Source organism: Camellia sinensis, chromosome 13, assembly GCF_055761805.1.
Source record: "Camellia sinensis isolate YWXY chromosome 13, ASM5576180v1, whole genome shotgun sequence".
Classification (NCBI taxonomy): Eukaryota; Viridiplantae; Streptophyta; class Magnoliopsida; order Ericales; family Theaceae; genus Camellia; species Camellia sinensis.
Window position 1 is genome coordinate 22,005,122 of NC_138973.1, and position 60,948 is coordinate 22,066,069.

Below are 60,948 nucleotides of genomic sequence, written 5' to 3' on the forward strand. Positions count from 1 at the left end.
CCATTAACCATACCTGAGGAGGGATGAAAAATGAGAGAATAAAGAATAGAGAGATGTACGTTGAGAGAAAAGCGAGAAAAGGGTTTTGTGAGAAAAACCGAGCCTGAGGGCCGAGTGATGTGAGCAAATACATATGTAAGATTGGGTGGGAAACATTACCTGCAGCAACAGTGGACTCCCAGCAAATCTAGTCGTCTCCCGGCGATAGACAGAATCTAAGCCCATCAGCGTCTCAGCCAAGGTCATGGCGATGCAGCCCTTTCCTTCTCTCAAGCCTTGAGCAACTTCAATCAAACGAATGCTGGATCCGCCAAAGCCCGGGGATAGCAGAAAGTGAGACAGCAAGCACAAGCAAAGGACATGTTACCGGAAACCTTGCCAATAATGGTTGCTGCGGTCACCGGCGTCAGAAAAGCGATGAATCAAACCAAGGATATCCAGTTCCCCATTACAGATCAGAGACCGAGCATCATGCGCGGTGAGTCCGCACATCCGCCCTAAAGCTTGGGCGTGGCCAAAGCGGAATTGGGGCAAGATCTCTTCATAACATTCAGACTCCATCAAAACCTGAAAATCTTCAAAAGTTGGACATACCTCTTGACCGTCGAAGCTAAAGACGTGCGTCACCGAGTTCCAAAACCTCGTCGCGGCATGGAGGAAAGGGAGATGTAGCGGAGTGCGACTCAACGTGAATAGTGCATTCAAGCCGAAACCTCGGAAATTTAACTTTTCCGAGCCATCTAGAGAAGCGATCCAAGCTATGAGATTTTCAATGAGAAACGCCTCCATTTTTGTGCGAAACTGAGATGAATTGAATCAAAACACGGAGTCAAGGCTTTTAAAGAGGAAAAGACACTATTCAAGGGGACAAGTGTCAAAAATTGGGCGGCTGCAGAGTTAAGTGGCCGGCCGGCCATATTTTCTGGCAGGCCGGCCACTTTTTGTTTCAAAATTGGCTGGTGGCCCTCCCCTCTGCAATAAATCTGGCCGGCCGGCTCCCAAAAGTGGCCGGCCATGCTCCAATGTGTGTCTTTGGCCCTGTTTTACCCTCCGAAGGAAAGTTTCAAGCATTTCCATGCAACGGATGTGTCGAAGGCCTCTATTTCCTTTTGTTTCGGATGCGTTCCGTTGCCCAGATCGTCCGGAGTACACTTCGTTTTGTCAAGTTTTGTTTATCGAGTTGTTGTTTTGTTTATCGAGTTGTCGTTTTGCTTATCGAGTTGTTTGTCGAGCTGTCGTGTTTTGTGTTTTTGAGTTGTTACTCTTCGTTTAAGCTTTTTATTTTGAGTCTTGTTTATCGAGTTGTCAACATTATTGTATTTTGTTTATCGAGTTGTAAACTTGCTAAGGTTTTGTTAGATCTTAGAAAGTTAAGTTGTCGCGTCGGTTCACTACCTGACTGGACAAAATACACAACACACATTTCCATTCAATCTCATTGTGATGCAGAATGATGCGATATGATGCTAAATGTTTAAAATACAATACTTTTTTCAAAAGCTGTTTCATGCCATCATGTCTCGCTTGTTACAACATTTTACAGACTAAGGCACAAGTTTTACAGAAAAATAAAACTGCCCGATAATGTACAATGTGCTACAACTACTAGCAAAAAAAAAAGATAAATAAAACAGGAAACAGCTGCATCTGTGCTCTCAAGAGCAGTGATAAGAGGCCCTCTTTGTCCCTCTTCTGCGGAATAGACTCTCTGCCACCATCGCCATCGCCATCATCTGAATCGGAGCCGTCATCCTCGGGATCCCCCTCAGCCTCGCCTTCACTCCCGGAACCAAGGCCGGAGCCATCATCTCCATCAGCAGATGTCTCCGACTGACGGTCTGCAACCTCCTCCTCCTCATCCTCATCAGGCTCCACCTCCACAACATGTGCTCTGCGTCTGTGAGACGACCCCTCCCCTCGAGAAGGCCTGGATAGCCCAGCTCCGTGAAAAGGCCTGGATGACCCAGCTCCCCGAGAAGACCCAGGCGGTCCGGCCTGCGGCTGAGCATATACCGGAGGCATCTGAGAACAAAGTTCAAATTAAATACATCAGTCCAAATATGTACATCAGATGCAGATGCAAGCAAAAACTACTTGAAGTGGGTGCATGAAAACACAATGTACAAGTAGGGTGTGTGTCAGATGTGCTCTACACAAGTAGTCTATCAATGCAGTAGAAATCAGTATGTCACCAGAAGTATGATAAATGCCAGAAAACTAAAGGGTACCTGGAAGCCCATGATAGACAACTGTGCCTCTCTCCGCAAGACCATGCCCTCGAGTGAGGCCACCAATCCGATCACCTCCTCCATGTACTCTCTGGGTGGCTGCAGATACAAGCTCAAATCATCAAAGAATAAAGGAGTGTCTAAGTATTTGAATGATAGATGAAAAGTAATAGAACATACCGGCGGTGAGTCGGGATCAATGACATATCGATGACCGGGCATCGGAGGCTCTATCGGGATCGGAATCGGAAAGGTAGTCCCAAACTGCCACCCCATCAGCTCAGTCGGCATGTCCGGCCACCCAGGATGAGGAAAAGTCACAGGAATCGGGGGAACCAACCTACCCCCACCTCTAGATGTACCAGCCTTGCTGGTGGAAGGGACGTCTGCAGCCCGAGCCCGGGCCTGGCTCGAAGATGGCATACCAGCAGACCTCATCATCGGAGTGCGAACTCCCGTCAATTGAGGCATCAGGTATGTGTGACGGTAAGTGGCGTAGTCCCCCTCCTCAATATATAGCAAAGCATCAGTGCCCAGCATAGCATTGACAACATCCCAGGAAATGAGTATATCAGCAACCCGCATGTCGGCTGGAGGTGCTGAGGGAGGGTCCTGAGAAGTGTACCCCCAGACCTGGCGCAAGAAACGCTCTCCCAAAAAGAAGGCCCTACCAACCAGCCCTTCGAACAGGAGTCTGTACCGGGAGGCACCCCACCCTTCGGCAAACTGGAAACAGAGACCCTCATCTAAGGGCGCCCACGGCTGCCATGTAATCTGCAAATAACAGGTGCATAAACCAAGCAGAAATCGAAGATGTACAGGACACATCAAAGATGAAAACAAAAGAACTGAGAGTTCTGAAGTACCTCCGATGAGCGCACTGTGTCAAAATACTGTCGCAGGTAAAGGAGAGACTCCCGAGGTCTTGGCCGGTGCCGGCCTTCAAACACAAGTGAGTACGGGGTCATGAGAGGTCCCGCCACCATCATCTCTGGGGCCAATGTCGGGAAATATGCATAGACCCATAACTGTAGAAAACAAAGCAGAATGTGAAATGCTGAGGGCAAAATGCACGATACAGGGTATAAAGTGCGCTGTGTATGCAATGTACGAGTAATGAGGGGCAGAAATATAAATCAAGAGGGTAGAAAGTACCTCCCAAGCTCTCCAGTAGCCGCCAAGTAAATCCCCCCATCCGCGGGAAGTCGTGCTCATATAGCAATAAATGGTGGCCAAGCCGGCACCACCCCAGTCATATCACCTGACCTATGACAAGTCCACCAAGGCACTCAGCAGATAGAGCCCAACAGTGTTCCCTCTATCAGCAAACAGAGTGGTCCTGAAGAGGAACATCAGGAAGCCGCGGGCATACTGTGCCGCCTCATCAGGAGTCCCGGGCTCCATCTCCACCTGCCGAAAATGGAAAGAGAACCAGGTATATCGGACTCTCCCCGAAACTTTGTCAACAGGCGGGCGAGTCCCCAACAGGTATATCCAAGCAGCCTCCCACTCGCCCATGTCATCATCATATGGGATCGCCCAGCCTCCCACATCAAGACCGGTCAATACAGCGAAGTCGAAAGGGGTCATAGTCATGTCCCCAGTGGCAGAGAAATGGAAAGAGTTAGTGGTGTCCCACCATCTCTCCACCAGGGCGGCCATCAGCGTCCTCCTGGCAGGACAACGAGATAGCCCAGCACAGAAGGGCCCGAACCCCGCTAAGTCAACCAAATCCCGAACGGCCTCCGGGAGCTCGGCATACCAGTCTCTAGCCGCGGTGGAGCCATACCCTCGCACGTTGCGAGAAGTCACCTGCATTCAGAATGAACACATGTTTCAGCATGAAATGAATAAAGCTGCATGCAAATAAAATGAATAGGCTGCATGCAAAGTAAAGTAAGTGGGCTGTGTGTTCACCATCAATTGGGATGTGCGCTCATAATATCAGTGTTTTGGGCTGTGTGTTCGAAATATCAGTGTCTGGGCTGTGTGTTCAGAAAAATCAACTTGGGCTGTGTGTTCAAAAGATCGATGTTTGGGCTGCTTGTTCAACTCTCAATTAGTGTGTGCTGTGTGTTCACCTTCAATCTGGGCTGTGTGTTCAGAAAATCAATTTGAGTTGTGTGTTCAGAAAATCAGTCTGGGCTGTGTGTTCAGAAAATCAATTTGAGCTGTGTGTTCACCTTCAATCTGGGCTGTGTGTTCAGAAAATCAATTTGAGCTGTGTGTTCAGAATGTCAATTTGAGATGTGTGTTCACAATCAGTCTGGGCTGTGTGTTCAGAAAATCAATCTAGGCTGTGTGTTCAGAAAATCAATCTGGGCTGTGTGTTCAGAAAATCGATTTGAGCTGTGTGATCAGAAAATCAACTTAAGCTGTGTGTTCAGAAAATTAGTGTTCTGGGCTGTGTGTTCAGAAAGTCAATTTGAGATATGTGTTCAGAAAATCAGTCTGGACTGTGTGTTCAGAAAATCAACTAGGGCTATGTGCTCTAAAAAATCAGTGTTTGGGCTGCGTGTTCAACTCTCAATTAGTATGTGCTGTGTGTTCACCTTCAATCTGGGCTGTGTGTTCAGAAAATCAATCTGGGCTGTGTGTTCAGAAAATCAATTTGAGCTGTGTGTTCAGAAAATCAGTCTGGGCTGTGTGTTCAGAAAATCAGTCTGGGCTGTGTGTTCAGAAAATCAATTTGAGCTGTGTGTTCAGAAAATCAATTTGAGCTGTGTGTTCAGAAAATCAGTCTGGGCTGTGTGTTAAGAAAATCAATCTGGGCTGTGTGTTCAGAAAATCAATCTGGGCTGTGTGTTCAGAAAATCAATTTGAGCTGTGTGTTCAGAAAATCAACTAGAGCTGTGTGTTCAGAAAATTAGTGTTCTGGGCTGTGTGTTCAGAAAGTCAATTTGAGCTGTGTGTTCAGAAAATCAGTCTGGGCTGTGTGTTCAGAAAATCAATTTGGGCTGTGTGTTCAGAAAATCAATTTGAGTTGTGTGCTCAGAAAATCAACTTGAGCTGTGCGTTCAGAAAATCAGTCTGGGCTGTGTGTTCAGAAAATCAATTTGAGCTATGTGTTCAGAAAATCAACTGGGGCTGTGTGCTCTAAAAAACCAGTGTTTAGGCTGCGTGTTCAACTCTCAATCAGTGTGGGCTGGGTGTTCACTTTGGGCTGTGTGCTTTAAAAATCAGTGTGGGCTGCGTGTTCACCTTTAATTTGGGCTGTGTGTCCTAAAAAAAAAAATCAGTGTTTAGGCTGCGTGTTCAACCCTCAACCGATGTGTGCCGTGTGTTCACAATCAATTTATGCATTGAGTGCTCAGGAATTCTAGTGATAAGACCGTGTGTTCAAAACGCAAGCAGAATGCAAGAAAATTTCGTAATACGTTACAGAAAGGGTAGGAATGAAGTAAATACCTCTCATGCCTCATGGGAGAGATGATACTCGGGCTCCCGCAGGAGGAGATCCTCGGGTGCTCGCGCGTCGAACTCGGTGAAATGATGAAAAACAGCTCGCGAGAGAACATGTACTGGTGGATCATACCTCTCGGGGATGAAGGGGCGGATCCTCGGAGGCAGAGACATGATGTCAGGATCGCCTCCGGCGCCTGGAGAACCTCCACCGTGGGGAAATTGACCCGTCATTTCAGGAAATCTGCAAAAGGGGGCAAAAATGAGCAAAAATTGGAAAAAGTCAACAAAAGTCAACCCTCGGGAAGTGAAAAAGTCAACAAAAGTCAACTCCCGAGAAAATCTTCCATATATTGAGACAAACTCACCTCAAGTGGCGAAAATGAGAAAAGAAGCCCCGAAACCAAAATTTAATCGGTTCAAAGTGCTTAAAACTGAAAGATTTCGCGAAAACAACTTGCGTGGGACGTTGGAAAACGCGTATAGGGCACAAATCTGAGGGAGAAAATGGTTTGGGAAGCTAGAGAAGAAGATTTCGGACCTACACTTATGAGCCCGAAGTGTTTGGGTGGATGTATTTAAAGAAAAGAGGCCGAAAAGACAAAACTGCCCCCGGATTAGGCAAAGTGGCCGGCCGGCCACTTTTTTTGGCAGGCCGGCCATTTACTTTTCAAAAAATGGCCGGTGGCCTCCCTCTCCCAATAAAACTGGCCGGCCATGTTCCCCACATGCCCTCCAAGGTCCCTGCAAATTTTGAGGAGGATTGGAGTCCCCGAGACCTGAAAAAGTACAAGAGAAGTGCACTTTCTGGCGCGAAATCGCCCCGCCGGAGCTTCAGCTTCAACTTCCGATACATGTCTCATCGTTTACTCATCGAAGGTGAAGTATATCCTTTTGAACATGTTGTAACCTCTCCGGGAGGTGGACCGGAGGCTGCGATCGAGTCACCCTCGCCGAAACGCGCGTTTCTTCCTGCATTGCGATGCATTTTTCTATCAACACCATGATTGTCTGCATTCGATATCACATTGAACATATGCTGTTAAATATGTTGTGCTTGTTGAGTTTCTTTGTTTTGCAGGCACGATATTGTATGCACGGTTCATTTGAGGCTGGTGCGACCAGACAAATCGCGCAGGTATCGTATCTTCTCCATGTGAGACGCGACGAGAATTGAATAATTCTCTACATCCTTAACTGCATCAAATATAGTCGTTGCTTTGCATTCTTGCTTAAAACTGTTACATCTATTTGCGAATACTTGCTTCATTACAGCTTGCTGCATTTGCATGATCATTGAGTTACCTTCGGCTTCTTGCATTGTCAGTTGCATTTTGCCCCTGCCTACGGGTACATCTGTGTTATTTTGTATGTTTGTCTAAGTCTTCGGCCTTGTCAAAAATGGGTCGTCTCTGGGCTTTGACATTCACTCCCGTCACTTATGACTTTCAAGTTCTGTCAAAGAGGGGCAACTGTAGACACCCCATTTTTGACCGACCTTGAGACTCAGACGTCACCAGTTGAGCGCTTGGTGATATTGCATATTGTGCTCGTTCAGAAGTTTCAGAGTCTCAGCTACGAGCCTTGCCTCCGGACTTCCGGACCCTTTCATGCTTTGCCTCGGTTTGCGAACCAGGCTCGTTTTCTATATTTTCTCTTCGCGAAGGGAGGGAGAGGTCTCGTAGATCATCTCTCAGTAGCCGTAGGGTACGTTTTGTGGTCGTAGGCCATTTTGCCCGTTTGGAGTCCGGTTTCCAGTTTTTCGGAGCCGTTGGCCGTGTGCCACGGTTCGGGACCGCTTAACCACCTCCATTTGCTTCGGTTTTTGGCATACTTCTTATTTTCTCCGTTTTGAGGGACACTGTGGTCCGAGAGACCGACTTCGTGGTCGAACACCACTCCCGGTGCCTAACAGCCCGTTTTCGGGGCCCCGAACTGCGTGTTTCGGCCCCCGAACCTTCATTCTGCATTGGTTTTGGTTCATTTTTGGCGGGGACCTCTGTTTCATTGGTAAGAAGGCCGTAGAAGGGTGGGAGGCCAGTAATTGTTCTATCAGCCAACTTTATCCCTTCATCGCCCTCCGTCGCTCGTTTTTCCTCACTTCAAAGCCAATGTTGAACACCCTTGGACCATTTTCTTGCACCCAAAATCACATATTTGTGATGTACACATCTGGGAGGCCACCAATATTTGGTGGCCGGCCAGTAATTGTTGTTGACCCTTTTGAACCCCTTTGAAAAGTGGGTTGTTCTCTCTCTTGGTTCACTTTTTCCAGTGCTCAACCACAGGGTTGTGTTGTGCACACACCAGAGGCCCTCTTTCTATGGTGGCCGGCCATTAATTCTCATTGACCCTTTTGACCCTTGGCCGGCCGGCCATGGGAAGTAACCGACCGGCCACCTGCAACCTGGATAACTGGCCGGCCAGGATCCTCACATCATCTACAGTGCAGAGGTGTATTCATTTTCCCTCCAGATTCTGTATCCGGGAGGCTGCATTTTGGAGGGAAACTTGGTTGGTTTTCCCTCCATTTTCTCCCCCCTTTTTCCCTCCATTTTTGCCTATATAACAGAGGCTCCGGCTCTGATATTAGGGTTACAAAATTTCCCCCCTAAGCCTCTTGTTGTATCTCTCTCCCTCTATACACTTTAACCCTCCAACCTCTCAAGTCCTATACCCCTTTTCACACCACCACCTAGCACCACCCTTCCATCCTTCATTCCAGCAGCTGGAGGTGATTCTTCAAGGCCTAGGAGTGCTGCAACTCAAGCCAAAAGAGCTGTCAAGGCTTGGTCTACAAGGGTGAGCTCCTTTTCCCCTTTTCTACCCTTTTTTTGATCCATTTATAAGTCATTCTTGCTTACTTTTTTGGGCTCCGACCCTTACTGAAGTTAAGCTTATTTTGAGCCATTTTTCATGTTTCATTAAGGGCCTCTCACTGTTTGAGGCCTCCTTGGTGCACTTACTTCATTATCCCTCTTGTATGTCATTGTCTTGCGTAGTATTTTTGGCCTATGTATAAAATATTTTGAGCTCTGTCATGAACTGAAAAGTTGCTTATTTTGAGCCCTTCTTCAACATTGTTGAAGGGCTCATTGCTGTTTGAGGCTTCCATTTACTACTTTCCATTATATCTCTATTTTGGTCATTTTTTTGCATGATTTATTAGCCTCTTTTGCTTCTGTTTTTGGGCTCTGATCTGAATTACAAATGGCCTTATTTTGACCCCATATTCATGTTTCATTAAGGGTCTTTCATGGTTTGAGGTATCCTTTTTATACTTTGTGTTATATCTCTCCTTTTTGGCCATATTTTGCATAGTATTTTTGGCTTGTATGCATACTGTTTTGGGTCCGGCCATCAACTGTAAAATGCATTATTTTTGGCCCCTCTTCAATATTGTTGAAGGGACCCTTTGTGTTTGAGGCCAGCAACCACTACTTGCTTCTTTGTCCATCCTTTGGCCCTTTTCTTGCATGAGAGCATAGCCATACCTGTGTTGGTTTTTGTGGTTTTCCATAAACTGAAAAACATCATATTTTGGGCCCCTCTTCAACAGCGTTGAAGAGCCCTAATCTTTTTGGGGTCAGCAGCTGTGAGTTTCTTCTTTATCTTATATTTAGGGCCATTTTTGCATGCTAGTTTTGCCCTATTTGTGTTTTCTGTTTGGCCTCGCTTAGAACTGAAAACATGCTTTTTTTATGGCTGCCTTGAATCTTTCTTCACATGTCATGATCAAATAATGCATGCTTGATGTAGCTACAAGTCATTTCATGCACTTAATCTTGCATTTCGGGACCATTTTCATGCATCGGGTGCCATGTGTTCATGATTCGGGGCTGTTTTGGGTCATGTTTTGCTGCTGAAACTTGCATGTTTGTATGCCATTTTTCATGCCTTGCCATGTCTTGTTAGAGTGGCATTTCGTGCCTTAGGGTCGGTCCTCGGTTTGCGTGCATGTGTGCACGCATTCCGAGTTGTCTCATTTTCATCGAATGGCCTCTTATGTGAGTGTGGCTGAGGTCCACTTGTGTTGGTGTAAGTCCATTGTGCATTGTGTGTGCCATTTGATTTCATAGCATTGTGTACGCTAGGTTGCATTTTAGCGCATTGTGTATGCCATGTTATCTCGTGTATCGTGTATGCCATTTCATAGCATTGTGCATGCTAGGTTGTATCTTAGTTGCATTTCATGCATACCATGCATATTGCATTGTGCTTGGGATAGGAGTTAGCCAGAGCATGGGAAACGAGGTACGTTTCGTATTCCGAGTGACGGAACGTGTCTCAATTCCCAGGTCGCCGACACTCCGGATTATCCATGATGGAGTTAGGTCTTGTTGTGTTTATCTGTGCATTCATTCCATATTGAGTTGCACATTTCGACTCCTCGACTATCATGCATCGAGATACGTGATTGGTGGCACGAGGATCGAGGCATGCATACATTTGTGAAAATACATTGCTATGCCCCTTTCCTGCTCTCTGTTGCAGCAAGTTAAGAAACAGCAACCTTCCGGAGCTTGGCGCGCTTTTCAAGAATAATTGCAAAACAGAGGTTAATTGGGACATCCCAGTGGATTTCCGCGCAAGGCAGCCCAGACATGCATCATCCATCATCTGAAGAAGAGTCAAGGCAGTCCCTGGCTTATATGCCAGTTTATTATTTTTCTTAGTTAATTTGTAAATTAATTAGGAATTTGCTTATATTCGGACTGTATTATTTGGACTGTATTATTTGGACTGTACTATTCATTCGAACCCTCTGCGCGAAGGCACAACTGTAATAAGTGTGCGTGTGTGTGTTGTATGTCTTCCAACCCCACGCCTTTCTCCCTTTTATTTATCCGCTTATGATGGTTAGATTAGGGCATGTTTAAATTAGCATACAGTATGACAGCATGTTTGCATCATTCATCTGTATTGCATGCACCGGGCTCGGCGCATCATACTAACTGCATTGTATTTCAATTTCAAAGTTGAATACTTGTTAGCTGTTGCATCTCATATGCCATGTTTAGAATAGTCGAGCCTGCTATAGTTGCATTTTGCATGTGTTGCATTAGGCATTTCTGTATAATTAGGATCATGCATGGATTTCTAATTAGTTTCAGTTTTGGCTTGGAGTACTCGGTAAGTTTTATGCTTTAGCATCCTTGCATGCATGTGAGTGACTGTCATGAATAGCATGCTTACCATGAGGCTATTTGCTTATGTGATATAGCTGCCTGAATGCCTGTGGGTGAAGGTTGGGTTATTAGATTGGAACAAATCATTGACTGTGAATTTTAAAGCCCACTAGATAGTGGCAAAACCATCTTTTCTTAAGCCCACCTGAGGGTGGCAAAATCTGCATTTTAAGCCTACTTGCGAGTAGCAAACCATCTTTCAAAAACAAACATGAAATGTTTCGTTCCAATTCAGGCGACCCAGTCTATACTTGTATGCTGTGCGCATCACATAGTAATCTAGGCTAATAACCGGAATAAGAACACACAATGTTTTCAAAATTTGATATCATGGTTAGTAGAGGCCGATCTTTGATCGGGCGAGCGGGGGTGCTCACGAAATGACCTTCCCCAATCGTACCCAAGTTCCCAAGCCGAGGCAACTTTGGTGATGACGGACACGTGGCCTTAGGCAACGAGTCAGGGTTTCCTAAATTTCCCAAAATAAAATATTTAGGTGGCGACTCTGTATCTGGCAAAGTAGTCCATGTTTGGCACTTCTTTCAAAAAAATCTATTTTTTCAAAACGATTTGCCGAATTTGGACTCTTTGGTTCAGACTTAGAACCGTGACCAACTTGAGAGTCCTGAGCTGTAGTGACCCCAAATGAACGGAACGGGGGAGCTCGTTCGCTCCCGGGGCGTTCGGGGACGTCTACACTACTTTAGTCGCCAATTGAGGGTCAGCAAAAATAATTCGCGACCAAAATTTTTGTTGGTCGGGAAAAGTTAAATTTGCTGACTAAATTTTTAGTCGCTAAATATATCATTACTGTGACTAATTCATTTTGTCACTAAAACACTTTGGTCGTGAAAAGTGATATTTTCCCAACCAAATATCTTAGTCGCCAATTGTCACATTCTACGACCAAACAGATTAGTCGCCAAAAATTGAGGAATCGCCGACTAACAATTTAGTCGCCAAAATGTAAGGAATTGCTGACCAATAATTTTAGTCACAAAAGTGTAGAATTTGCCAACTAATTTTTTGTCGCCAAATCTCTTTCTTCTTCTTCTTTCTTTTTTTTTTTTTTTTGAGAACAATCAATTTTTTTTTATAAACATTCAATCCAATATCGAACAAAATTCATTCAACCCAGCCACAATTAAAGAACAATAACATTTAAAAAAAAAAAGCTTAGGAACAATAATTAACAAATTTCCTTTCTTGTAATTTCACTAAATCATCAAACAATAATTGAATTCCATTTAAAATAAAGATGAAAATATGTAACCGTAGTGCAGCACATGGCATATTCAAGTCAAATTGAATTTAGTAAGCGTATCTTCTCAAAAGCTATATCCTCTTTGAAGTCCAACATGACACAGAACTTGAAGCCTTTCACCTTCTTTAATGATTTAACATATCAACTTGTTTAGCAGCTGATCCAAACTAACATATCAACTTTATGAATAATTAACCCTCCACCCTTGCATAGCCGAATGAAATAGCCACTTGGAAGCATTTCAGCTCTCACAAACTAAGCAACAGCAGCTACATTTGGGCTAGCACCAGAACCTGACAGAGATCTCTCATAAACCTGGAAAGATTGATGACAAAAAAGAACAAAGATCAAGGGCTTGTTTGGTTTGAATTTGGGAGATGAATTTTAGAAAAAAATTTCCCAAAATTTGTTTGGTTTGAGATTTTTCTCAAAAAATTTTCAAAATCACTTCTCTCTCTTACACATCAATCAATCACTTTTTCTCTCTCCTCTCTCCTTCTCAATCACTTTTTCTCTCACACATATCTACTCAATTCTTTTAAAATATCAAATCATCCCAAACTTTCACAAAAAAAAAAATTCTCTCAAAATATACAACCAAACAAACCAAAATAAATTTTAAAACAACTCTCCCAAATTTTTTTCAAAAATAACTCTCCCAAAAACAAACCAAACAAATTTTTGCATCACCAACTATCCCAAAAGCATAAGTTTTAGAAAATAGGCAAAACAATGTATTCAATTAAGTCCAAACTCAATTCATTTGGTAATATTAATGCCCTCAACTAATACATTCAATCAAATGCTTTAAATAGTAAAAAAAGAAATTGACATGAATAGTAATACATTCAATCAAATGCTTTAAATAGTAAAAAAAGAAATTGATATGAATAGTAAGGGATGGCAGAGGAAGTCTTGTAACTAGAAAGAAACTTCACTTGCATTTCATTCACATTTCCCTCCTATTTTCTTTTCGCTCCACAAATCCCCTATCCAAATCCAAAATCCAAACACACCCATTAAAAGATCTTCATCAATCATCAAGAATTAAAACTGTCCACATAAAAAAGAAAAGAAAAAACATTGAAATGTTTCAACGTATATGTAAGAGTGAAGTGAATGTGGGTGCCTTTGTATATAAGAGTGAAGTGATTTGAAGCATTATGCTCACCAGAAGAACCAATTGAGTTATTACTATCTTTCAATTGGTAAACAGAATGTAATGCTGAGGCTTAAATGGACTCTCAACAAGAAGCAGTAAAATGAAGGACCTCTGTGAAGTGTCAAGTGAATGCATTCTCCAACAATATTTAAAAATCTTTTCTTTCAAAAATCTTGAAATGTGGGCCAATCATGACACAGAAAATCAAAAAAAAGACAAATTACTATGCTTGGTTTCACTTTTCAAAAAAATACTTTTTAGAAAATTTTACTTTCTTATTTTTTGTGATTTTTGTTTTTACTGATTTTTTTTAATATTTTAAGCAATTTTTTTTAATTTTTAGGCATACCTTGTTCGATTTATTTTTCTAGTGTGCCCCAATAGCATACATATTTTCTACATGTTTTAATTTATTTGGACTCCACAAATAGATAAAGCCAATATTTGAGATCAAGTTCAGTAAATAGAATTTTAATATAATCACTCTTCTAAGATAAGAAGGAAACCTTGATGGATTAGGAATTCTTCTGATAGAGTTTATCTGGCCATCTTCTCTCCTCTATATAAGGATGGGTGACTCCCCTTCTTTTGATATTATTCCATCACTCTAAGTTTTATAGTCATCCTAATAAAGTGAGAGACAGAGAGAAGAAGGTGAGCCAAGAATTAAAGGTTCAACTATTAGGGGTATTTTCTCAACTTCTCTAATTCAATGGCTGACAAAGGTATGTTCGTTTTATTCTTGAGTTGTATTGAATTCAAGATCCTGTAAAGTTTAATTCCGCATTATTATTATGGTTACATGTATTATTAAATCTTACATGTGGTATCAGAGCTTTAGTTTGTGAATCAATACACCTTGGAATAATAATATATTTATGAATATTGTTATTATAGTTATAATTATTCATAACAACATATTTTTTGTTCATAAGGTTTGAACTCTCGGCATGTGTTGGTTATCTTGAATATACGTTGTATGTTCAACCTTGTAAGCTGCATGCCATAATTATTAGGCAGTGTCTGAATGGTACATCTAATCTCTTTCATATTCATTATGCATCAAAGAAACATTTTTTGTGTTATTAAAAGTCAAAGGTTGTGTAAAAGAAGATTTCATTCCTGATTTCTAAATCGTAACTAAGTATGCACATCATGGACTCCCTCACTCACTTTGTTTTGTGATATGTTAGGTGCAAACTTTTATGTAATTTTATATGCTGTTCATATGCATGTTTTGATTTATTATCAATTTTAGTGATAATAATTTTTATAATCATCATAATATGTTATTGAATTGAGTGTATTGCTTGCCGTTATGATAAAGTGCATAGATTAAAAACAATTTTAGAATTTTGCTGAATCGTTCGGACTATTAAATAAATATATTTATTTGATTGTATCACATTAGAGGATTATGTTTTTGCTTTGTTTAATTATGCACACTTATTGTCTATTATTGTTAAATATTTATATATTTTCATGATTTAAAATTGATATCATGATATAATTTTATGACATTGAATATTAAATATTAAAGTGGTTAATTCATATTAGGTGTAATTCTTATTAACCATTATTTTAGATATTCATGATTGTTATAATACATATATAAATATTCCTGTTCATCCAGAGTTATTATTATTATATTGGTAATAGCAATCACATAAAAGAAATTTTAGAAATCATAAAAATAGTGATCTCATTAAAATTGTGATTGAATTAATGATAATTAAATAACTCAAAATTAATGAATAGAGAATATTGTTGGTTAGTTCCGTATTCATAGGGTTTACTAATTTAGTAGCTACCAAAGTGGCCTAGATTTGTAAAACTTATAAATATAGAACTACATAAAAGAATTGTTAAAAAGGGTAACATTAAGGTCGATAATATTCTCAATTGCAGTTATAATTAGGAGATTGAGACTAGCCCAAAGGAGAGTCACTTTCAAATAATTATAAACTGGGTAGGATAATATAACTTATGTAATTTGACAGATTAGAATTGAATACCCAAAGGTAACATGACTAGCTGAAAAATTGCATAAATTACTTTAGACCTACATAAGTGATTCTTGACGAGTAGACAATAGATATAACTAAGTTTTTCCCAAAGGAAAGACTTATGTGATATCAATAGTTCATCGTAATTCTCAAAACTTTAATATGTATATTGTTTATGCCTTTTTCTATGTTACTTATGAGATCTTGTGTTAATACCTCTTAAGATCTGTCAAAAAGATAGCTTGCTATCTAAGGTGGTTGGACTTAGAAGGGAGGCTATATTGACTCCTCCGACCTTCCTGGGATCTTACTTGGTTATTAACCAAAGGACTCTTTAGTGACGTTATCCTAACGCTTAAAGTAAAATTTGGTTAAAGGCTGTTGAAGATCGACAAGCCACTTGCGGGCACTATTATGGCTGAATTAACAATAATGAAATATAATGGCCACCGAGGAGTTTAGGATCACATCCTCAATATGGCGACAAAGCTGCAAAGCTTAAAACTTTAGAAATGCAAGTTGATGAAACTTTCCTCATGCAGTTTATTCTCAACTCACTTCCATCACAATACAGCGCATTCAAAATTCACTATAACACCAATAAAGATAAGTGGAATTTGAATGAGCTGACTAATATGTGTGTTCAGGAGGAAGTGAGGTTGAGAGAGGAAGGACGTCAAACTGCATTGGCTGTAACTCATGGAGCTATAAAGAAAAAGAAGGGTAAGTTTGTAAAATCAAAGAAAAATCCACCAAAGAAAAAGAATGAACCTGGGGAAGAAAATCAGGCTAAGAATGGTTTCACTGTCAAGTGCTACTTTTGTGGCAAGAAGGGACATGTGAAGAAAGACTGCAGCAAGCGAAAGGCTTGGTTCGAAAAGAAAGGTAAGAAATTTTCTTTTGTTTGTTATGAATCAAATCTTGCTAAAGTACCTTCTAATACGTGGTGGATTGACTTTGGGGCCACGACCCACATTACAAATGACATGCAGGGATACCTCTCAACCAAGAAACCGAAGGAAAGTAAAAGATTTGTCTATATGGGGAACCGTCTCAAAGCTGAAGTCGTAGCTGTAAGAACCTATCGACTGATCTTGGAGACGGGTCATCAGATGGATCTAGAAGACACTTTTTATGTTCCTTCAATTTCTAGGAATTTAGTTTCGTTATCCAAATTGGATCGTGTTGGATATTCAGTTTTATTTAATTGTGGAAAACTCAATTTAATGTTTAATTCAAAAGTGATTGGTTCTGGTAATTTATGTGATGGTTTATATAAAATTACCTTAAATCATGAGTTTGCACAATCATTAGTAACTCTGCATTCGAATATTGGTTTAAAACGTGGTCTAATTAATGAAAAATCATCGATCTTGTGGCATAGACAGTTGGGGCATATCTCCAGAAATAGAATTGAAAAATTGGTGAAGAATGGGATTTTGGAAAACCTGGACTTCACTGATTTTCAGATATGTGTGGATTGCATTAAAGAAAAGCAAACCAAACACACCAAGAAAGGTGCCACAAGAAGTAATGAGCTTCTTGAGATAATTCATACAGATATTTGCGGGCCACTCAACATCTCATGTCTTAGTGGTGAAAAATATTTTATCACATTTATATATGACTTCTCACGTTATGGATATGTGTATCTAATTCATGAAAAGTCTCAGACTGTTGACATCCTTGAGGTGTACATAACTGAAGTCGAGAGACAATTAGATAGAAAGGTTAAAATAGTGAGATCAGACAGGGGTGGTGAATATTATGGTAAATATGATGAGTCAGGCCAAAATCCTGGCCCATTTGCCAAATTCTTAGAAAAGAAAGGCATTTGTGCTCAATATACAATGCCTGGTACGCCACAGCAGAATGGAGTTGCTGAAAGGCGTAATTGTACACTTAAAGATATGGTTAGGAGTATGTTAAGTTACTCAATTGTACCTATTTCAATGTGGGGTGAAGCTTTAAAAACTGCAATGTATATCTTAAATAGGGTTCCTAGTAAGGCGGTCCCAACAACTCCTTTTGAGTTGTGGATTGGTAGGAAACCTAGTTTGAGACACTTACATATTTGGGGTTGTCCAGCAGAGGCAAGAATCTTCAACCCACAAGAGAAAAAGTTGGACTCAAGAACAATATCTGGATATTTCATTGGTTATCCAGACAAGTCTAAAGGGTACAAATTTTATTGTCCTAATCATAGTACGAGGATAGTGGAGACTGGTAATGCTAGATTCCTAGAGAATGGTGAAATCAGTGGGAGTGAGAAAACACAAGTAGTGAATTTCGAGGAAATTAGGGTAGATGTGCCAACATTTGACCCTTATCGAAAAGTTGTTGTTCCTCAGAATATTCCACAGGCTGAGGAAAACGAACAACATGATGAAAATTTTTCACCACCTCATGTTTCACCACTTCATGAAGATACCACCATTGAAAATATTGTAGAACCACCACAACCGGCAGTTCTGAGAAGATCTCAGAGGGAAAGAAAGCCTGCCATTCCAGATGATTACATGGTATATCTACAGGAATCTGATTTTGATATTGGGTCAATGCTATAAATGAAGAGTTAAAATCCATGGAATAGAATAGTGTTTGGGATCTCGTCGAATTGCCTAATAACTGCAAAAAGGTCGGGTGTAAATGGGTCTTCAAGACCAAGCGTGACGCAAAAGGCAATATTGAACGATTTAAAGCCAGATTTGTTGCCAAAGGTTTTACTCAAAAAGAAGACATAGACTATACAGAGACCTTCTCTCCAGTATCTAAGAAGGACTCACTTAGAATCATCCTAGCATTGGTAGCTCATTATGACTTAGAGTTGCATCAAATGGATGTGAAAACTACTTTTTTAAATGGGAATTTGGATGAAGAAATTTATATGGAGCAACCCGAAGGATTTGCAAAGAAAGGTAAAGAACATTTAGCTTGCAAATTAAAAAAAAAAAAAAAAAAAAAAAAAAAAAAAAAAAAAAAATCCATATATGGCCTTAAACATGCTTCTAGGCAATGGTATTTAAGGTTTAATGATACCATTACCTCTTTCGGATTTAAGGAAAATGCAGTTGATCAATGCATATATCTGAAGGTTAGTGGGAGCAAGTTCATTATGTTGGTGCTATATGTGGATGACATTTTGTTAGCTAGTAATGACCTTGGCTTATTGCATGAAACCAAGGAATATCTCTCCAAGAACTTTAAAATGGTCGATATGGGTGAGGCAAACTATGTTATTGGCATAGAGATCTTTAGGGATCGATCTCGAGGATTGCTAGGACTATCATAGAAAGGATATATTGATCGTGTTTTGGAGAGATTCAATATGCAGTTTTGTTCAACCGGTGATGCACCCTTGATGAAGGGTGATAAATTAAGTGAAAAAACAGTGTCCAAGGAATGACTTGAAAAGAAAACAAATGAAGGACATTCCATATGCTTTGAGGCTACAAATCATGCTTTATGGTTGCGAAATTTCATCTCAGGACTTGGTGTTGTTGACTCAATTGCCAGGTCGCTGAAAATATATTGTGACAATACCGCAACAGTTTTCTTCTCTAAGTATGGAAAGTACTCCAGTGGTTCTAAACACATGGAAGTAAAGTACTTAGTTGTTAGAGAAAGAGTTCAGAAACAACAAGTGTTAATTGAAAACTTAAGCACATCTCTTATGATTGTTGATCCATTCACAAAGTGATTGCCACCAAAGACATACAAAGAGCATGTTATCAGGATGGGTCTTTTAAGCAACCCTTGATGTGTATGGTTAATCGTGAGTGCTTATTTTTATTTGACACTATTTGCGCAATAATAATTTTGTTTCTGTTTTTTCTGTTTCTAAAAGTGTGTGTACACATTATTTTGAATATTGATAAACAGGAAATGTCTTAACTAGACAAATTACAGGGGCCTTTCAGGCAAATAATTATATATCCCAATAAAGGACTGGGTTGGTGAAGGTTATCAATGGTGTGGTGCATAGAAGGAAATATGACATAAATGTTATATAACCGCTATGACTCACATTGGTGATCTGAAGTAATCACAGTATTATAGTTTCTAATATATCTGAACTTATTGGCTATTTTTAAAAATTCGTGATCACGTGTCAAAGTTTTTAGTGTGGAATCCAATGAGTCAAAATTTTTAAGTTGCATATTTTTGAAAAAACTCATAATTGCATCATAATCGGCTTAATGGGCCAAGTGGGAGAATGTTGGATTTATTTTTCTAGTGTGGCCCAATAGCCTACATATTTTCTACATGTTTTAATTTATTTGGACTCCACAAATAGATAAAGCCAATATTTGAGATCAAGTTCAGTAAATAGAATTTTAATATAATCACTCTTCTAAGATAAGAAGGAAACCTTGATGGATTAGGAATTCTTCTGATAGAGTTTATCTAGCCCTCTTCTCTCCTCTATATAAGGATGGGTGACTCCCCTTCTTTTGATATTATTCCATCACTCTAAGTTTTATAGTCATCCTAATAAAGTGAGAGACAGAGAGAAGAAGGTGAGCCAAGAATTAAAGGTTCAACTATTAGAGGTATTTTCTCAACTTCTCTAATTCAATGGCTGACAAAGGTATGTTCGTTTTATTCTTGAGTTGTATTGAATTCAAGATTCTGTAAAGTTTAATTCTGCATTATTATTATGGTTACATGTATTATTAAATCTTACATACCTAACTTAAATGTATCTAAAAAGTAAAAAAAATGTGAAGAAAACCTTTTAAAAATTCACTAAATACTCAAAATACAAAAAAAATACGAGAATTCAGTACATTTTTTGTATTTTTATGTATTTATTAATTTTTTTAAAATATTTTTTCACAAATTTTTTACTTTTTAGATATATCTAAGTAAGATGCATCTAAAAAGTAAAAAAAAATGTTTAAAATTTTAAAAATATTTAATAAAAACAAAAAAACACGAAAATCAAAAAAACTCAAAAAACTTAATTCAAAAAATTCAAACCAAACACACTGATAAAGGACACCTAATATCATGATGATCTAAAAATAATCAATTGAAAGAATGCTTTGACCTGTTTAGGATATACACTCAATCAAGGGTTACTGACTGAAAACAGACCTCATACTTTAGTAGACATCACCTACTCAAAAAAACCCCACCAAGAAATGTTCATCAGTATGAATAGAAATTTGAAGTTAACATTTCCAATTCAAATGGAGTATTGATGCCATATATTTAAAACACCAAGAAATATTGGTACCATATGCTCTGTATCAAAGAAATAGTAGAACCATATACTTAAAACACCAGGTACATCTTAATAATTATTAAAATGTCTACAATTCAAAATTCAGACAAAACATATAACTATGCTCGCACACCTGAATGTGTGAGAGTTCGACAAGTTGTAGTGCCTCTCCAAACTAAGCTTTTTGAGTTTGTTGAAGAATGGCCAGATGAAGATATAGCTTATGGATATGTTGGGCACAACCAATTCTATATGTCTAAAAACATAAAAGTAAAACAAAAAGCTTTGAGGTCTTATTATCAATCTCGGCACTCAACATAGGGCAATAATGCCTTTAAAACTCAAATATATATATATATATATATATATATATCAATTAATAATACATTAGAGACAACATATATAAATTATTAGTGTAATTAAATCCTTCAACCAGAAGAAGTTGAAAATTGAGCTTTAACCTCCTAAAGACACAGCCAAATGGTACAAATGGGCTACTAGAAAACAACGTAAAAGGGCCTAGCTAAGCCAAATGTAAAGATGATATGAGATTAACCAATTTTTTTTTTTTTTTTAAGAAATATAAATAACACATAAGTATGTGTGATCGGTAAAATATAAAGGTAAATGAAAGGCACAATATTGCTTGCTTGCGTGAAAAAATAGAGGAAATTTTATAACAATCCATCAAAGGTCTAAAAATTAAATCATATGCACATTAAAATTTGCTCAAATATTATACATAACAAACCAAAGTAGAAACTATATATACATTTAGTACTGAATTAATCATAAAACACGAAAATTTCTAAACAATCCATTAGAGAATTAAATCATACCTGCATTCAAATTTGCCCAAACTGTCTTCAAGTAAACTATTACTCCAATCGTGATTGTGTTTCATTGTCAGTTGATTCAATACCCACCAATTTGGCATCAAAGTTCTTATTCCCAGTGGTTACCAAGGCCATAGTTGATTTAATCCCAAATGCAAATCAAATTATATAGAACAAAATATACGAAAAATCTAAAGAGAACTTTTGCTTTAATCAAGTTAGGGTTGACAAAGAGAAGGGCTTGATGCAACTAACCTAGATTCTACATATCCAAAATTAAGAACATTTGAATATTTAGAGAGAGTTTTATCAGGAGTTTTAGAGAGAGAAGAAAAGGGATAACAACAAAAATGATCCATTATATGATTTCTGAAAGAAAAGAAAAAAAAAATAAAGTGAGATACAGTATGAAACCCAACTCAACACTCTTTCTCGGGAGAAAAAAAAAAGATGGAAAAAATACAAATTAAATCTACAAAATGATACATTACATGCCACATGATCTTGTTCCTAAATCTCAGGTTTTATACAGAAAGAGGGGGAAAAAAGAAAAAACAAAATCAATTTAGGGTTTCAATTCCCACCTCCACGTTTCAAATTTCCCTTCCAAACTTTTGGCGACCAAAAGACCAGATTAGTCGCAGAAAAGGTACATTCGCCGACAAACTTTTTTAATCACCAAATCTCAATCAACGGCGACTAAAATATTAGTCGCTAAAAGTACTAATTTGGCGACTATTTTTTTTTTGGTTGCTAAAAATAAGTTTTTGGCGACCAAATTTTTGGTCGCCAAAGGAAAAAAATATATATACTTCCCATTCGGCGACTAAATTGTTTTAGTAGCCAAAACTCAATATACAGCAACTATAATATTTTTGGTCTGGGAAAATAAGTTTTTGGCGACTAAAATTTTGGTCGCCAATTCCACAACCAATTTATTTTTGATCTTCTGCAACCAACTTATTTTTTGATCGCCAAAATGTGACCTTCCGCGACCAAATTTGTAGTTGGTCGCCAAAAACATACCACTTTTTGCGACCAACTCATTTTTTAGTCGCCAAAATAAGACATTCTGCGACCAACTCATATTTGGTCGCCAAAAATAATGATCATTTGTGACTAATTAATATTTGGTCGCCAAATGTAACTTTTAGCTACCAACTCGAACTTGTCTTCGAAGGAACTAGAACCTCTCCTTCTCCATGTATTATATCCTTCATGACAGCCCAACGGCTACTAAGAAAGGGTTGTTGTAGTTGTATCTGTTATGTGATCAATACTCAACAAGAGACCTCCATACTTGATGAAATCCCTGTGGCTCGAGAATTTCCGGATGTATTCCCTAAAGACTTGCCCGGTACCCCAGTTGATCGAGAAATCGAATTTCCCATTGAAATCCAACCTGGTACGCAACCAATCTCAAAGAACCCTTACCACATGTCCATGACAGAATTAAAAGAACTAAAGATCCAACTCTAAGAACTACTGAACAAAGGCTTCATCCGACCAAGTACCTCACCATGGGGGCTCCGGTACTATTCGTAAAGAAAAAAGACGATACAATGAGGCTATGCATCGATTACCGAGAGCTGAACAAAGTCACCATCAAATATCAATACCCTCTGCCACGAATCGATGACTTGTTCGACCAACTGCAAGGTGCCCAAGTATTCTCAAAAATTGACTTGCGTTCTGGTTACCATCAACTAAAAGTCAAAACAAAAAGCATTGAAAAGACTGCCTTCAGAACCCGTTGTGGGCACTATGAATTCCTCGTCATGCCATTTAGCGTCACCAATGCTCCAGCGGCCTTTATGGACCTCATGAATCGAGTGTTCAAACCCTATCTTGACGAGTGCGTCGTTGTCTTCATTGACGACATTCTCATATACTTCAAATCGCCAAAAGATCATGAACACCATTTGCGAAAAGTTCTACAGACATTACGCGATCACAAGCTTTATGCCAAGTTGAAGAAATGCGAATTCTGGATCACTAGGGCACACTTTCTCGGTCACGTCATTAACAAAGATGGTATCTCAGTTGATTCCCAAAAGATTGCAGCAATCGTGGATTGGCCATGACCTACTAACGTGTCTGAGATTCGAAGCTTCTTGGGCCTAGCCGGCTATTACAGGCGCTTCGTGCAAGATTTCTCAAGGATAGCATCACCCTTGACCCAGCTAACTATAAAGAACACACACTTTGAATGGACTGACAAGCAGGAGCGTTGCTTCCAAGAATTAAAGAACAGACTCGTGACAGCTCCTATACTAGCACTCCCCACGGAAACAGAAGGGTTCGTAATTTATAGCGATGCCTCATACAATGGTTTTGGTTGCGTTCTTATGCAAAATGGGAAGGTCATTGCATATGCCTCACGTCAACTAAAAACCCACGAGAAGAACTACCCGACCCACGATCTGGAATTACCGTGTGGACGCACCCCGCGTGAGGGCCTCACCCCACAGTTCGTACTCGATTTGTGTCACGATCTTTAATCTTGAACCAAAGAGTCCAAATCCGGCAAATCGTTTTGAGAAAACAGATTTTTAGAAAAGAAGTGCCATACATGGACTGCTTTGCCAGATACAGAGTCGCCACCTAAATATTTTTTATGGGGGAATTTAGGAAACCCTGACTCGGTGCCAAAGACCACGTGTCCGTCATCACCAAAGTTGCCTCGGCTCGGGAGCTTGGGTACGATTGGGGAAGGTCAGCTATGAGCACCCCTTCTCGCCCGATCCGAAGATCGGCCTCTACTAACCGTGATATCCATTTTTGAAAACGTTATGTGTTTTTATTCCGGTTATTAGCCTAGAATTACTATGTTATGCGCACAGCAAACAAATATAGACCAAATCGCCTAAATTGGAACAAAACATTTCATGCTTGTTTTGAAAATGGTTTGCTACTCGCAAGTAAGCTAAAAATGTAGATTTCACCACCCTCAAGTGGGCTTTAGAAAAGATGATTTTGCCACTATCTAGTGGGCTTAAAATTCGCATCCAATGCATTGTTCCAATTTAAGTAACCCAACCTTCACCCACAGGCATTCAGGCAGTTATAACACGTAAACACGTAGCCTCATGGTAAGCATGGCAAACACTCACATTCATGCAAGATGCTAAAGCATAAAAGCTTACCTAGTACTCCGAGCCAAAACAAAAGCTAGTTAGTAATCAATGCATGATCCTAGCTCATGTTAAGATGGCTAATGCAACACATACAAGATGCAACTACAATAGGCTCGGCTATTCTAAGATGGCATGTGATGATGCTACAACTAACATGTATTCAACTTTGGAATTGAAATACAAATACAGTTAGTATGATGCGCCGAGCCCGGTGCATGTAAGACAAATGTATGGATGCACGCATGCTATCATACTGTATACTAATTGAAACATGCCCTAGGCTAACCATCGAAAGCTAGTAAATAAAAGGGAAGAAAGACGTGGGGTTGGGAGACATACACACACTCACACACGCTTATTATACAATTGCCCTCGCACGGAGGGTACGAATAAATATTACAAACCACCTAATTAATTAACTCTCAAGCTAAATAATTAATTACAAAATTTCTAATTAATTAACAAATTAAATGCAGGAGAAAGGTGGCCGCAGCCCCGCCTCGAGGTGTGTGAATGATGCGTGCTTGACTCGTCTCGCCCAGAAACTCACTGCCATAGCACTGTTGCCTCTGTTTATACTGCCCTGATCCTCTGAAGACTGTGAAAATTCTTAGGGCACCTCTGAACTGATTCCTGATCACCCTAGAATGTCACCAGCCAATTCAAAGTACCACCGGCCATGGGGATGGGCTTATCGGCTAAATGTTGTACCACCGGCCAGCCACCGATGGTCGGTCGGCACTGTAGGTGGCCGGCCGGCCATTGCTTCCTGCAGAATCCTGCAGTTGACAGCAGCAGAGGGCAAGCAGTGTATGGCATAGAATTTTCAAGCAAATGTGAGCATGGCCACTCTCCCAATCATGTTATGCACTCAAGGGAGTGTAGCCCTCGACCCTCGGGTCATCAATTGCGCATTTCGATGCGTGATGGCCTAAGAGGCCAAGTTTGTCAATCAATGTAAATGCTTGCAACAAAACAAATGAGTACCAATGCCCTATCATGTTGAGGTCAAGGGTATTGGCGACCGAGGGTTGAGGCGTGTTTCATCACTTTGAGTATGAACACTCCTCAACTCTCATGCTTGGTTTGACACCCCAAACCAAGCGAAATGCTATGCATGTATGCAATGTACCTCACGTATGCAACATGGGTCAAATATGCAATCATGAAACTAAGTAAGCAAGGCATGCCAAATGCAATGCAAACTAAACATGCCAATGTGCAATGTACTAAAGTATGCAACATGCAATGTAGCAAACATGGACAAATATGCAATGAGACTAGCATGTGACAACACGAAATGAGTCAAATATGCAATAAACGTGTGACAAGCATGTAATGGTGGATTTAAACCATAAAGGACAGACCTCAGCCTTGCCATAGACAGTGGCCAAATCATACTAAGGAATGGATGCAAAACAAAGGTGAATTCAAGACCAACAAGAGGGCATTGTACCACAACCACCTCAACCACTCATGGCATGGGCTACACAACTAAAAACAGAGTTTACATGCATTAAAATATGCCCCAAAACCCACTGATATGGCAGCCCAAATGACTTAATCACAAGGCATGCATTATGACCTTTTCCAAGGCACAAAAGAACAAGCTTTCAAGGCAAGAAAGTTATGATGAATGTAAGCATACAAGCATGGATTAGGGACTGAAATGGCATGTGAAATGACTTCAAATCATTAAAAAAACCCAACTAAAGCATGGCAAATATGATCAAAACAGCACCCAACAGACCTTAAGCATGGTAAGACATGGCTAAGAACTTCACAAAGTTAGGCCAAAACATAAGAGCATGGTAGGCTAAATGCATGATGCACTTCTAGACAAAATGGGAGAATACAAAGCAAGTATATTATGCATGCAAGGGACCTTTAATCTGACCAAAAACAACGGTAAGATATGCCCAAATAACACCCAAAAAACCTCTGAAATGGAGCTAAGAACAACTGATCATGCATGCTATCCTTATGAGTCAAAGATGCAAACAAAAGAGAGACCAAGGGAGAGGGGTGTCCCTCCCCTATGCAAGACCTCAAAGCCCCTTCTTTACCACTAAAATCCACTGGATTTCAGTGGTGAGAAGGCCAATACACAAGAGGTTCCAAAGCTTAACAAAGAGAGTACAAAAAGGGCCAAACAAGGCCTAAGAGGGGGAGATCGGCCCCAAACAACCAAATGACCTTAATGAAAGATCTCAAGCATGAAAATACAAGACTTTTTTCAGTTATACACAAAGTCTAAAACAGCAAGCAAGGTAAGAAAAAATCTAGTGCAAGATTGGGGAATCTAAAGTAAGAATGTTACCCTTGAAGAACCCTTGAGGAACAGCAAGATCAGCCACCCTCCTATGATCAAAACCAGTCCAAAAACTCAAGTACAAACCCTCTAAGCCTCTCAAGGTCGAAGTGTGGTGTAATGGTGTGTGTCTTAGTGCAAAACTAAGGTCAAAACACACTTTTAGGCCACAAAACACACACAAAAGAGGAGAGAGAGGGAAATATATAGAGAGAGAGAGTGACGTATATCAGAATATATGTATAAGCTCTGGTTTTTTTCGTTCAACCCCCAACAATGGAGGAGGGGGGCTCTATATATAGACAAAACAAAGGTTTGAAGCTTCTCAAAGAAGCTAAACAAAAAAAGGGGTCAAAGGGGTCAAAGGGGGCAAGGCTTCCAGAGAAAGCTAGGACAGCTGGCAAGCTTCTTGAGGAAGCTTTGACAAAGGGTCAAGCTTCCTCAAGAAGCTTTGACCAAAAAGGGTGCAAAAAGGGCAAAACAGCCACATGTATGCCCCGGGGCAGGTTTGGTGCGTTCCAGCTGGCACAGCTGGTATGCACCATACCTGAAAAAGGTAAAAAGGGGCTACCGGCCAGAAAAGGAGGTCACTGGCCAAACAGATGGCCAGCCGGCCATACTGAGTGCCGACCGGCCAATAGTATAATTCACCAATGGCCGGTAGCCTCAAACCAAGGCCGGTGGTCTCAAACCAAGGCCGGTGGGTGTCAGGGGTAGCTAACAAGCTACTTTCTACCCTCAGAAGCAAAAACACAAGTGTTTGGTGCAAAACCAAACACAGAACAATTGAGTTGAGAGATTCTGAGGCAAGGCGCGTAGTCGAGACCTCCGGGAACTCAAAACGAAACACAAACATGAGTAATCACCGAGTGTTCGAGCAGTGACGTCCAAGTCTTGAGGACGGTCAAAAATGGGGTGTCTACATACCGCAGTAATCTTTGCCCTCAAAATCTGGCGTCATTATCTCTACGGAGTAACCTGCGAAATTTACACAGATCACAAGAGTCTCAAATATCTGTTTACACAGAAGGAATTGAATATGAGGCAACGACGATGGCTAGAATTTATGAAGGACTATGATATAAAAATCCATCATCATTCCGGCAAAGCTAACGTAGTAGTAGACGCATTGAGTCCAAAAATGACCAAAAGTTTGACATGTACCCTCGTTCCCCATAAGATCAATGGGCTGCTTGCCAACATAATCGTGGAACTCGAGTTGATTGAAGAAATTAATGCCCGCCAATGTGAAGATAAACTTTTAAAGAAAAAGTACGAGGAGCAAGGAAACACGCCTGATCTTGACTTTACGATAAGCAATGGGATGCTAAAATTTCGGAATCGAATTTGCATACCCGACCTTCTAAAACTCAAAAAAAAGATATTGGTAGAGGCTCATAGCTCGAGGTTTGCAATCCACCCTGACAATACGACAATGTATCACGATCTGAAGGAACACTTCTGGTGGACAGGAATGAAGAAAGACATAGCAAGCCATGTCTCCAAATGCCTGCGTTGTCAACAGGTTAAAGCAGAACATCAGAGACCTGCAGGAATGTTGCAACCACTCCCTATTCCCGAATGAAAATTGGAGCACATTACTATGGACTTCGTGGTTGGGCTACCGCAATCAGTCTCAAAGAATGATGCAATGTGGGTTATCGTAGATCGATTGACAAAGTCGGCGCATTTCCTACCAATTAGAATCATGTACCCTCTTACTAAGTTCGCCACTCTATACATTAAGGAAATCATTCGTTTGCACGGCACTCCAGTTTCAATCATATCCGATAGAGACCCCCGCTTCGTGTCTCATTTCTGGAACAAATTATAAGAAGCTTTAGGAACCACTCTGAAGTTTAGTACGGCTTATCACCCACAAACTGATAGGCAATTTGAAAGGATAATCCAGACTCTAGAAGATATGTTACGTTTGTGTATACTAGACTTCAAAGGTAATTAGGACGATCATCTACCTTTGGTAGAATTCACTTATAATAACAGCTACCATGCAAGCATTGGAATGACACCATACGAGGTACTATACGGAAGAAAATGTCGATCACCTCTGTGTTGGACTGAAGTCGGAGACAGGAAATTGTTAGGCCTTGAGATCGTGCAAATAACGAGCGATAAAATTCAACTCATCCAGCAGCGAATTTGCACTACCCAAAGTTGCCAGAAAAGCTATGCAGATACACGGAGACGAGACTTAGAGTTTCAAACAGGCGATCATGTGTTCCTAAAGATTTCACCAACAATAGGGGTTATCCGATTTGGAAAGCGATGAAAGTTAAACCCACGTTACATTGGCCCATTCGAGATACTCGAAAGGATTGGTTCTGTGGCATCTCACCTTACACTTCCACCTGAACTATCCAATGTCCACAATGTGTTTCACATTTCGATGCTTCGGCGATATCTTCGAGATCCAGAGCATTTTGTCGATTACGAGAACTTGGAAGTTCAGGAAGACCTCTCTTATGAGGAACTACCAGTACAAATTCTTGATCGTCGTAACCAGGTCCTTCGAAATAAGACTATACCTCTTGTAAAAGTCTTATGGAGAAACCATCGTGTCGAAGAAGCAACGTGGAAAACTGAAAGCCAAATGCGAACCAAATATCCACACCTCTTCGAAAACCAAGGTACGTCAAGTTTGGGGACAAACTTCTTTTTAGGAGAGGAGAACTATGACACCCAAATTTTCTTTTTAAATTTAAAATTGCAATAAATAGAACTCAAAAACAATAATACTAAATAAATAATAATAGTAATAAACAAATAAATGCATAGTTTAGGAAAATATGAATTAATTGATTAAATTAAAGAAATAAATTGTGAGACACCACACGTAAAATATTTTAGTAAATGGTAAGTGATGTTTTATAGTTTGGTGGTGAGATTTTTAGCTATGAACCTAACTTATAGTCATATATAATTTTATGAGTCATCATGGATTACCAAAGAAGGTAATAACCTTTAGAATAGTAAAAGACCAAAGTAAATCCTAAGAGATAAACTCAACAAATTTAATAAATAAATAGATAAGGGTGAATCTGCCAAGATTTACACTCGTCAATACGTGGAACCTTCCGTAACTTATTACCCATGGATTACTTCCCTATAAATAGGGAGGATTGGCATGTTAAGGGCAGCAGAAAAGAAAAAGAAAGTAGAAAAGGATGACGGCACGGGTGAGAAATCTTTGAGTGGTGGAAAGAAAGAATAAGAAATTAATTTAAGGTGAGTTATATTATACCTTGAGCTATCATAATATGTTTTAAATATATCTTAAGTTACCATGATATAGTTTACGTATGTTTTGACTCACCATAATTTATTTTATACAAGTTATGTTTTATGAATTATATTAATATTCCAATTGCGAGGATTCTTTTATAAACTCTATTTGCTTAAAATGAAACTCATTGATATATTTGTTTATATTTTAACAAATATTTGACTATAACCTTATAAACAATTATGTTTTGTAAGTACCACTACGGGAGTCCCACGCCTTGGGGGACTTAAATAACCATTAGCCCATGTTTGATCACTTTATGGTCCCCTGTTTATCATGGATCCACTGACCTCTATTCTGATTGTCACATTAGTGACTCATGTTCTGTTCTGTTTTGTACCGTGGCTATAGTTTTTTATTTCTGTTTCTGCCACTTAGTTAATTTGTTTTTCAACTCAATTATGTCAATGCTTTAGCTTAAATAACTATCCATGGCTATTTTGTACCCCTACACTCACAATATAATATTTCTCACTCTGCTATGTGCTTATAGCTGCTACCCCTTTCAGGTGACGAGGTTTAGCGGGATTAAGATGGGAAATGAATCGCTGTGTTGTTTTTATTTTTTTTAAAAACTTTTTTTTTTATCGAACTCTTGTAATACAATAAAGCCCAAATAACTATGTTTAATGAACATTTAGTACCCAATCATATTATTTTAATTTATTTAATTTATCCGTTGCGCTACTACTACAGAAAATTTCAGAATTACTTTATTGGCATCCAGTTGCGACGCCAAATCTTTGGGTACCAGGTTTGGATCATGACAAATATGACTTATCAAAGTCTCATTTCGATTATTTAAATTATTTATTTTATAAAATCAGTCATAAAAAAATAAAAATAAAAAAATGATTTGATAATTTAAGAAGTATCGAAAAACCAAATGACAAACGGATTTTGAAAAACCATCCGCACGCCACAATCCGACAAATGTGAGTTAGCAGTAGTTTGGGCTTAGAAATGGACCTGAAATCTGTAAAGGCAAGAGTCCAATCCAAGAAGTAGTTTGGGCCCTTTCGGTGTTGAGAGCTCGGGCTTAAATTTCAGGCCTGATATAAAAGTTAGGGCGGTTCTAAGCCCAGGTGACCTTTTCAGCGTTTGGTGATGTTGATGTCTATTTTTTTTTTTTTAAATTTGAAATTTATAAATAAAAACATATTAGGGTGCTGTTTGGTAACACTTACGTTTTCAGTTTTCTGTTTATATTTACAAAAATTTTAAAAACTCAAATAAAAACTTGTTTGGTAAAATTTTTGATTTATAAATCAGTGGTCTCAGTTTATAAATTTGGCTAAAAAATGAAAACACAAAAAATGTGTTTTTGTTTTGAGTTTTTTTTTTTTTAACCACCCAACACTAGCCACCACCCGCCACCATTTTCCACCACCGTCTTCCGCCACCACCACCCACCCTCTACCATCACTTGCCGCCACCACTCACCACCCACCTGCCACCACCACCCGCCACCACCACCACCCACCCCTCGCTACCACCACCACCACCACCCACCTGCCATCTACCCGCCACCACTCGCCACTGCCGCCACCACCACCCGCCACCTACTTGCTACCACCACTCACCACCCACCTACTACCACCATCCACCACCAGCCACCTACCACCACCAGCCACCTGCCACCCATCCGCCACCACCACCATCACCCACCACCCATCACCTCCACCCCACCACCACTACCACTACCACTACCACTACCACCACCACTCACTCGCTACTGCCTACCACCCGCCATCTACCACCCACTTGCCACCCAACTACCACCACCACCCACCACCCACCACCACCACCACCACCACTCACTCGCTACCACCCGCCACCATCACCCACCCACCACCACCACTACCACCCATCACCACCCGCCACCCACCTGCCACCACCACCACCACCAACACCACCACCGTCACCCACCCACCATCACCAACCACCACCCACCCGCTACCACCCTGCCATCCGCCACCCACCTGCCACCACCACTCGCCACCACCACCACCACCACCCCCACCATCGTCACCCACCCACCCACCATCACCGCCCACCATCCACCTGCCACCACCCACCACCACCCGCCATCCGCTACCCACCTGCCACCACTACCCGCCACCACTACCACCACCACCCACCACCCGCCATCCGTTACCCACCTGCCACCACTACTCACCACTCGCCACCGCCACCACCACCCACTCGCTACCACCTACCACCTACCACCCACCATCGTCACCTACCCACCCACCCACCCACTGCCACCACCACCACCACCACCCACCGCCACCAGCTACCCACCACCCACCGTCACCACTTTCCACCACCACTTGCCACCACTTGCCATTTCTCACTCTTTTTATATTTTTAATTTTTTTTAAACATTTTATTAATTACCAAACGCGTTTATAGTTTATGTTTTTTTTAAAATAAACAAAAAATAAACAAAAACTAGTTTATAAAATTTTTGTAAATATAAACTCCATCCTTTTCCACTCCATTCTGTTGCCATCTTCAGACAATTTCTTCGTCTGACAGCAATCTGTAACTACTTACAAAATATATTTTCTCACATATATATATATATATATGTTTTTTTAGGGTTAATTAAATTCTTATAATGATGACGAGTTCATAGAAAGAAAGGAAGATAGTTACTTGAGAGCAACAACATTTTAAGGGAATCAATTGTTGGACACACCAATAGTTACAAGGCGGAGATAGTTACTTTAGTTGAGAGCAACAGTTTCGTGGGAATCAATTGTTAGACAACAACAGTTATTAAAACAAAACCCAAAAAAAAAAAAATTAAATATCTAAAATAATGGAGTCATGTATCAATGAGAGAGAGAGAGAGAGAGATCGATCAACAGTGTTGGGTAGTTTTGTTTTTTTGGGGGTGTAAATTCTTCCAAGCTCAATATCAATTCATGAACCAACAAATTTTAATAGATAAAGTCTTCTTTGTTTATTCCTTTTCAATCATGGAATGATGGATTTACTACACTATGGTGAGCCTATGTGTCAAAGTTATTCAAAATAAATTTGATCTACATATTCTTAATATTAGATATTTTTAAAAAATATTTTTATATGTAACATTGTTTTAAGTATATAACATTTTTATTTTGCATAAGATCCTAATTTATACATATTAGGACTTTCATGTGAACAATAATATGTATCTCATGATTGCTAATCTCATAATTTGTAGTCTAATGATCAAATAATCATTTCTATCCCGCCACCTAAATAAATAGTAGCTATTAATAATTTAAAAAACAAAGACTGAGCACGCAAGTCCATACATTTTTTCATTGAATTTTACAGTGTTTTGAGTAGTTGGTAAAAAGTTGACTTTCGACTTTTTACCAAGTTTTTTAACTTTTTGGAAAGTGATTTGGAAAGTTGGGAAAAAGTTGACTTTTTTCTTTTTAGTTTAATATTTATTTATGGTGTCAAATCAAATTAAAATGACCAAAATACTCTTACCCAACATAAGAAATTTATTTTTTTTATTTTTTTTCAATGGCCCTAATTTGTAATTTTACACCTACGTATTTAACACTTGTCAAACCAATTTTCTGGCGTTTTTGACACTTACGTTTTTGGACATTTTGTCCAAAAACGTAACTTTTTACTATGTTCTCGAAATGGCACTTATTTGGACAAATAAACTTGACTTTTTAGATGAACAATATACTAAGCATCTCAACTCGCTTCTACTTTTTCTTTTTTTTGGTCAATTCCCAACTTGCATCTACACCACAAAAATATTGAGATCATCATGAGATGATCACTACCACCATGCCGTGATTGGTCTTTGTAGATATAGTTCTAATTCCTAAATTGTTTCATTTTGGATTGAGAAGCCTAACTTTTCCAAAGCAAACATAGAACAAACACAACACATGGCCAATGCCATCATTTTCAATATCCTTTTGACATGATTTAGAGAGTCCTATGCATGTACACCCAAAAAGGTGTTGCCCTTCTTTTATTGCTGGAGCTATTCGTATTTGTTTTGTATTGTAAAGCATAGTTTCTATTTCACTACATTAGACATGAACCTTGTTAGGTGGGGCATTATGCAAACAAAAAATTATGTAAAACAATAGAATTTATATACAAAGATTTTAAATGGAATGATGTGATTCATTTATATATATTTATTGAAAGTTATAAAGTGCATTACTTTGATTTATTACACTACAAGAAAACAGGACAAATAACACGGAGGTTTTTGCGACGCAGTATAGTGGCCGTAGCCAAAAAAAGTCTTTTGCGACGGCGTGTATCTGCCGTCAAGAAAAATGCCCTTTTGCGATGGGGCTGACCTCCGTCGCTGATGATTGTAAAAGAAAAATTCAGGAAAATTTGCGATGCACGGTATACTGTCGCAAAAAATATTATTTAGTGACGGTAAGAAGTTACTGTCGCAAATGATGGACCATTTGTGACGGCAAAAGCCCATCGCAAACAAATATGGGTAAAACAACGTCGTTTTTATTTGTTAATTATGTACCATTTGCGATGGTTGAAATATGTTGTCACAAAAAAATAAATATTTGATATCCCGCTCATTTCTATCCCATTCGCGGTCATATGTCCCAAAGTCCCTAAAATCTCCAAAATCCTCAAAATCAAAATCCATCTGAAACCAAAATCTCTAAAATCACCAAACCAAAATCCTCAAAATCCCTACTCGCATTCAGCATTGCCGGAATGAAGGAGGGTGAACAACGGCCTTCGCAAAGTAACGAAGGTGAATGACGGCCTTCGCCGGAGTGACCAGCACCAGTGACTGTGAACGACGAGTGACGAAGGTGAACGACGACCTTCGCCGGAGTGACGAGCAGCAGCGAGTTTCGTGCTTCAGATCTCACTCCACTCTCAACTCCCATGACTTGAATCTCGATAGAAAATGCCCAAGTTGGAAGCTCGAAGGAACACCTCTCCACGGGGCTAAAGGTAAGAAAGAACAAAATTGTTCCAAACACTCTATACTTACATTGCGTTTTTTCCCTCCAATTTCTCTTCCCAAATTCCTAATTTACATGATTAATTTTTGTTAAAATCCAGTAATTTTGTAAATGCATTAGTAATTTACATGATTACATCAGTAATTTTTGTTAAAATCCAGAAACTTGAATTCGAGGTATTGACGCCTCAAAATCACCAAAAGGGGTCGGATTGGCACGAAACTTGGCACACATGACCGCCTAGAAACGAGAGACTTATGGGAGAAGACGGGGCTTGAATCGGGTTCCCGGTTTGGGAGTTAGAGTCGGATATCACTCTAGGCAAACTAGTTCCTTAAGAAACTTGAATTCGAGGTGTTGACGCCCTAAAATCACCAACCGGGTCGGATTGGCACGAAACTTGGCACACACGACCGCCTAGGCATAAGAGATTTGTAGGAGAAGAGGGGACTCCAATCGGGTTCCCGATTTGAGAGTTAGAGCCATATTTCGGTCTAGGCAAACTAGTTTCATAAAAAACTTGAATTTGAGGTGTTGACGCCCCAAAATCACCAAAAGGGGTTGGATTGGCACGAAACTTGGCACACACGACCGCCTAGGCACGAGAGACTTGTGGGAGAAGACGGGGCTCGAATCGAGTTCCCGGTTTGGGAGTTAGAGTCGGATATCACTCTAGGCAAACTAGTTCCTTAATAAACTTGAATTCGAGGTGTTGACGCCCCAAAATCACTAACCCGGTCGGATTGGCACGAAACTTGGCACACACGACCGCCTAGGCACGAGAGATTTGTGGGAGAGGAGGGGACTCCAATCGGGTTCCCGATTTGGAAGTTAGAGTCGGATATCACTCTAGGCAAACTAGTTCCTTAATAAACTTGAATTCGAGGTGTTGACGCCCCAAAATCACCAACCTGGTCAGATTGGCACGAAACTTGGCACACATGACCGCCTAGGCACAAGAGATTTGTAGGAGAGGAGGCGACTCCAATCGGGTTCCCGGTTTAAGAGTTAGAGCCGTATTTCGGTCTAGGCAAACTAGTTCTATAAAAAATTTGAATTCGAGGTGTTGACGCCCCAAAATCACCAAAAGGGGTCGAATTGGCACGAAACTTGGCACACACGACCGCCTAGGCACGAGAGACTTATGGGAGAAGACGGGGCTCGAATCAGGTTCCCGATTTGGGAGTTAGAGTCGGATATCACTCTAGGCAAACTAGTTTCTTAAGAAACTTGAATTCGAGGTGTTGACGCCCCAAAATCACCAAACGGGGTCGGATTGGCACAAAACTTGGCACACACGACTGCCTAGGCACGAGAGACTTGTGAGAGAAGACGAGAACTTCAATCGGGTTCCCGGTTTGGGAGTTAGAGCCGTATTTTCGATCTACGCAAACTAGTTCCTTAAGAAACTTAAATTCGAGGTGTTGACACCCCAAAATCACCAAAAGGGGTCAAATTGGCACGAAACTTAGCACACATGACCGCCTAGGAACGAGAAACTTGTGGAAGAAGACGGGGCTCGAATCAGGTTCCCGATTTGGTAGTTAGAGTCGAATATCACTATAGGCAAACTAGTTCCTTAAGAAACTTGAATTCAAGGTGTTGATGCCCCAAAATCACCAAACGGGGTCGGATTGGCACCAAACTTGGCACACACGACCGCCTAGGCACGAGAGACTTGTGGGAAGACGGGGACTCCAATCGGGTTCCCGGTTTGGGAGTTAGAGCCGTATTTCGGTTTAGGCAAATTAGTTCCTTAAGAAACTTGAATTCGAGGTGTTAACGTCCCAAAATCACCAAAAGGGGTTGGATTTGCACGAAACTTGGCACACACGACTTCCTAGGCACGAGAGACTGTTGGGAGAAGACGAGATTCGAATTGGGTTCCCGGTTTGGGAGTTAGAGTCTGTTAGGTTTTAATTCTTGGCAATCCCGTTTGACAAAACTCCTTTGAGTTGTAATTTTATTCGCATTTTTATTTCAGTGAGACTTTGAGTGTTTAGATGCGAATCCAACCCGAATCAAGCCTTTCAGAGAAGTTTGTGTTGATAAAGCTTTCAAGATTGCCACTTCGCTGATTATGACAGGGATCGAGCTGCCCGGTCAGCTCGCGGGGGTCGAGGGGGCAGCGCCCCTTGGCGGGTCCGGGGCAGCGCCACGGCGGGGTCGAAGGGCAGCGCCCCCGAAACAAAATGCAAAAATGCATTCAAAGTTGCCTGTCCGAGCATGTTATATTTTTCCAGTTTTTCCAGTTTTGGCCTTCCCGCTCGAGTGGGGAAAGGGACGCTCGAGCGGGGATTAGAAGCTCTCAGCATCTCTGCAGTCGCCTGTAAAAATACTGGAAGGTGTGATTTTACGCTCGAGCGGATTCTCCTACGCTCGAGCGCATCTCAGTTTGTTCGCACGCAGTTTTTGGTCAGTCCGCTCAAGCGGGCTGTGTTGAGCTCGAGCGGAGATCGCGGGACAGATTCTATAAATTCGCGTGTTGGGTCAGATTTTAGTATAACTGCTCCAGATCTTCTTTTTGGTTTCTAGGGTTTATATCTGGGGATACTTTGGGAGTTTTCTTTGATGTTTTTGTTGAGTATTCAACTCATGATCTAAAGAGAGTACATCAAAGGTTTGTTTGTTATACACAAAAGAGAGAGTTATTCTTCAGTTGTGGATTCTGAAGAATTCGAGCCTGAAGCTTTGGTGGAATCCGGAGTGGCTCATCAGAAAGACAATTCCGTGGTGAAGATGGGGTTGGAAGAGGCACATAAAGGTTGGTTCAATTAGGCGTTGTGGATTCGCTAGGTAATTGAGAGTATACCTGTGTAATTCCTTTAATTCTTCTTAGTGGATTGTCTTGTGGCTGTTGCCCGTGGTTTTTTTATCACAGTTGGAGGTGTCCAATTGTGGTTTTTTCCACGTTAAATCGTTGTGTCTCTTTGTCTTGATTGTTTGATTGTTTGATTGGGATTGTTATACTCTGCTTAAAATTGATACATAATCACAAATCAACATCTAGGGGATTTTTATATTTTTTCAGAGTCGAATATCACTCTAGGCAAACTAGTTCTTTAATAAACTTAAATTCGAGGTGTTGACGCCCCAAAATCACCAAACGGGGTAGGATTGGCATGAAACTTGGCATACATGACCACCTAAGCACGAGAGACTTGTGGGAGAAGACGAGACTCCAATCGGGTTCCCGGTTTGGGAGTTAGAGCCATATTTCGGTCTAGGCAAACTAGTTTTTTTAAAAACTTGAATTCGAGGTGTTGACGCCCCAAAATCACCAAAAGGGGTCGGATTGGCACGAAACTTGGCACACACGACCACCTAGGCACGAGAGACTTGTGGGAGAAGACGGGGCTCGAATCGGGTTCTCGATTTGAGAGTTAAAGTTGGATATCACTCTAGGTAAACTAGTTCCTTAAAAAACTTGAATTCGAGGTGTTGATACCTCAAAATCACCAAACAGCGTCGGTTTAGCACGAAACTTGACACACACGACCGCCTAGGCACGAGAGACTTGTGGAAGAAGACGGGACTCCAATCGAGTTCCCGGTTTGGGAGTTAGAGCCGTATTTTCTGTCTAGCCAAAATTATTTACTTAACTATCTTTGTAATTATATAGTAGTTAATTTTTTTATGCTTTTTTGTAATTAAAATATTAACACAAAATTATATTGTCATTAATTATTTTTATTTTTTATTTTCAGATATTTCCTGAGTAGCAGTTTGTTTCTTGTGGAATGCAGGCGTGTGAAGATTGTGACTAACTTTTGTTTTTGTAACCCACGGAAGAATCATGACGAAAATTTTTATTTTTGATTTACGTTATTTAGATTTGTGAACAACATTATGTATGTATTCTGCAACATTATGTGGTGGGATAATTTTGCTGATGTGTTGTTATGAATGGAAGAATATTTTAATTATGGATGAATTTTTATTTATATACTGGAATTTTTATATTATTATATAGTTATCAGTTTTTTTTTTTAGTTATTTTTCATTTAATACGGATAATTTTTATATTTTTAATAATTTTATTGCAGTTTTTTTTTTTTTTTTTGAGACGGAACCACACCGTCTCAAAAAAAATTAGAACCAGTTTTTTTGTGACGGTAGTATAGCCATCGCAAAAGATATTGGCATTATTAATTAGTTGAAACAAAAGACCTTTAGCGACGGTATTCTTTACCGTCGCAAATAATATTTTTAGAGACGGCATGTTTGTGGTCTCAAATAACCATTTAGCGACGATATTTTTGCCGTCGCAAATAACCTTTTTAGCGACGGCACCACAATGTCTTCTCAAAAAATTTAGATTTCCACACATTAATGCCAACAGTATTTTGCCGTCGCAAAAGGACATTTTTGCCATCACAAAAAATAGGAGACGGCATTATACCGTCGCTAAAGCCCTTTAGCAACCCCTTTTGTTGCGACCCCCCTCTTGCCGTCGCAAAAAAGCTTTTGAGACAACGTTTTGGGTATTTGCGACAGCAAAAAAGCAATTTTTTTGTAGTGTTAACACATCCTTCTATTTTTTTTTTTAATAAAAAATTGATATGTTTAACATTTTATATGTAAGAAACTAAGTCATTGTCCTTATTTGAGTAAAAATTTTAATTGATATCACTTCAATGGACAAAATCATATTTTAATTTGATATAAGTTTAAGCAAAAGAATTGTTATAAGATAAAAAAAGTGACAAGGATTTGCTTCAAAGTTGAATTTAAGTAAGAGCATGAACAATTTTCGTATTCTTTTCATTCATATTCTTAAAAATGAAAATTTTTGGGCAACAAATATAAGTTCAAAATCCAATATGTTAAAAAAGAGTTATGTTAGGATTCCAAATAAATTATCAAATTTTTACCAAACCTCTCACATGGGTGTGAGACCCCACATGTAATTTGTATAGGTCTCACACCCATATAAGAGGTTTGGTAGTAAATTTGACAGTTTATTTGGGATCCATAGAATTTTTCTAAAAAAAAAAAAAAAACCAATTCCCTACCCATTAGAATTTGTCTTTTAATTCCGTGATGTTATAAATTTATTCCACCGTTAAGGGGAATTAATTGCTCAAATAAATTAATAATCTCTCAAAATCATGAGATAACTTATCTCAGTTTTCTAGCATAATTAATTATACTCTATAAGTTATCGCTTATCCTTATCTAACAATCAAATTTAATTTTTTAAATCTCACTACATTTTTTTATTTTTTGATATCCCTATAGTGCAGTAATCCAATAGCATACATAAATCCATCTGGTATGTTATGATATTAAGGGGTTGTTTGGAGTGTCTTAAATAAATACACTTTTTGGCCTTGTTTGGTTTGTGTTTCTTAAAAAATTTTAGGAAAAATTCTCTACATATAAATTTTTAAAAGTAATCAAACCAAACTAATTTTTTCAAAATTTTTTTCCAAAACTTGTTTGGTTTACAAATTTTCCAAACAAATCTCTCTCTTATACACATCAAATCAATCACTTTTTTCAAAACTCTCTTTCAAAATAATTTTTCAAAACATCTTTTGAAAAAAAACCAAACCAAATAAATTTTCGTACTTTTTATCTCAAAACATGTTTCTCAAATACAAACCAAACAAGGCCTTTGTCTTTTTAGACTAAAAAATTGAGGGAAAAAATATGAATGTTTTAGTTAACTTTTTAATTTTTTATGAAAATATATGTATTAAAAAATTATATAAATAAGGATATAGGGGAATAAAGTGATGGAATAGGCCGTACGGTTGGAAGCCTAAAGGGCAGTGCGGGAGAGGGCAGTGTAGAAGATTGATTCTCTTCTTTTCGGACATAAATTGATCGGTTCTGTTCGGCCCATGGGGGCCCACCACGGGTCCCGTTTTACTAATCGGAACCGTTCAATATGTAGAACTCATCGAATAATATGTGCTTATAAAAAATCACGTTGATTGGATATTGATAGCTATCTAATCGTGTTAGTTTTTTTTTGTTAACTATTAACTATAACACCATCTATTTTTATACAAAACTAATTTGATCATGTATTTAGTGATATCCGATAGACGTGATTTCGTCGGTACCAATCCATGAGTTTATTTTTTGATTTGTATTAATATGTGTATATTATTTGTTTAATATTTTTTTTAATAAATAGTGTTAACCTTTTTACTTTTTGACGAATTTTTCAAGGTTGCCAAAGTTGCCTAAAATGTACATATATTACTTATCATCCATCTCCTCCTAATTCTATACCAAACCAAAGTAGAATCGGTTTGAAAGGGACAAGAAAAGGCAGTTGAAATAACCATAATAAAAAACGACGATGCTACGTAGCTCAAATTTTGTGGCTTAAAAGTGGCTCAAATTGTCAAAACGACGTCGTTTTGAGTACATAACAACATAAAAATGGCCAAAACGACGTCGTTTTGGACATTTGAGCCACTTTTGAGCCACAAAATTTGAGCTACGAGACATTTTCCAATAAAAAATTAGGCAAACAGCCTGTGTTTGGCAACTTGATTTTTGAAATTTTTTTTAAATTTTTTTTTTACTACAAGACAAATATTTTACAAAATTAAAAAAAACAAATTCAAATAAAATATCACATCAAATCCCATAATCATTTCATTTTTTCTCTTACAAATATTACATCCAGTTACAAAAAACTCAACTATCTTCTCAAACATAAAAAAAAATTTCTCCAGTAATATCCTACAACTAAAAAAATCTACAAAAAAAACTCACTTCTCAAATACCCACATAGAATAAACAATTATGCTGTTTGGTAGGGAAATTTTGGAAGGAATTAGAAATGAAAAGAGAAAAGGTATATGAAATTAGGTAAAATATAAATATATTTTATTCTCATGTTACCTACCTTTTCTCTTTTTATTTTTAAACATTTTCTCAAATTCTCTAACTAAACACGGTATTAGGCAAAAGATGACTGATATTGCTAAAGCAATAATCAATTTATAATTGAGGTCTCATGAGGCTAGGTGTGGCTCCTAGTTGAAGACACAGTTGGATGGATATGTTAAGTTTTTTTTATTAAATCCATGCCTTTCAAAGAAGAATAGAAGGTTTCACTAATATATACAAACTTTTTGTCAATTAATTATTTTGAAATTAGAAATATGGTTGTCTTATTAAAGCAACTTGGTGACGCCATTGTTATGCTTTTTGGTCAGCATTAAGGCCTTGTTTCGGATGGTGAATTTTCAGTCAAAAAATTATTATAAAATTTTAAATTATTTTATTTATTTTTCTTAAATATATTTTTATTAAAAATTAAAAATTCACTAAGAAACCTCAATTTCCAAATATTCCTTAAATTGGAGTCTCTGGTGGTGTCATTAGTGATCAATCCTTGGCTTAGTGCATCTTTAATTTGGATAATTATTCAATAATTAACTAATATGTTTCGTAGTTTCTTATTTACTGAAAACACAAATATCATAAGATATTTGGATAGTTTTTGTGAGTATGTTTTGAATTCAATTTTAATTGTGTTCATTAAATTCAAAAATTAAAACAATTTAGAAAAAAAGAAAGAAAATAAAATAATAAAAAAAACTATTGAGATATTTTAATTAAATTCAAAATAAAAATTTATCATAAAAAAATAATAGCCAGTCATGAAAAATAATTATAGGACATGAGATGAAGCCTGTGTTTGGCAAGGGCTTTTTCAGGCTTTTTTGGCTATTTTAGCCACAAAAAACAAAATAGGCTATTTTAGCCATAACAAACAAAACATCACATCCAACCTATAATCATTACATTCTTCTCTCACAAAAAAAGTCAAAAAAGTCAAAAAGCCCTTCCCAAACCAAACTTTTTAGCCCAGGCTAAAATAGCCAAAAAAACCAAAAAGCCAACCCACTTCCCAAACGGAAGCACTCTATATGACAATTTTCTTTTTCTATCTTGTACTTTTACGTACATGTCATCAAATTTAAAAAAATTATATTTTTTAATCACAAAAACTTTTATGTGAGTTGTATAATATTTTAAAAATTTTCCAACATATGTTTTTAAATAAAAATATTTTAATTTATAATTTTTTTTAATATATATCCTCATTGGATATATTAAAATGTTATACAATTTGCATAAAATAAAAATAATAAAAAGCATTCAACTTTTTAAAACTATATGTTAGGAGTAATATGTACTCCAAAAACTATTTATAATTTTTTTTTTTCATATCCCATTTTCTCATGAGGAATTACAGCATAGTGAGAATAAATAAATAAAATTATAAACATATACAGAGTGTAAGTAATTCTATAATGAGATGTAACTAAAAAATTGTGGGGTTGCAAGTCACCCCTCCATATTTGTGTAAAAAAAAAAAACTCTGTTCCTCTGAGATGTAAGACCATCTTCAATCCTTCATTAGATTTTTTATTAAATTTAAGTTTGATAAAAAAAAACTAATAAAAAATATGGTCCAACGTTAACATTAAACTAATATCAACTTCAAAATATTCCAAATCTTTCATCAAATTAAAAATGTCTGAGTCTTTTATTAAAATACTATAAAACTAAATATTTAGTTGATTGTCACCTAATCGACCACATTCTTACAAAGTTTGTTTTAAGATTTTGAAAAACTTACAGTGACTCATTGATCAGCCGGATATTCCCGATTTCCCTCCCCAATTGACTGATAATTTGATAAAATTTCGAATTATTCCTTTAAAACATGCTATATGAGAAGAATTTTTTAAGCGTTGGAGATGCTCGGATTCCCCTCACCTTATCCTATTTTTCACCAAAATTACCTCAAGAAAAAACTTATGGGCACCACAACACAAGAATCTCTTAACCTAAATGACATGTCGGCCTCCTTATTGGCCCTAAAGCGAGTACCAAGCCCGAACAACAACGACACAACAAACGAAATCCGCGTCTCCGCAGAATTTCACACTCGAGCTTCCCCCAATAACACCCCTCCACGTCGATAATCCACCTTGAAAATTAAAAAAATAAAAATCAACAACACAGCACTGCTTCTCTCTCTCTCTCTCTCTCTCTCTCTCCTTTGACGCCATTGTTTTTCATTTCCATCCACAGATCTCTGAAAATTTCACAATTCAAACCCTAATATATATATATATATATATATCACTCTGCATGTGTGTATTTATATATCTGATCCCCAATTTGCCCTTGCTAACCTCTTCTAAACCGATCGAAAATCGATTATCGTCGGTGGAATTCTGGAAGGTTCATGAGGGTTAGTGTGGGGGTAATCAAATTATTTGATGGATGATCGATAGATATGCCTCAACTGCGTAGCGGAGTGCGCAGAGGACGACCTTCGAAGAAGAAGAACCAACCGATTGCTGCGATCGAAGAACAACGCGAAGAAGAAGGGAACAATAAGAGGACGGGGAGAACCGTACGGAATCGGCAGGGGCGAACTGGACAGAAGCAGAGGAAGGAGGAGAAGGAGCTGGTTTTGGTGGATGATGATGATGATGAGAATGTTGTGAAGGTTAATAGCCGGAAGACGACGTCGTTTGAAGGTGAAGAAGAAGCAGCAGCTAGGGTTTGGGGGGTTGGGGAGAAGAAGAAGATGGATGAGTATGATAGTGGTGGCCGGAGCGGCGATAAGGGCTTGCCTGCTGAAGATGAAGGAAGCACTGCTCCACTCCCTGAGAGGGTTAATTTCCTCTCTCTCTCTCTCTCTCTCTCTCTCTATATATATATATATATATGCACACACACACTGTTGCAGGCTCATTTTTCTGTTTTTAGATATGGTTGTGTTTTTAATATTTTGCTTTTGTGTTTGGTTGTGGAGAAAACTGGGCTGAAGAGAAGAAATGTTTGTGGGATATATGTTTACATCTTGTTTGGGCTTCAAATTAAATTTAAAAAATAAAAAATTGAACTTTATTATTGAATCTGTTATACTGTTTTTATTTAGGTTCCCAAGTAATTGGGATTAAGGGTTGTGGAGTTGAGTTGAACTGTTTTAGTTGAATGCGGAATTTTGGGTTTTTGAGTTTTAATTAACTAAAATGTTATGATTGAAGGGTTTAAAAATTTTGCAAAGTATTTTCTTTAAATGTTATTTTGGAGTTGGAAGAGAAGCTGAAGATGTTTGTTATTTTGAATGTGGGGATTTCTCATTTTGTACTTTGATGGAGCTCCTTGTTATTGTTTATTTAGCTTGAAGAGATGCTACTTGGAAAGAATAAAACAAATTTAGCAAGTAGCATAGAACCACTTTACTTGATCTTAAAAGCTAAAGATAGTTTTGCTATTGAAATTTGAAAGCAAGATATGTGCTGAATAGATTCTAATCAAGCTGTACTTCATTTAGTTCAATATAATGTAGAATGCTTTTTTTTTCTTGTTAAAAATGAGATTGTTGATAAGCATGGTTTCAAGACATATGCTTGACAGATTGTAATTAAACTATTGTACTTTAGTTTGTTCAGTACCAATGTAGAATGCTTTCCGTTTGTTAAAAAGGAGATTGTTGATAAGCATGGTTTCACTTAAAATTATCTCCAGATAACCATGGTTACATTTGTACATTTGTATTGTAGAGCACGAAAGAATTTGATGTTTATATTTTACTAAGCTTCCAAAACAAGCAAGCAAGATTATAGTGAAGAAAAAATATGATTTCCAATGAGGATATTGGTACCTCATACTTGTGATCTTGCAATGGGGGCTAGGAGTGCCACGATGTATGGTTGAATGCTTCTATTAATAGTCTTCTTTGCTTTTATATCAGGTTCAGGTTGGTGGTTCCCCACCATACAGAATTGATAAGAAACTTGGAAAAGGAGGTTTTGGACAGGTATATGTTGGTCGCCGCATTAATGCTCCAAATCCAAATGAAAGAACTGGCCCAGGTGCTATAGAGGTAAGATATTTTTTTATAGATAGTGGAAAAACATCATGCAGAGATTGATTCTGCATTTATTCTTCTTAACATGTTATGTGATCTATTGAAACTTTTAGGTAGCCTTGAAATTTGAGCATAGAAGCAGTAAGGGATGTAATTATGGACCGCCCTATGAGTGGCAAGTTTACAAGTGAGTCTTTTTTGGTTATATTGCATACTCACCTTAGGATTTTTTCCCCCCCTAAAATTCGTGGCTAATGCTTTGCTGCTTCTGCTATTTTCTCAGCTCACTTGGTGGCAGTCATGGTGTGCCACGAGCACATTACAAGGGTCGACAAGGAGATTACTATATAATGGTGTGTGTCATCAACTTTATATGCTGTCCTTGTATAGTATGATATTGTATTTCTAAATCTTAATCTGTCTGCTTGTTTGATACCGAAAAATTACTATAATTGCAGGTGATGGATATGCTTGGACCTAGTTTATGGGATGTTTGGAATAACAACTCCCACGCGTAGGCTTCTTCTCAAATTTAATTTCTGAAGAACATACCTTTTATCATAGTTTCTTGTTCCAATTGACACATCTCTGAAGCTTCTGTTATGTTTTCCAACTTCAGGATGTCCATTGAAATGGTTGCCTGCATTGCCATTGAAGCAATCTCTATATTAGAGAAGATGCACTCCAGAGGGTGACTTTTTTTACCCCATTTACTTTTTAATTTTGCTTATATTCTTTTTTACTTCGCTTGATGTGACGAGAGGTTTTTCTTTCTTCGCCTTTTTATGTTTGTAAATAAACTTAGAATCCAATTAGTATTATTTAGCTGTAGCAATTTCCACTTGTTAAAATATATGGTCTGTATATGACTGCTACAACTTTATGCAGATATGTGCATGGAGATGTAAAGCCTGAGAACTTTTTGCTTGGTCCGCCAGGGACACCTGATGAGAAAAAACTGTTTCTTGTTGACCTTGGATTGGGTAAATTTTACGATATACATTTGTTCTCTGCAGTACAAATATAAGACACAGTACGATACTGAATTATGCCAGTTTTTCATTATTCTGATTACACATTTTGACATGCAGCAACCAGGTGGCGTGATGGTTCTACTGGTCTACATGTTGATTATGATCAACGGCCAGATGTTTTTAGGTAAGCTAATGTTTCAATAATTTATTCTAGTTCCTTTCTACTAGTTTTTTTTTTCTTTTTCTTTTTTCAATTGAGCATGATCATTTTGGTGTTTCAGGGGAACGGTGCGCTATGCAAGTGTGCATGCTCATCTTGGAAGAACTGGGAGCAGGAGAGATGATTTGGAGTCTCTTGCTTACACTCTCATTTTTCTTCTCCGAGGCCGACTGCCTTGGCAAGGATATCAGGTTAGCAGTTGCCCAACTTGGAACAGGCTATTGTTGATTTATATGTCATTTCTATATTATTCTGACACGACTGTTTAATTAGGGGGAGAACAAAGGGTTCCTTGTATGCAAGAAGAAGATGGCAACTTCTCCAGAAACTCTCTGTTGCTTTTGTCCTGCTCCTTTTAGACAGTTTGTAGAGTATGTGGTGAACTTGAAGTTTGATGAGGAACCTAACTATGCAAAATACATCTCCCTCTTTGACGGGATAGTTGGTCCAAATCCAGATATCAGACCCATCAACACTGATGGAGCTCAAAAGGTACTATCTAGCTTTTTGACTATATTCTGTAGTTGTATAATTAAAATGAAAATTTTACTTACTCTTGATTTTGTGTGTCTAATATTTGTCTACATACTGTGTAGCTTATATTTCAAGTTGGACATAAAAGAGGAAGATTAACAATGGAAGAGGAAGATGATGAACAACCGAAGAAGAAGGTAAGAATGGGAATGCCTGCAACACAATGGATTAGTGTTTACAACGCTCGCCGGCCTATGAAGCAAAGGTACAGATTTTGAACATATGCATTTAACTTCTTACAGATTAATAGCAAAAGGCTAAAGTAGTTATGTTTACATTTTGTGTTGTAGATATCACTATAATGTGGCAGATGTGAGGCTTTCCCAGCATATTGAGAAAGGAAATGAAGATGGGTTATTCATCAGCAGTGTGGCATCTTGTTCAAACCTGTGGGCCTTGATCATGGATGCAGGCACTGGCTTCAGTTCTCAAGTTTATGAGCTCTCTCCCTATTTTCTTCACAAGGTTGCTTGTAGTCCTTAACAACTTTCTACTGACAAGGCATAGAACATGATAATATGTGCTGCACTTTGCACTTTTTTGAAATGTGCTTATTGCCTGAGTGTGTGTAAATCAACGAACTAATCCTTCCCATTTATCTTTCTTAAAGGAATGGATAATGGAACAATGGGAGAAGAACTATTATATTAGCGCTATAGCAGGGGCTACTAATGGGAGCTCATTGGTGGTGATGTCCAAGGGTTAGTTTAACAAATTTTATGTTTAGTAGTTATATTGGCACTTACTGTTGTTCTCACTTTCACTACTTTAAAATCTAGGTACCCAGTATTTACAGCAATCCTATAAAGTGAGCGAGTCATTTCCATTCAAGTGGATAAATAAAAAATGGAGGGAAGGATTCTATGTAACTGCCATGGCTACTGCAGGAAGTAGATGGGCAATTGTCATGTCTCGTGGAGCAGGATTTTCTGATCAGGTTCAGTTATAATTTTTGGAGCTTTGCTCAGTTAGAAAGCCAATTTTCTGGTGAAGAAAACTTTCTTGATCAAATTTCTTTGTTGAAATGCAGGTTGTGGAACTTGATTTTCTTTATCCTAGTGAAGGTATTCATCGGAGGTGGGATGCTGGTTATCGCATCACATCTACTGCAGCAACTTGGGACCAGGCTGCTCTCGTTCTCAGTGTGCCAAGGAGAAAACCTGCAGATGAAACACAAGAGACTCTTAGGACTACTGCTTTTCCTAGTACACACGTCAAGGTTTGATTATTCACATCTATCATTTTACACTTTTTTGCTTTTCATGTACTTAGAAGCGTTGTTTCATTAACCTAGCTTTCTGGGGTTGTTCCTTGCAGGAGAAATGGGCAAAAAATCTTTATATTGCTTCTGTTTGCTATGGTCGAACTGTTTCATGAGCTGGTCAGCGTGTTGTCAGGGAAGCTCATTGATATTTTTTTGATTGCTCAACCTTAGGAGCCATGGTCCAGTTTTTTCCATCTATTGCTCTTTGGTGAAGCGAAGCTCTCCTTGTCTTTTAAAGACAGATTGAGTCATCATGTCATTTGGGAGTGGATGTATGCAAAGCTTTACTTAGCGTCACTATCACATAGAATTGTTACTAACACCTGTGCACTATGTTTCAATTATGTTGAGATGCTTATTAGCTAATGACCATAATCTCTTTGTACCCAATGATGTTTTGTACTGTCAAAAGTTTGTATAGTTTTGCAAAATAAGTACTTGGTTGAAGACATGCATGGGTCATGGTTTGATTATTGATGTTATTTTGGGAACATGCAATTATAGAATTTGGAACTGAACCGTAGACCTTTTTTTATGTCTATCGTCTTGTTTTTGTTCTTTTTTTACTTCATTCTTCTATTTCTGGTCTTGCATCCCTAAAACCTTTTAGCAGTGATGTGATTTTGAATATGTTATTTACTTAATTTTGTTGATATAATTCCTCCTCCCTGCCTGCTTCTTATCATTACCAATTTTGCATTTATGTATCTGTCTCTCTGACCAGACTGGGTGCATTTGGCTAGTGAATCCATTCCGTGTTATAATTGCAAAATCCACGTCCCATTGAATTTTTCTTTATAGTTCTTATCTCATTATGTGTATTGTTACCTGGGTTATGGTCAAGCCATTGTTTTTTCTTAACTTATGGTCAAACAACTTCTTTTCGTTTTTTTGTGTGGCATTTGGTGTATATATTGATCAGTTCATATCCTTACTACCAACAGGGGGAAAAGAAAAAAGAGTTGAAATCTATCTCAACAAAAAGTTGAAAAACTTCTTGTGAATAAATCTCCATTTTAAAAAAAAAAAAAAGAAGAAGATATTTATGCTAAATACTCCGTATTTAATTGTTCAGGGGCGGCATGCCACAATGCTGGTGGGATTGTCATTGGCTGTTGATACTGTGAGATTTAGATGTTGATCTCCATGTTTTGAGTTTTTATTTAAGTTCTAATTTTTCATTTTATTGAAAAGGTGCAAGAAAACTGGCCTGGAGTAATCATTGTCGTATTGAAATGCTTAATCGGTAAAGTTGAAGTGTTTTGAGTGGATGACAGTCCAATGCATCACATTAATCATTTATGGTGCCATATCAGATGCTGTGTGCTGCAGTAGCTTCAAATTTTCTTGTTGATTCCCTACTATGCATCTGGTTTTCACCACTGTGATTATGTGGTTGGTTTGATTATTGTTGTTAACATATATTTGGAGGTTGTAGATGTCCTTGATCTTTTGGTATATAGTTTGGAGCAAGATCTTGGGAACAATGACACTAGTTGAGACTATTTATCAAATCATTCAACTCTCCACTAGGTAAGTCACTAGCAGTGTCATGTCATCATGATGACAGTTTCAGTAGATATTATATCTTCACCTTCTGTACTTGTTTTGTTAAAGCTTTGGTCATGCCATTGTTGTTTTTGAATTTTTTTTCTTCCAAGGACGAGTTCTTTATTGGCTGATGACTACTTAATTGTGGTTCTTTTTGTACTAGAGTATTGGTGAGTGGGTTTTTCCTCTTTTTCCGGGATGTTTCCATCTACAATTGGTTGCTTGTTTTATGGTGTTGGTACTATTGCATGGCAACAAGGCCCCATATCTTGGGCCTTTTTGGATGAAGTTTGGAATTTGAATGGGTTTGCAGTGTTGCAAAATATCCGTTTTCCTTTTCACGTGGGACCTTCATCTTGACTTATCTAATTTTTAATATATTTTAGTGATTGTCGGCGTATGTTCTGCATCCTACATGCTGTATGGTTGTCAAAAATAAATTTTATTTGTAATTTGTTGGCAACAAGTATTGTATTTGTGTATTAACATTTCCAAAAAATTTATTGTCTTCCAGACTTTAAGTTACTACCAGTTATCCTGTCTATCAATATTTCATTACCTCTGCTATTATCATCTAGAGTCCTGCCTTTCGAAAGTCATTACAACTGATGCTACATTTTGGGCGTACTGGTAAATGAGAGGCCTGATTTTCATCTTTTCTGCAACTTCTTTTAGGGAAAATCTTGCTTATAATTTTGCATTTCACACTTTAAATGTTTTGCAGAACATAAAGGAGTTCGGACATTTGTTTCCTTTGTCTATTTTTTTTTCTGTTTTTTCATTTTTCTGTGGCCTTTCTTCGTTTTCTTTCCATTTTGTGTGTTTTTTGGGAGGTGTGTTACATGAACAAGTTGATTTTGCAGCCTAAGTGTTGGAGTGAATGGGAATATCAAAGTATTTGATATTTTGCACATGATGTTGTTGCTTATTTTCTTTCGGTTACCCTTCTACTTTGTTTCTTGGCTGAGAAAGTACTTTTCTCTGCATGACCAAAGTGTCATTAACATTTTATCTTATCCAAAATAAGGGAGTAGATGTAATTTGGTGGATATGGTGCCTGATTTCATCTATTTTCTTTTTGTAGGTTGGCAAAGTTGTGAACTTCATCGGACGGGTACCATTGCAAGACGATGAAAATAACTTCTGTGGGTTAGCTTATTAGCTGATTTTGCCAAATGGTACCGGGTTCAAGCATGGCTCGGGTCTGTAGAGTTCTTGCATTTTGAAAAAATTGTCAAATCAGTAATAACTGGAGCATATGAATTCTCAAGAAAGTATGTCCAGAGAGTTGTAAACGAGGGAGAATCTGACTTTGATGATGATGTTTCATCACTTGGTTCAAATGGTAACCCTGACCTCCATTGATCTTGAAAAGCACATACAGAAGATTAACCAGGGTAAGCAAGGATGCTCTGTAAATCTCAATTGCACGTATGGGCAAGTTAGTTTTGCTCATTTGCCCACACTTTTGGTTTGAATTTATAACTTATCAAATGAGGAAATGCACACTCATTTTGTTGATTCCTGAAATATTTTCATTCAGTATGTCCCCCCCAGTAGTAGAGGCCTTCCAGCCTTTCCTGCCATTCCTGCTCATCTGGAAACTCTCGCAAAGTCTCATCCCACTTACTTTTTACTCTTCATTTGTTGTTTTGAAAAATAAATTATAAAGCGATGAAAGACTGCAGAATCCAATGGTTTCATGTTCACCCTTGGCTAAACAACCATTTCGGGCCAACCCTTTGGCCTGGCTGGCACTTTAAAGTTTGGTGCTCTCTCAAAACACCTGCACGCCTGTGAGTGTTCCCTGGACTGCAAAGACTATGTTTAGATTATAATTTTAAAAAAGAATTTAAAAAGAGAAATTAAAAAATATGAGAAAAATACAAATAAAATATAAGCTTTTTTAAAAAATATTTATAATCCAAACACAACATAAAGGAAAAAAAATGTCATCATCTCAAGCGATGATCAGTGATCATGATAATAAAGATTACTTATTATGGGAGGTAATTTTATACAATCACGCTGCTCAGCCAAGTTAGGAAGTACATGGCGACGTGTAATCAGCCAAGCTAGGTAGTAGGTGGCCAAGTAGGACACGTAATGAGTAATTAGCTATCCGGTCAAGCATAGTATTTCGATGGGCAAAACTAAAGCACAGGATGGATTGAGTGGGATAAGTTTAATGCTTATCACTTCCGAAAAAATTGTTAGACATGATCCCAAATACGGCGAAATAACTTGGACAAATGGTTGTAAAAAAACTTTCAGTGGTCAAATCAGAAGATATAAAATGCTCACTCAACTTCCGGATAGACATACATATTCATTAGAGTTTATGCTTACATATATTGGGAGTTCATCCTGCAATATTGACTTAAGCATCTAAATGTCCCTATAGCTGATCACACCAGCCGATAATGACTCACATGTTTGTAATTGTAGGTCATCGGAGAGTCATTAGAGGTCATTGCCATTAACCTTGACTCGTATTCATCATTTACTCCAATTGTGGTAGATTTTTCTCCACACTAATCTATCTTAATCATTGCAAAACTACTTCCCAAGAATTAGATCCACAAACAGTGAATGGTTATACATTCACATGGTAACATTGAGTTTGTCACCACTTCAGAACAAGTAGAGTACTATTCACAATCAGCATAAGATGAATCTGAAGACAGCAATAGCAAACAAGTCAAATAACACAACAGTTACTTCTGAAAACTACCCTGAATAACTACAATCTCAATCAAGATTGTTCGAGAAAAAATACCGACCAACCAACACGAAAACGGCTTCGTAGTATATATATATGATGTCACTTTATGTTGAGCTGCCTATATAAAAGCTTGTCACTTCATACATACCCAACCTGCGTGCATAATATGATTTGAGAATCACTTGATTGATCTAATATGTTGGCCGGCAACATAATCTTCTCAAACGAACTCTCTCCTGAAAGATGGAAGGGTAGTAATGTCTACATTTTGTAGCTTATCATTGTTGAAGACAAGTCGACTTCTAATGAAAATTTAGGGATTCAAAAAAGCTAATGCAAAGAGTACTTGCCTCTGTGTTGTCGTGGTCATATCGAATTAAGAAAAGACACCTGCAGCCCCTTATATCGTGCATTCTCCTCTGAATCTCTACAACATGAGCATCATAGTATCTTGCCTGATCTCTTCTCTCCTGATTATATGCCCAAACCATCAAAATGAAGGATGTGATACCATGGCCAAGGGTATTTTTGTAACATTTGAAAACATAAACTAGAAAAAATAATATTACCTGAAAACAGAGTACCAGATCTCCAACTTTCAGTTTTCCACATTCTGAATGCTCTAAGGGGAGAGAGCGTTCACGGATAGCCTTTTTCACATTTACCCATTCATCCTCCTCGGATCCAAACCCAATAAATCTTACATGAACCTCCTGAAATAAATGACAAATATATCAAAATTAAAATAGGGCAAGGGGAAAAAAAATGAAGGCCATGGGTATTGCCAAAGCAATGTACAATAAATTAGGGCTTAATGTAGAATTGTTCAAAGAACTGGTTGCTTTGGCAATAGAACTGGCCAATAAATAATTCTACGCAAAATGTGTTGATTGATATTAATGCTCTAAATTTCAACTGATTGCACACAATTATCCTCACTCTAAAAAAAAGTCAAACCCCATTAAAAAAAATTCAATTCTTGGAACAAGCCTCCAAAACTAAATTGCGACTCATATTCTGGAAGTGCCACACATGGTAAAAATGGGAGGGCAGACAATATTAACAACACAACAGCACCATCCCTTTTTAACAGAACACCGGCCAAGAAATGGAATATTGAAAACATTGTCCACATATTGCACAATATATTGGATATTTGAAGATGGTAATACTATATTCCTACCTGTTATAATCACGTAAACATGACAAGATATATTCTTCCATATATTGAGATGGTAATACTATATTCCTACCTGTTATAATCACGTAAACATGACAAGATATATTCTTCCATATATTGAGTAGGATCAACATTGCCTGGTACTCTTATTACCTTGAAAATTCACCTTTCATTGCCTAGTTTTGAGGTATATCATGTGATTTATTTTTTTAAGTATCATTATGTTTCAATCATATCGATCAACTTGTGTGTTTCAATGTGCCATTGACCAATTCATCCCCACTTTATTAACCATTTTCCTCCCATTTCCATATTTTTTTCATTTTTTCTGATCAAAATTTTTCTACTTTGCTGAAACCTTTTTTGTAGTGAAAACTAAAGGATTAAGATCAATAATAGAAAAGCAGGACTACTTCTGGTAGCAATACAACCCCCACCTTAATATTAGACCCATAAAATGCAGGAATGCATAAGTTTATATCTTAACTACTTACAGCTTCACCTGAACTAAGAAATCTGTGGTTGAGAAACATATCCACGTCATACCTGCAAAGCCAAAGAAAAAGGGATTAACAATATATTCAATAACGTCTGAGCATGATTTTCATAAGTTGGCAGTATGAATGAAAATAAGAATCAATGAATTAGTGAACTTTCTATCGTAGACAAACGTGAATCAAGGAAAGGATGAGCTAATTACTGCAACCACCAAAGCATGCAATACATGCAAACAAAAAGTCTACTTCTAAAGTGCCTATAAATTAATGGCACTTTCATGAGATCAAACTCGAAACTTTCATGAGATCAAACTCCAAAGTAGCATTATTGCATATCACAAGCAGGAAAACAAAATATAATAATAATAGGTACATCCATAGCGCCATACACAAAAGCAAACCAGCTAGATATTTTATCAACTAGGGGACAACAAAACGCCTTAATTGCTTCTCATATGTAACCTTACCATGCCCCATCTTTAGATGATCTGGCCTCAAATTCCAACTCCGATAGATCTGGAACCTTGTCTCCTGTTTTTGAAACAACATTTATCAAAAACTGCCGATAACCAATCCATTTTCCAGAAATTCTAAAGGCTCTTTCCGATTTCATACACATGATCATTAGTTTGTTGATGAAAGTTAACTGAAGAGTACAAAAACCTTGGGAAACAAGTTCACAACAGTAGAACTAAAAACTGTAAAAGAAAAGGTATTAATGGTTTCAACCAAGTACATCTCTAATTTAATGGTTTCAGACTGCTGCAGGTTAGTGATCTTATCACGTAAAATAAAAATACATAACACTAAGCTGTTGCTTGAATAAAGAATCACCTTCACCTGAGACAAGAAGACAGCAAGTAAAGCCTTTCACTGAAAACTCAGGCCCTGCTGTGGCAAGCCTTGGGACAGAGATCAGCAAAAATACTAAATGATTCAAAATCATAACAATCAAGATATAAGGTGCACTGTGCATAAAGTGGATACCTCATGCCTCAGAAACTCCCAAGTTACTCAACCTTTAGAAACAAATTTAGGGCAATGCATATCTGATTTCTCTGTTTTTTTTTTCAAACCATAAATGTGGATATTAACACATGTAGGCATAAATAGTAACTAATTAAACATATCGGTAAAAAACAAACAAAATAGTAACTCAAGATAGTTCACACAACAAAAGTCCATTAAAAAGATATTCTACATACAAAAACACATACACGCATGAACATATTTGTAACAAATATTCAAAAACTAACCATCGGTAGATATTTGTATATGAGCAACAATTATAGAGACCCCCAATATTTAGGGACAGTTACCAATCAGTCCTATCAACTAGACTTATTTACCTGCAAGTCCTGACTGATAAATTTATCATTGTAAATTTATTCATAAAAACAAAAGAGACTGGTAAATTTATCACTTGATAAATTTATCAATAGGTCTTAATGAATAATAAGTCCCAAAAGTAGGGCATATTGGTAAAAAACAAGAGGCGGAAAAAATCTTTTTCTATTCAACAAAAACAAATCAAAGGCTCTTAGATTCCACTTCATGTTCATACGTCCACATGCAGTTGAAGCAAAAGAGAAGACAGCACAAGTTATGCATCTTGCTTGTCCAGAGACTCAAGAAACTCTCATTTGTACAAAAAGTCCTCTCAGTTTCTCAAACCCTCCAACGGTTGGAAAAAGAAGTTCAGCGTATTAAGTATAGACAGCATTTTAAGACCTAAAGAAACTCATTTCAAAAGGATCCAATTGAAGATCTGGAGGCCTAGCATTGAAAATATATCCCATTGTACTGAACAGCATACCAGCAATTGAAGTACCTTTTTTTTTTTAAAAGGGGCAATTGAAGTACCTTTAGACGCTTGGGGTTTTTCATCTGCTTTATTCAGAGGGCAAACTACTGGAACAACCGACAATTTCTCGGGAGGGATAGGTGAAGAAGCATCTTTCAAAGGATAGGCTTGCTGCTTATCCTGGAACCAACTTTGTACCTAAAATAAAAATACAACAATAATTTTTATGAACAATTTTAAGTACAAATGAAATAATCAAGTCCTATAAAGCAGGACCAGGAGAAGAAGATGAGAGTGAGCACCTCAGTCCACTTTACAGAAGGTTTTCCAACTCGACCTTTGGAGCAGCTGCAATGAGACAAGCAGCCAAACAAAAGACTTACAGGCCCAAACTACCATTTTCCAAAGTAACATCACATATGTCTTCAGAATGTAAAGTTTCATTTTATTAACACGTGCTTATACTTAGATCTGTGAAAATGTAACTCACTTGAAACTTCTTGCTAGTCTTTTACAGAACTCCGGATCCAGAGATTGTTCCATTGAGTCTTTACGTAATTTCTCCATTTTCTCAATCTGTTCAGATTGGGAAGAGCAAAATAATCTTTGTATCATGCCTCTTAACGGCTTGTGAGGGGGGGGGGGGGGGTAATAAGGGAAGGAAATAACAACCAAAAAAGTACAAAATCTGAGGTCAAGAGGAGTTGTTCAACTTCCCATGACAAACTAAAACAAAGCATGACTAATTTTGCCAATGGCCGAAAGAATAGCCAATGGACACCCAACCAAGAGAACTTAAAAATATTGGAGAGCAAGAGTTAAAATTAAAAGGTCACACACAATAGGGCAATGCATAAATCCAAAGGAATAGAGAGTTAGTCGTAATTAAGAACTTACCTTAATTAAGAGTTAAGTGGTTTGTTGCAATTAAGAGTTAATCATGATACAACCTATACATTTTAAAACAAGAAAGTTAAACCTTATGTGACAAGAAAGCTAGGTCTATAAACAGGAGATCTCTCATAAGAGTGAGCCTTCTCCCTCTCCTTGCCTATTCAAAAGATGAGTGTGTGAGAGCCTGTGTGGATACTTTTAGAGGTCAGCCGCTTGAACAATTGGATTGGAGCAAACCCAAAGCTTTATGTGGGAATTGGATTTTTGTGTTGGAGTTATTCTTATAATTATCTCTATGGATGGTGGTTTATGCTTTGTATACATCATAACATGATCTAGTGTTTATGGAAATCAATAAAAAAGCATTAAATTCCGTTGCACTGCACCTACCTCATTTGATTCCCAACACTTGTCTCACCACCATCACCAGCCTAGGTTGGAAACAAAGCCTAGGAATCCTCAAGGTTGGTGCCATAATCATATACAATCATAGACATTAATCTAATGTCTCCACAAATCTAGTTCAGGTACCCATGAATACTAACTAACAAGCTGAGATTAACAGCTGATTTTCAGAAGGTATCACTCAGGGGCTTTACAATTTCAGCCCAACAAATTTTATGCACATTAACATACAATCTAAACAATGTGCCCACACAAATACATGAATACCAAGTATTTTGAAAGTTGTAAAAGATTAGAGACAAAATCCAGAGGGTTATACTCAATCCAATAAACTTAAACATAAAACAACACAAACCCAATAATGCACAATCAGCAGCATAACACACTTTAATCCAGTATTTCAGTGTATATTCGATAAAATGCAATGGTGTCAATGATTCATGAATACCCACATTGCCTGCAATTTAAAAGCTCGCTTTTTTTGCAGTGTATAACACAAAAACCAGTAATGTATCAAACTTAATAGTTGATATAACTCTTCCACTACATTTTATCATAGATTCAATAGACTATAATGCTGAAAGAAACTTGGAATTTCAGTAAATAAGACCCAGAAAAAGGAAAGGAATGAAAAAACAGCTGTGAATATGTATAACCTCTGCTGTAGTGAAGCCAGAGAAAACCTTTCGGTCTCTAGGCCGAAGACGATCCATGAAGTCAATGAGTATTGAAGATCACAAGCCCTTAATCGAAGAAAATCGAAGCCATTTTCAGAGGAATTTTTCTAGGGCAAAGCACAGGGCTCGATTTGGGTAGACCACCAGTTTGGGCGCCTTTTCAAAACTGGTTTCTGTTCCTTTTTTTATTTTTTTGTACACCCACAAATATACGGATTGCAGCTTTTTCCGTACGAATTCAATACTTATGAGTGTTAATATAGGATTTTCTAGGGTATATGTATATAGCGTTTTCTTTTCTCATATTTTAAAGGGTAATTACACTGGCATCCTGAAATTTGACTTTAATGCATATTATTTTTTTATGTTTGAAAAATTATACCAACTTTGGTTATTGTAATTATTTAGACAATATAAAAATATTAAACTTATGTACTTTCTCTTTTCTTACTTTTGTTTTACTTCTTCTTCTTTTTTTTCTTTGCTTTACTTTTTTTTTTAATGTAATTTTTTCTTTTTTTTTACTAGAAGTTGTTATCTTCTATATAAGTAGAGGTGTATAAGATGAGACTATTAACTACAAGGGTAGAAATATAATTTTCAAAACATCAAAGATAAAATGTAATTGGATCACATTTTAGATGTGTTAAGTTTGGCATTCCTTCAAAAAGTCAAAAAGTCACTATCCTATTTAAGTCGCATCATCTTATTTAAGTCACATCACCTCTCTACCACATCACTTCAAACCCAACCTATATTTTATAAAAAGTCAAAAAGTACACTTATTTAGAACATCTCAAACAACCCCTTCGTATAATTTATCTTATTTTAAATGTGAATTTGAAAGAATTTGAGAGATACATGTGGTTTATTATTTCCACCAAAATAATCAAATTTTAAGGTAAATTATGCAAATGGTCCTTTTAGTTTACCTGTTTTTTCATTTTAGTCTCCGTTGTTTCAATTTAATTAATTTTGTCTCTTAATTTTACAGATTGTGTCATATTAGCCTAATAAATAACAGCGATTAAGTTTGATAAATGAAAAATCAAATGATGTTTCAATGTGGTCCTTGTAGTTTATAGGATATGTCAATTTGGTCTATTTGGTTTATAAGAAAGTCAAAACAACATGGACCAAATTGACATATCCTGTAAACTATAAGGACCAAATTGAAATATCATATGATTATTCATCCATAAAACTTAATCACCGTTATTTATTGGATTAATATGACACAATTCGTAAAATTAAAGGCCAAAATTGAGCATATTGAAACAATAGGGACTAAAATGAAAAAAAGTAAATTACAAGGACTACCGCTGTAATTTGTCTTAAATTTTAACTAAAATTTTATTTTTTTATTTTGACTAATCATTTTTTTAATATTCTATAACAAATTCTCTATTCTTTATTTCATTTGTTGAGTCCTATTTTCCTAGCTACATGTAGCTAATAGTTTGATGTTCAACTAAAATAAATAGTCAAGAATTGAGTTTGATAAAGTGTGTTTTTATGATTTTGTGCTATAAAATAGTCAAAAGGAGGCTCTAATGAGCTTAATAATGATACTCTTACAAATCTCGTTTCAATTATTCAAATCGTCTGTTTTGTTGATTTCTTCATTTAGATCATTTAACCTGACAATTGTAATATTTTTATTTCATCATATTAAATTATAATTAAAAAAATGAACGGCATGTATATTTTTTAAAAAAAACAAATTTTTTCATGAATTATATACATAAAAAAACTCTACAAAATAAATTATTTAAATCATCAAAACAATACTCATGATGAGCCTACGGTCCTCAACCCATATATAAAAAAGGAGAAATATTACATTAGTAAAAAAAATTTAAAAATTATTAAAAAATTATAAATATTAATAATTAAAATTGTAGATTTTTTCATGAATATGTAACTTTTTTTTCAAAATTCTATTGGGTTGTAATTACCCCCCAACAAAAAACAAAGGCCATTGGATTCAACAAACCACAAAATTTTACCATTGATGACTCAAGCATTAAAACTGGGTGAAAATAGAGGTGATTTTATTAAAAAAATTAATTTTTATAATCTTACTTATCAAATAATATGATCAAAATATACGATTTATTTATCACTCATATTGATTCTATGTGTTTTTAGTTAATTAAAATTTTCTATATGTAATGATTTTTTCAAGTAAATTACAGTTCTCTCTACTAAAATTGTTACATTTTGTTTCATAACTTTTTTATTTGTTTCCATCTCAATTTTTTTTGCTAACATTCTATTATGAGAAGGAAAAAATGAC

General features: G+C 37.7%; 2 protein-coding genes across 2 annotated transcripts; one reads left to right on the forward strand and one right to left on the reverse strand.

Annotated features, from left to right (window-relative positions):
- The first annotated feature begins 43,740 nt into the window (after positions 1–43,740).
- Positions 43,741–49,451, forward strand: LOC114261361 (Protein kinase family protein). The gene is made up of 16 exons (XM_028201633.2): positions 43,741–44,721; positions 45,808–45,939; positions 46,038–46,111; positions 46,208–46,277; positions 46,383–46,438; positions 46,544–46,615; positions 46,813–46,907; positions 47,016–47,082; positions 47,180–47,309; positions 47,392–47,610; positions 47,715–47,857; positions 47,943–48,117; positions 48,263–48,353; positions 48,432–48,589; positions 48,683–48,871; positions 48,970–49,451. The coding sequence occupies exons 1-16, from the start codon at positions 44,338–44,340 to the stop codon at positions 49,027–49,029; spliced, it is 2,115 nt and encodes a 704-aa protein (XP_028057434.1). The 5' UTR covers positions 43,741–44,337; the 3' UTR covers positions 49,030–49,451.
- A 3,589-nt stretch (positions 49,452–53,040) lies between these two features.
- On the reverse strand, positions 53,041–58,919 carry LOC114261362 (protein SAWADEE HOMEODOMAIN HOMOLOG 1). The gene is made up of 9 exons (XM_028201634.2): positions 58,629–58,919; positions 57,164–57,249; positions 56,976–57,021; positions 56,733–56,871; positions 55,337–55,400; positions 54,867–54,918; positions 53,762–53,905; positions 53,543–53,662; positions 53,041–53,428 (listed from the first exon to the last, which is right to left on the reverse strand). The coding sequence occupies exons 1-9, from the start codon at positions 58,683–58,685 to the stop codon at positions 53,384–53,386; spliced, it is 753 nt and encodes a 250-aa protein (XP_028057435.2). The 5' UTR covers positions 58,686–58,919; the 3' UTR covers positions 53,041–53,383.
- Between the last annotated feature and the right edge of the window lie 2,029 nt (positions 58,920–60,948).

What these genes read in the sequence shown, in the direction of transcription:
- LOC114261361 (XM_028201633.2), top strand. Translation starts at nt 44,338, where the DNA reads ATGCCTCAACTGCGTAGCGGAGTGCGCAGAGGACGACCTTCGAAGAAG. An exon ending in GAGAAGATGCACTCCAGAGG is followed by an intron (nt 46,616 to 46,812) that starts GTGACTTTTTTT and finishes AACTTTATGCAG; the next exon opens with ATATGTGCATGGAGATGTAA. An exon ending in GAGCAGGATTTTCTGATCAG is followed by an intron (nt 48,590 to 48,682) that starts GTTCAGTTATAA and finishes GTTGAAATGCAG; the next exon opens with GTTGTGGAACTTGATTTTCT.
- LOC114261362 (XM_028201634.2), bottom strand. Translation starts at nt 58,685, where the DNA reads ATGGATCGTCTTCGGCCTAGAGACCGAAAGGTTTTCTCTGGCTTCACT. An exon ending in TCATCTAAAGATGGGGCATG is followed by an intron (nt 54,919 to 55,336) that starts GTAAGGTTACAT and finishes TTGGCTTTGCAG; the next exon opens with GTATGACGTGGATATGTTTC. An exon ending in TTCTTAGTTCAGGTGAAGCT is followed by an intron (nt 53,906 to 54,866) that starts GTAAGTAGTTAA and finishes CATTTATTTCAG; the next exon opens with GAGGTTCATGTAAGATTTAT.